The sequence below is a fragment of the Genypterus blacodes genome, unplaced genomic scaffold (genome assembly GCF_046128005.1).
Source record: "Genypterus blacodes isolate CSIRO-AG114 ecotype Tasmania unplaced genomic scaffold, CSIRO-AGI_Gbla_v1 ptg000037l_1, whole genome shotgun sequence".
NCBI lineage: Eukaryota > Metazoa > Chordata > Actinopteri > Ophidiiformes > Ophidiidae > Genypterus > Genypterus blacodes.
In genome coordinates, this window is record NW_027466850.1 from 3,821,328 (window position 1) to 3,892,376 (window position 71,049).

The 71,049-nt window shown below is 44.2% G+C and overlaps 5 protein-coding genes and 1 long non-coding RNA gene across 8 annotated transcripts in view; 4 read left to right on the forward strand and 2 right to left on the reverse strand.

Moving 5' to 3' along the window:
• Nucleotides 1-7,238: 7,238 nt before the first annotated feature.
• LOC142996338 (uncharacterized) lies at nt 7,239-12,245 on the forward strand. The gene is made up of 6 exons (XM_076147306.1): nt 7,239-7,452; nt 7,738-7,812; nt 8,379-8,417; nt 8,851-9,012; nt 9,159-9,242; nt 9,671-12,245. The coding sequence occupies exons 1-6, from the start codon at nt 7,360-7,362 to the stop codon at nt 10,202-10,204; spliced, it is 987 nt and encodes a 328-aa protein (XP_076003421.1). The 5' UTR covers nt 7,239-7,359; the 3' UTR covers nt 10,205-12,245.
• A 162-nt stretch (nt 12,246-12,407) lies between these two features.
• On the reverse strand, nt 12,408-18,581 carry avil (advillin). Of its 2 annotated transcripts, none has more exons than XM_076147250.1 (20): nt 18,349-18,581; nt 18,145-18,254; nt 17,903-17,977; nt 17,528-17,724; nt 17,314-17,422; nt 17,124-17,234; nt 16,390-16,595; nt 16,221-16,299; nt 16,043-16,141; nt 15,797-15,950; nt 15,583-15,683; nt 15,045-15,182; nt 14,783-14,941; nt 14,520-14,699; nt 14,257-14,414; nt 13,995-14,139; nt 13,692-13,880; nt 13,537-13,605; nt 13,308-13,418; nt 12,408-12,777 (listed from the first exon to the last, which is right to left on the reverse strand). In XM_076147250.1, the coding sequence occupies exons 2-20, from the start codon at nt 18,202-18,204 to the stop codon at nt 12,664-12,666; spliced, it is 2,454 nt and encodes an 817-aa protein (XP_076003365.1). In that variant the 5' UTR covers nt 18,205-18,254; nt 18,349-18,581; the 3' UTR covers nt 12,408-12,663. The 2 variants fall into 2 exon arrangements, with proteins under 2 accessions (XP_076003365.1, XP_076003364.1); XM_076147249.1 differs by having other exon boundaries at nt 18,145-18,257.
• A 2,244-nt stretch (nt 18,582-20,825) lies between these two features.
• On the forward strand, nt 20,826-24,837 carry LOC142996303 (olfactomedin-like protein 3A). Its single transcript, XM_076147261.1, has 3 exons — nt 20,826-21,160; nt 22,149-22,434; nt 22,535-24,837. The coding sequence occupies exons 1-3, from the start codon at nt 21,062-21,064 to the stop codon at nt 23,317-23,319; spliced, it is 1,170 nt and encodes a 389-aa protein (XP_076003376.1). The 5' UTR covers nt 20,826-21,061; the 3' UTR covers nt 23,320-24,837.
• Nucleotides 24,838-26,767: 1,930 nt separating this feature from the next.
• LOC142996307 (uncharacterized) lies at nt 26,768-29,839 on the forward strand. Its single transcript, XR_012961748.1, has 2 exons — nt 26,768-26,934; nt 27,975-29,839. It is a non-coding gene; the product is annotated as an uncharacterized LOC142996307 (long non-coding RNA).
• Nucleotides 29,840-41,066: 11,227 nt separating this feature from the next.
• sdc4 (syndecan 4) lies at nt 41,067-56,184 on the reverse strand. Of its 2 annotated transcripts, none has more exons than XM_076147133.1 (5): nt 55,899-56,184; nt 44,552-44,774; nt 44,394-44,440; nt 44,093-44,288; nt 41,067-43,933 (listed from the first exon to the last, which is right to left on the reverse strand). In XM_076147133.1, the coding sequence occupies exons 1-5, from the start codon at nt 55,950-55,952 to the stop codon at nt 43,782-43,784; spliced, it is 672 nt and encodes a 223-aa protein (XP_076003248.1). In that variant the 5' UTR covers nt 55,953-56,184; the 3' UTR covers nt 41,067-43,781. The 2 variants fall into 2 exon arrangements, with proteins under 2 accessions (XP_076003248.1, XP_076003247.1); XM_076147132.1 differs by having other exon boundaries at nt 44,552-44,777.
• A 13,276-nt stretch (nt 56,185-69,460) lies between these two features.
• The window catches only part of gdf5 (growth differentiation factor 5), a 7,793-nt gene continuing 6,204 nt past the window's right edge, over nt 69,461-71,049 (forward strand). Inside the window, exon 1 of the mRNA XM_076147295.1 lies at nt 69,461-70,404. Within this exon, the coding sequence (XP_076003410.1) occupies nt 69,525-70,404 (880 nt within the window). The 5' untranslated portion in view covers nt 69,461-69,524. The remainder of the gene's footprint in view (nt 70,405-71,049) is intronic.

Consider the following 71,049-nt stretch of genomic DNA (forward strand, 5'->3'; position numbering starts at 1 on the left):
TGTGTGTGTGTGTGTGTGTGTGTGTGTGTGTGTGTGTGTGTGTGTGTGTGTGTGTGTGTGTGTGTGTCTCATCTCTGAGCATCATTATCTGGACAGAAGTGCCGCCGCTCCTCCTGTTCAGCATTCATTATAAATCCTTCTTCCAAACGGCCGCCTGCTGTGTTCTCTCTGCAAAAGAGACATGTTTGAAGTGAGAGCCACAGTTTCTGGAGAGCAGATGGGCTGACTAATGTAACTCTTGACCAGTGTGTGTGTGTGTGTGTGTGTGTGTGTGTGTGTGTGTGTGTGTGTGTGTGTGTGTGTGTGCCAAATCTCAGTGCGACACATAGAAACAGCTCATTTGGGAATCTAGCAGGCTGCAGCAGGATTCAAAGATGGAGAAGAGGAAGAACTCCATCAGAAAGCTTAACACAATAAACACCCGACACATATGCTGCTTTCATCTCAGACTTCTCAGCTTCCTCACTCGTTTATCTGACACTTTGATGTCGTCACTCGTCCACTCCCAGCCTCACTGTGTTTCTGTCACCCAACAAACTTCTGTAAGCATCCAAAGGCACAGCACAACAACAGTTAGACCTCCTGAGGAATGCAGGGGGTCGAGCAGATACACTTTATGTTCTAATGCCAGCCAACACTGATATGCTGCCATTTAGTAAGAGACTTTGTATTCCTCTGTTAAACATCCTTGGGGCAAAATGACCTTTCCAAGAAAACACACACGAGACCATGATGTGTGTGTGTGTGTGTGTGTGTGTGTGTGTGTGTGTGTGTGTGTGTGTGTGTGTGTGTGTGTGTGTGTGTGTGTGTGTGTGTAAAAACACAAACAGAATGTCAACGTTTGAACTCAACAATCTGTCAATTCCAGGAAAGACAATCAGCTGGTTGAGCCACATGATCATAATAATGAGAAGAAGCTAAACTAAAGCTGACACACTGGGATGGTGCATCCCTTTAATGGTATTTTGGTGGGCCGTTGGTAGCCATGGTAACCGGGATAAAATGGGTTTCCAAGAGCCTCGGTGAATCAAATGGGAATTTCCTTTCCTGCCCACTTTTCCAGACTGGGAATGAGCACCTAAAGATTACATTTCACAGCCAACTGGCTTCCACAACATGCAATTAAAGCTCCAGACACTATGGAGGACACACACACACACACACACACACACTCAGAATTATCCCTCCTCCTTTTCTGCCGTTTGAAGAAAAGACTGAATACATTATGCATATGTGATGTAAATTTAGGGCACACACACATGTTGAAATACAACACACACACACACACACACACACACACACACACACACACACACACACACACACACACACACACACACACACGTGTTAGTCATTGGTTAAGTGCCAGCATTTAGCCTGAGGTAGAATAGATTCTTATTATGTTGCTGCCACTCGTGATGAGTGTGTGAGCATCAGAGGTGTGACAGGAACATCGTTCATACAGCCGTCGAGTCGTCACAACACCTGCTGGAGATTCAGCCGCAGCACAACTCACAGGATCTATTCTCAGAGTGTGTGAACGGTGGAGAGAGTGAAGGAGAGAAAGTGGCTTTGGATTTCATCTCCAGAAATTTCTCAGATCTATTTTTCTATTTTTTTAAAGACTATGAATTGTAAGAGCACATTCACACACATTCTTCATGAGCATACAGTGTCTGACTGAAGCAGACTCAGGTCAGTGGAGCTGACCCAGAGTAACTCCTCCCCCTGTAGCTTAGAGATCATGTTACACGCTACATGCTACTGTGGGAATCCAATCAATGTAATGTGAAAGCTGATTGAGTTTATAGTGAGTGCTTCATTTTCTCCGGCATTTCCATCAAATCACAAGGATGTTTCATATACATCATGTGTGTATAAAGGAAGTTAAAGTCTTATTACAATTGAAAAGCACAATCAAATATAAATATAGGAAATAATGATTAAAAAATGGTTTAATTGAAATCTCACTAAAGCTCCAAACAAAGCAGAAGGCATCAAAGCACAAATCCTACAAACACTCAGTGTGTATGTGTGTGTGAGAGAGATATACCGTCACTGACTGGTGGAATCAATTCTTCCACTCTGCAGCCGACGGCCATCAAAGCCCACTGCCAAGTTTGAAGCATAAATCAGGTTTGTTTATTGGCTGCGTTACAGAAAGACGTGCTGCTAATTTGCTGTTTCTACTCCGCAGTTTGTGATCCAACAGGCCGATTACCACCTGCTGAGAGACGGGGATCCATCAGATCGATCGATTAGAGGGTTTGAGACGTTTCCTCTCATCTGGGACGTTTTCAAACTGTTGCAATGCTTTAATGTGGAACTTTTAGAAAATTGGAGACGACCGCAAAAAGCATAATAACCAGGAATCACATGTCCTGATGTCTCTCTCTCACACACACACACACATACACACACACTATTAGGAGCTGTTGGACATATTGGCTGCACCTCTGCGCGCCCTCACTTCTTCCTGCTTGTGCAATTGCTTTAGCTCAATGATTTATGAAAAGGAGAACAATCTGAGCACAGATGGGACAGAGATATAAATATTCAAACCCATCACAAGGAGGCCACTCTCCTCTGCTGCTGGCTTCAGGTGATCTACGCTGAGGTACACGGAGGACTGGAGCTCTGCCAGATGAGCCAGAAATATGTGTGCGTCAGTGTGTGCGTCAGTGACGGCTGGAGAAACCAAGAGCAGCCAAAACCTTAAAGCTCCTCAAAATGTGCTCACAATTCTTAAATCATATTAAAAGTGTTCAAAATGTAAAATTGTGTTTGTGTGTATGATGATAGATCTGGACATGATAGAGTAAGACTGAAGAATTAAGCCTGAGGGGAAATCCAACCATAAAGGAGAATCTATACTGTGACATCTTAAAGATTCTGCTCAAGTCTCGCACACAAAAACTGAAATCAATCAGAGGATCAATACTTTAATCCCTTCAGGTGTCACTTTCTGGTATCGGCTGCGTGACAGTGAATTAATGCAACTGTGTCCATATCTCATCATCATCATCCTCAGACTCCTGTTTCTGAATGGATCTCCTCTCTGAAATCCTCCATCATTCATGAATCATGTTCATCTTGGCAAAATGTGATATTTAAAAGTCAAAACTGTTATCTTCTAGAGTACTTATATAATATATTATATTTTACTTTTGAAGTTCGTTTACTTTTCGAGTTTGGAGTCAATCGTATTCACATTTGATCCCAAAGGCGAGCGAGCCGCGTGTGTGTGTAAACAAGGTTGTCCCCATTCCCTGCCTTCTACATGCTCCATTCTTCACTACATTAAGCTCTGCACAGCATGAAAGGCGTGTTGATGTCTAAATATAGTCGTCATTACTATGCAGGAATACCTTATGGAGGCGCGTACATTAAAGCATTCATGCTAATGTAGGTCTCTGTTGTCCGTTACCGAGAAACAAACCCCATCGCTGTGAATCATCCGACACCAACCGACACCCCGTCGAGATGCATGTCAGGACATAATCACGCATTCTAGTCTTAAAGCTGTCAGAGAGATCCTTCCTGTCGCTCTGCCTCCTCGGGGCTTCACTCTCTTCGCCATCCTGCTGCTGACATTTTGTGCTGCTAACCTACGTGGGCTCTCGCAGCAAACCCTGGTTCACGCCGGAAAGGTTAATGAACCAATAATTTGGAGTTTTCCGTCAGCCTTTCTGTGCATCAGCTGTTGTTGCCGTCTCCTAATGAAAAGATCCTGGGAGGCCTCATTTGCCGTTTGGTCTAATGAGCCACTGGACAGCCATACCTGTCCCACTGCTGCTCCCCGGGGGATATAGGCGTCAAAACAGGATGTGTTGTGCTTTACATCCACCGATACACACGCAGAAACACGCAACAACACAACACCACACTGCCATCTGTGTGAGCTGCAGTGTGATGTGTGACACACGCTTCATGTGTTATGGGTTTCGGTTACGCTCAGATAAAATAATTGTATGTATTTAGATCCATAAGTGTTGATATTTAAGGTGGAGGATATAAGATTGAAGTTAATCATGGAGGCTGAACTTAAACAAACACTGTGAAGGTAGAATCCATCTTTAATAAAATACAAACACCAATCTATGGTCGGGACATACAGTGTGTGATGAGGATGGAATGACTGCTTAATAATCTATTAGTCCTCCAGGAGCAACTTCACCATGCAACCACAGGGGGGAAGCAAATAGCTTTAACTCGTTCCAGACTCTCTCTGTGTGTGTGTGTGTGTGTGTGTGTGTGTGTGTGTGTGTGTGTGTGTGTGTGTGTGTGTGTGTGTGTGTGTGTGTGTGTGTGTGTGTGTGTGTGTGTGTGTGTGTGTGTGTGTGTGTGTGTGTGTGTGTGTGTGTGTGTGTGTGTGTGTGTGTGTGTGTGTGTGGGCTGACACACACATACACACCAACCGGTTTGATTGGAAATGACGGCAACAGCTTCACACCAGCCTGAATGTGGATTAGAGATATACGCGCGCGCACACACACACACACACACACACACACACACACACACACACACACTAAGGTACCGAAGAAAGAAAGTGAGAACGATTAATCTATAGATTTTGTTTTCAATTAGTTGATTAATCTACAGATTTTTTTAACTCAATCAATAAAACACCTCATTTCCCCAAAAAATATCAAATTTGTCTCAATAATATTTCAATATTCTATTCAACCATCTTCTCTTGAAAACGAGCAAATGTACCAAAACAAAGTGAGCACTGCAATAATCCAAAACAAACAAAAAATAGCCCAGATAATCTCCATTTTACAGTCCAACATGAAATCTCTCCAAAATGTAAGCAAAAAGTGTTTATTCCACTAAAGTATAAGTGATCGACTGCAATCCAACAAAAATCAACAAAACAATGAAATATTCAAGTCACTTTCGGGAGGGGAGAAATAAGTGTGCAATCTCGATGGCGTAATGTTACGTCAGCAGCGGAAATAACTTTGGACATGAAAACTTACGAAATCAATTAGGCGTGACAACTACAAACAAACGGTGTTGATGCCGGTGTGTAAAGAGGACTTACGGGTCTGTCTCGCCGTGGTCTTGGACGCTCTGCTGCAGTTGTTCGTGCACAGAAGTTATACTGCTGTGAAAAGCCACACAGAGCTCACAGAGCGCTTTGTTTTTAAATATATATATCATGTACCTCCACACTTTCGGACGCCGTTTTTTCGCCGTGGCCAGTTCACCGGTTGAACATTACCTGGCGCAGCCATCATACGTCACAGTTATGCAAATCAGCGTACTTCCGTAATGGACGTGTCCCGCCTCAGCCAGATTTAATTTAAAGCTGCGATCTATTAATTGTTGGGCCAAATGTACAATTATTGGCAATGAAATCGATTGATTTTGAGCATTGTGTACTATGTTTATTTTTTCCTACACCTATCTATCTATCTATCTATCTAATCAAGCAGTTTACGTTGATTATGAATGGGTATGAGTGAATTTAACTATACCTTGAAAATACTAGTCGTAGGCGGCGCGGGGGCGGTGTTTAGTTAACCATAGTTTGGGTTAGGCCCCATGGGCGTTGTCCTTCACAGGCGCACCTCGGCCGCTCCTCAGTGTCCCTGTGTCCTCCTCTGTCAGAGTAGGGTGTATGTGGACTGTCCTGCTGGCACTCTGTCCTTCTACAAAGTCTCTCACACACTGATCCACCTCCACCACCACATTCACTCACACTCTCTATGCTGGGTTTGGGTTCTGGAGGATCATGGAGTCATCAGTGACTCTGTGAGATCTGTAGGACACACACACACACACACACACACACACACACACACACACACACACACACACACACACACACACACACACACACACACACACACACACACACACACACACACACACACACACACACACACTCACACTATCTCCCTCTCACACATACACTCTGAAACGCCATCAGCTAACAGTAGCTAAAGGCTTAATACAGGAAGATTGACAACATAACATCAGATATTTTCTGTCTCTCTCTCTTTGAGCTCCTTTCTGCTCCATGTTTGACCAATCTCTCTCTCTCTCTCTCTCTCATCAAACCTGTGAAAAGGAAATAATGAAAGTGTGGCGCAAGAAAGAATAAAGAGAATTTATGAGTTACTTTGAATTCTTTGGAGTCTAAAGTCATTTGGACTTTGATTGATGACTTGAAGCTGTTTTGATCTGTTATGTACAGCAAAGTGTTTAGCAGTAAAAATCTCTTCTTTGATCAGATTTGTTCTTGATGTTTTTTCTCTTCACAAACCACAAACTCACCAAAAAGTCTGAGATTAGATTTGTTGCTTTTCAGACATATTAAGAGATGGATTTTAGATATTTGACATGTTCTGCTGGATCCTGTCCCAAATGAAGATGAAGATGAGGATGATGATGGTTTAGACCACAGTGGAGAATCATTAGTGCAGAGTATATTCAGTAGATTCTGCAGCTCACTGAGAAGCTCAGATTCCACTAAGAACTTCTGCTTTCAGACCTCATGGACCCCCGCAGACTTTAATACAACTATTACACAAACTCAATACTGCAGCATACTGGACTAATTAATATACACAAAAACTACGAGTGACAACAACAAACGGTGTTGATGCCGGTGTGTAAAGAGGACTTACGGGTCCGTCTCGCTGTGGTCTTGGACGCTCTGCTGCGGTTGTTCGTGCACAGGAGTTGTACTGCTGTGAAAAGCTACACAAAGCTCACAGAGCACTTTGTTTTTAAATATATATATATAATATATTTCACACTTTAGGACGCCATTTTTCCGCCGTAGCCTGTTCACCGGTTGAACCCATGTTATTACCTGGCGCAGCCATCATACGTCATCGCGACGCGCTGACGCGCCTTTATCCAAATCGACGTACTTCCGTAATGGACGTGTCCCGCCTCAGCAAGATTTAATTTAAAGCTGCGATCTATTAATTGTTGGGCCAATATTGCAATTATTGGCAATGAAATCGATTGATTTTAACCATTGTAAACTATTTTTGTTTTCTATCTATCTATCTATCTATCTATCTATCTATCTATCTATCTATCTATCTATCTATCTATCTATCTATCTATTTATCTAATCAAGCAGTTTGCGTGGGTTATGATTGGTTATCAATGAATTTAACTAAACTTTGAAAATACTAGTCGTAGGCGGCGCGGGGGCGGTGTTTAGTCACGGTTTGGGTTTGGCCCCCGTGGCTTTCCGTACATCACGGCCTGGGCGTCGTCATTAGTACTTCTCCCTGAACAGGAGCAGCACACACACACCCACACACACTCTTATGCCACAAGAGATCCACGAAGCCGCTTATATAATAAAAACACTGTCAAAAATAGAAAATGCATTCAGTGGACGGCAGCGGGTCTCCGAGGAAACGGACGATTTCTCGGGGAATGAGTGAGGAGGAGTCGCTCCGCAGCATCATAAAGGAGGTGAAATCACGGCGTCATTACATCATTATGAGGGAATACGCGCTTACTTGTTTATAAAGAGGACGCTACCACTTCGGTGTCGCTTCTTTAAATAACAATGAAGCATTAATGGCGAGCGTGGAGCTTAACCGTAACATTAACAAGCGGGTTTAGACGTTTTTGATGAAGAATTTGACTTCTCGTAGCGGGGCCTGTAGCTGACTTCTCCCTTTTAGCTTTATGAGTTCCTGTTTTGTCGCTGTGTAATGTCTGGTCGTGATGCGGTTGTTTTCACATTCCTAACAGACCGAGGGTTCGTCCCGGCGTCTGACACGGAGCGACAGCAAGGGAGGCATCCTGAAGAAGAGGAGTGACAGCCAGGTAAGATGTCAAACACACACGCCCGTAAACACACCCAAATCAACGTCAGCGGTGGTGCGGTTCCGTGTTCATTCGCCCAACTTGTGCGCAAAGTAAACAAACCGAAGGCGCTCGCGGCACCTGGCGAATGGATACTTGGCACCGAAGCAGAGTTTAGCAACAGAAACTAGGCTACAAAAAAAATAGTTCTGTCTTTCAGGTAAAGACCACAGATAAACATTGTCTAATAAAATGTGTTGTGTATCCTTAAGAACGTAAAAGTAGTGGAGAGTTGCCGCTTAAATCGTGTTGTTTTGGGGTGACCGTATCTACTTGCGTTACCTTTTGGATAAGTCGCAATGTCTGCGCCACAAATGCGACGTTCGTGAACCTGTTTGCCTTTGGTAAATAGACTGCTGATAAATGACAGAGTTGTGTTTTTGTAGTAGTCATTTGATTATTTGCTATTATCTTTTGTGCATCTGTATGTACCTAACTGCTTCTGGTATTCAGTAGTTGTCTTGTGAACTGTTCAGAATAAACTAAACTATATTATTAACTAATAACATTTATATTCTTTCTTTCAGCAATCTGACCAGGACCTCTACATGGGACTTCCTGACATGGTGACTAATTCTTCCTGTTATTGTTATTTCACACATTAGTAAGATCTTGTCCATGTTGCATTCAGGTGTCAGCTTTGCTTTGCTTTAATGCTGTTTATTACTGCCTCATGTCAAACTGCAAATGCTGCGATTATAAAGCTTATTGAATGACCCCAGGAATGCAGATTTTTTTTAGTTGGCAAAAACTAGATAACCTGCGACCAGAGTCCATAACTGAAACTCACTTTGCGTCACTTTGTGGTTGTTATCTCTTCCCTATCGTATAACCTTCATGAGTGCCTGAAACTTGATTAAACGTCCACAAATAACTCCAGACAATCAGGTCTGTGCAAGAAGGTTTGAATCTGCCCACTGGTGAATCCCTCTGCTGGGAGCTGAGATGCTTGCCCCCTCTCTTGCTGGTGTTTGATGGGTAATTGTGTTTGTGGCAAAGCTAGAGCTGCAGGCCAGCTATGATGAGGTGGTGCAGGAGCTGCGAGGGCTGGAGGTGGAGCGAGAGGTGGTGCTGTTCCAGGTGGACGTGTTGCAGGACACGCTGGAGGGAGTGGAGGAGCTGCTGGCTGAGACCCAAAGGGAAGCCAAAGAAGCCAATATGGTACATCAACACTGAAACGTCTCATTCTCACTACTTTGGCTACATTGAGGCATTCGGCATTGACTTTAACTTCTAACCGGAGTTGAAGCTGTTGCATCCCGCCTGTCCTCTAAAGACGCCCCCCCCCCGTTTCTCTGCTTTTGTAGGAGCTGGAGCGAGAGAGGGAGGCCAAAAGGAAATTAGAGAGCTTGGTCTGCTCCCTGATGAGAGAGGTGGAGAGATTAAAGGAGGTAAGAAGCAACAACATCAACAAGACTAAACACTACAGAGCTTCCTGATGGTGGTTTGGTTAGAAAGGCTGAATGACTAAAGGCTCGCCAGCTGTTGTGTAACGATTTGTCAGGCAGAGGTGGTTGGGCTTGTTTCAGGAGCGTGTGTGTGTGTGTGTGTGTGTGTGTGTGTGCTTTTCTGCAAACGGAAAATGCATAACAAGTGATTTAATGACGCATGCGGTTCAAGATGGAAATAGTTGGAGCTCAGACAGAAAGCTGCTGTGTGTCATTAGAATGCTGCTGGGATCCGATTGGTGCTTCTAAGATACACACACACACACACACACACAGTGATTTGATGTGTATTCATACATCCCACATGAGACGATTCTTTTCAAACAGCACTTCATTTACATCATTCATTTAAACGTGGTGGTCCATTACAGGAGAGCAGCAGCCGACCCTTTGATCCAGAGAGCCGCCTTCCTGCCAGACAGGACGAGGGGACGAGACAGGCGCTCATGCCGCCTCCATGCACGACCGAGACGGCCTCGTCCCAGAGCGGAAGCAGAGGCCTGACACAGCCTGACCAGAGGGGACAGAGTGCAGGGGAGGAGGACGAGGGAAGCCCCCTGAAGAAGCTGCAGAGGATGGTCGGCAACGTCGCCAGCAGCCTGCCCTCCCTCGCACTGGACAACCCGCTGGCGGAGGACGGGGTCCTCAGGAGGCCGTACGACGCCCACGACGGGCGAGATCCGTCTCCGGACCAGAGCAACGACTCAGACAGTGTCAGCGCCTACGAGGACGCAGTGGCTGACACTCCAGAGATGGATCGGCTCTTTCCGGGTGTTACAGACACGACGGAGCTGCCGGATGATTCGTCCACAGGGAAGGAAGATGGAAGTCTGACTAACAACTGCCAGCACAGTGACACTGAAGCTCCAGACAACACAAACGCCGACACCTGCATCCTGTCTTAAGTTTAAATGTCCCAGAGAATCGTGGATCCACTGAAGTGCGGCCGTCTTACTTTCTGATGGTTTTATTATAACAAAACAAAGGATATAAGTCAGAGTTGTCATACTAGTAGAACCTTGTAAACAATCTAAATCTCCACCATTTTGTAGTTTTGAGTTCACAGAGACGTTCTCAGGGTGCTGCTGGTTTGCAACGACAACTTGATGTTGATGTTACCTCATTATTTTGTCCCAATATCAGAACGTTTGGTCTTTTCTGTCCATTTTGTATCGATCAGTTTCATAGATGTAGATATTGATCACATGCTGTTTACATCGCTGAGTCTTTGTTTAAGATTGTTTTCATATCTAGAGCTGTCAGGATTTATACTCCTATAGAAATGATAGTAAACTCATTTGGATTGTGACTCTGATGCCCCCCTCTGGTATCTTTCAGGATGACTTGGCCTTCAGACGTCCACAGATCCACTTCCTGCCTAAATGGAATGATGACGTTATTGTTGTTACAAGTAAACTGAAATGGTTTGGATTGAATGGTCATCATCACTGTGAGATGTAACATTCTCTGTCTTGCTGTAGGTTGAAGGTTTGTTGTGATGAAGCTACGATCAGATGCTGTTTACCTGAAGCTGATCTATAAACGTAAGGGAGTCGTTTGCTGTTAATCTTTATCTTCACAAGAACGTTTGACCGTTAATCTCCTCTAAGGTCCCTTTACCTTTTGCATCTTTTGAAACTTTTTGTCTTTGTTTCTTGCTGTTTGATTGGGCTGCATTTGCACTTTTGAAAAATTCTTGTAATGTGGAATATTTGACCAAATTCCAAATAACATTCCGTTAAAACACGCAGTGAGAAACGCTCCTCTGCATACTGAGATGTTTGCACATGTGCAGTTGAACATACTGACGAGTCTTCTACACGCTGTACACACTTATACACATTTTGTATTTATCCTCTGCTGATTTTGTGTTTATTTGTATTCGACAAAGTTACAATTTGACGTCACGCTTGAGGACAAATCTCGCCTCAGTTAGCATGAGCCTCAGAATGTATTTTCATTTACAAAATCCACAGTGGTGATTTATTTTTAGTACTTTTGCACACAGTACTTTTTACACAATAAGTAATACTTGGAATTAAGTTGTTTAGGGCAGAAAAGTGTGTTTTTAAAAAGGGATTTTCTTTGTAATTCATGGATCACTTAGCAATTCTTTTGTCAGAATAATCTTAATGTTAAGGAGGAACTGGTACAAAACACTGCATGCCACATAAACCTATTATTAAGGGGAATGACAATTTTTATAACAAATTCTGTAATAGCTGCAAATTGTTCATTTATCCGGCATTTATTGTTTTGTTTACTTGATTCTTTTTCTGTTTGTACAGCCCGTTTGTATTGTTTCCTTAAATCTGTGCTGCTCATCTTGTCTCAGTCTAGCTTTCGCCTGGATCTCATGCTGCTGGATGATTTTTGTATTCCTTTCTATGAAAACGTCACATTGCCATGTCTTATTCCTGTATATAACTCATAGACGGGCTATGGCTATTAGCTGGTGGTCTTGACTGTGCCTTTGCTTCTGTCTCTGGTGAATCAGTAAAGATATAGTTCAGATAAAGTATACATTGTATACGTTTAGTTTACATTAACAAGACATCTTGGTGCCACGATGACATTTTAGTGGTTTTAAAAAAAAGTTTATACCAAAAAAAGATCAAGGACAAATTTATGGGACAAGGACCAAATATCATCGTTCAGTTTCAACTAATCTGACAAAAGTTTGATTTCACTGCCCAAAGCCATGAATGCTGCGTGGGCGGTTTATTTGTACAGAACAGATCCAGTGTGCCGGGCTGTGGAGTGCTACACTTTGATCCAAGCTTCCAGCAAACACAACGACTTCTGCATGAGTACTGGCTTTGAATATACAGCTGTGGTTAGCATCATATGAAACAACATTTATAAGATCAGAAAGCTGCCGTAATAGTGTCAGAGTAAAGTGTTTGCATTGCTTCCTGTTTGAATAAAGGAATGGCTGGAGCTAAACTTGTAATTACTGTGATTGTTGTGTAATTCTGCATCCCAGTGTATAGTGGTTAAGATAAAGTTGAGGGAAACTGAACTTCCATGGTGTATTGTCCTCATTATCAAACGTGAGCGCGTTATCATTAGACACAAAAGACCAATGCAAACATAAATATACAAGACTTAATCATTAAACATCCTTTAATATAGAAATGAAAATACAGAACAACATTACATTCTTTTAGGGGTCGACTACAACAAATATATTTTTGAAAAAGACTGAAAACCATTTTAGAATTGACTCATTCCTACTTTTGAAACTATGAATCACATTCTGCTAAATGCTAGCTACATGATTGAGCTCATTGAAGAGTCAGCGCTAGTAGAGTTATTAGAGTTAATTTAAACCTCCAGCGGCCATAAATATGAAGTTCAGCAATCAGAAGAGTCCATTGTCTTTCTTCAGGTTCAGCTGTCTCCACTGCGGCAGAGATGCAAACTCGTCTTTGGAGATCCCAAACACTTCGCTGAAGTCGGAGTCAGACAGGTATTTCTGAAACGAAGGTTAAGAAACTTCAGGAAGGAAAGTATACAAAGATGCAGATTTCATTCATAGTAATAGAAGATCAATCCCTCTTCATCTACAGCTGCTGAGACCAAAACAGCACAGCCGGAAACTGAAATGCAAAAACTTGTTATAGGAAGTGAAACCAAATTAAACTGGTTGCACATGTGTTTTCACTCAGTGTGATTGATTTGACCCCCTTACATGTGGGTGGAGCTACGCTGACACTTTGAGGTCCCCAAACTGCAGGTGCTGCAACGACTCGTAAAGGTCGAACAAACAATCACCAGACTCCAGCAGATGTAAACTGAGACACGAGGATCCTCCTACTGATGCAATATGCCACGGAATGGCCCTTTAAACTGGAATAAGATCCAACCTACGACTTAGCCGACCAAGAGGAAACCTGCACGTGTTTCCTTATGATGGAACCATGAGAGCCAAAATGAATGAAAACTAATGAGGCTTTTACACTTCACACACACACACACACACACACACACACACACACAGTTTACCTCCTTCCGTGTTGGGTCAACTCCTTCAGGCAGATCCCCAGCCAGCGTATTGATCAAAGCCTCAGGTGGGTGAGACGGCAAGTCAGCATCCTGCTCACTGGAGTTCTCCTCCTGTAAAGCGATGACACATTGGAATATATTCACTGTTATGACATTTAAATATGCTTCAAACCAGCACATGAATTTACATCACAAGTTGGACAGAAAGAAGTTGGTTGCAGACACATACACCAGTCAGGGCCACAGGCAACGCTGCTTCTCCCAGCTCCTGCTTCATCTCGTCATAACTCCTCCCCTCCTGAGAGAAGAACAAATATCCATCAGTATATTTTACACACACACACACAAACACAAACACACACAACAAATGAAGAATGCCCTCACACTCCATTTGGATGCATCCCAGGCGGTGAACCAGCCAGTGAAGGTTGGCGGCTCAAATCCCTGTTTGATCAGCAGGATGATGGTCTCCGGGTCTCTGTCCCCAGGATGAGTTCGCAGGTACTCTTGACACGTGACCACCGATTCTTTCTTTTCTTCCTCATTTGCATTTTCACCCACCCATAGAAAGACCTGAGACCATCACCAGGGCGTAAACGACAAGAGGATTGAATATAAATGAGTCAGTTAGAGAGAGGGAACTGGATTGGTCCTTATTAGAGACATTTCTGGTGCCGGCTTCCTCACCTGGTCCCACGTGTCCAGCAACATGACATCATCCTCACAGAGGTCATCCTGAATGAACTGGGTCACCTCTGACGCAATGAAGCGGCCCGTCTTATTGGAGCATTCAAACAGGCGCGGCTGGTGATCCAAAACACTCTGCTGCAGTCTTTGGAGAAACACACACACACATACACAATCGTGTAAAATCAATCTTATCACTGCTATTTATTAGTTGTTATTGTTGCTCTTTTTGACTTATTAAGGTCACACGTTTCATCATCACCTCTTGTCGTTAGCATAGGGAGTTTTCCCTCCGAGCATTTCCCAGAATTCCGGCAACTCCTGCCCCTCTGCCACCAGCTCCTCAGAGCGGCTCTGTGAGTTCTTGCCAATCACGGAACTGATCTCCTTCGCCATGGCCCTCTCATCACCACTCGAGCCCTTGTATCACAAATTCACATTTTTCCCTATTGTGTTCTGGATCAATGATAGGGTTTTGCTGATGCTTTCCCCCCCCCCCCCTGCCCCCCACACACACACACCTACCTTCCCACACCACAGATACACAGTTAAGTCGCTCTTGAGCACAAAGACATCGTTGGTGTTGAACGAGGAGGCCAGAGCTGAAACCTCCATGGCTTTGGTGTTGGTCGGGTCGGAGCCATGCACCTGGAACAATCGCACCGGGGGCTCAGGATCAGTGTTCCCCTTCCTTGATGTGCCCCCCTAGTAGAAACAAATCAAAACTGTTACATTAATAAAACAACCTGAATGTTCTTAGCTTCATTCTTCCATGGAAAGTATCAAACCTCAAAGACGACCATCTTCCCCTTGAACATTGCCATGAAGTGTCTGGTTTCTTTGCCCATGGCTAATCGCACTTGAACCGGTCGACCTTCATACTTCTGATCCAAAGCCACTGCCTGAAAAGCGGAAGCGGTGACCTCATCCGCGGATGCGTGTCGCCCCTGAGACAGTTCAATCACACGCTATGTTCATCTGAGCAACAACAAAACCTTCTAAGTCTGAGGAAAGATGTTGTATGGCGTGGTTGTTAGATCAAATCCCCACCTGCCACATGTACAGCAGGTAGCTGTTCTTGTTGTTGGTCATGTAAGTGTAGAGGATCAGGTAACAATCTCCACCGTAGAAGTAACCGTAAGACTCGGGCTCCACGGCAACCAGCTCCAAATCCTCGATCCTCCACACCTGAATGCAGCAATATTGAAATTGGGCCATTATCAGTGTTTGATACCTCTGACAAGTCAGGTTTGTAAGACAGCAGGATGGTCTGTAACCTTTTAAACTCTAAGTCATTAATAACTTATTCAAGGATTGTCCATCACTTGAAATGTTCCCATGAAGGAGTTTGTCTGCTGGAGCCAAACTCAGTGGAAACATTTCCTCACTGCTAATGCAACAAAAACCTAAACTTCAATTGACCTGATGGTGGCGCCATAACATCAATAGTTACTGTACATTATGTAAGCTATTTTGTATACCGACATGATCATTCAATGAGAGATGGAGTCATAATCAGAAGACAACTGGAGGTGTGCACCATGCAGGTTTTAGTTGATCTTAAATTCAGATGACATCATCTCAATACCTCCACTTGGCCGGTGCCATCATCGACCATCCGTGCCTGTGCAGCGACCTCGGGCTTCTCGTGCATCTCAGTCGCATCAAACGTTTCCTGTGTGACATGAGCTAAGAAAAGAAATGAGTGTGAGACAAAAGCGTAAACACAAGTCCGTCAACAATGCCCTCACTTTAGTGGTTGAGTACTTTACCCTCCCTGTACAAAACAAACACACACGTACCCACTTTGCCCTTTGTGTGCACGCTGCCGAACCCCTGAGCCTGGTCCTTCACCGTCCAACTCTGGAACAGCTGCTTGAAGAGAGCCGACTCCGCCCCGTCATTCACCGTCTCCACGTTGGTGGTTTCGGGATAGTTCTTCATTTTGATGAACTCCTGCAGAGGTCAGTGAGACAAAACATAACAGGCAGCAAGCAGGATTCAACTCAACTTACACAGAAAGAGAGAAAACACAGACGTCCACTCACCAAAGCTCTGGACAGGGCGGCCTGTCTTTCCTCTTTGCTTGCTTTCTTCCCCTTCCATGCAAAGATGGTCATCCCACCCTGGTCCACAATGTAGCAGTCCTACACATACAATCACATGAAGCATCTCCACCCAAGTCCTGACATCTTCACTCATCAACACACACACACACACACTCACATCATGGCTGAGGAGATCCTGAAGCAGTGGTCTTGTAGAAACCTCTGTGACCTTCATCTGCCCTCCATCATCTGACACACTGAGATGAAGGAACAAACAAACAATGACATATAAACGTGTATGACTCTTCTTCACACTGTGTCTTGGTGGATTCGAGGCAGCAGCTCACTGGTAAAGTGTGAGATTTGCTTTCTGTTCCTGGTCAGCGACTTCATCTGCCTCTCCGCTCTTCAGCTCCGATGTTCTTTCTCCCAGATTCTCAGTCAGGATCTCCATGAGCTTACGGGAGTTGTCCTCGTCCTCGCCTTCGATCACACTGACCTCCGCCCGGCCTCCTCGCTCTCTGTCTCGGATGTCTTTGGCCAGAAGCATTCCCTGCCGTCAGCGGAGCACCAGGTGAGATTCACAACAACCAACATCTGATACACAATCTACACTTCAGTGGTGTATTCAAATGCTTTGCCCTGGCATGACTTTTGCCTTAAACTTTGCTTTTTAAAGATTATTTCATTCATTTTGTGACTCATAAGCTTTCAACTTTTATTTTGTATTATTCTGAACGTTGCAATTAGATGATTTGTTTGAAGACTTTGATGTTTAGATAAGATAGAAACTCCAACTATGTTTCTAAATAAAAGGTCATTTTTGCTCCTGCAGGGTGGAAACAATCATCAAATACAAGATCAATATCAGAAAGTAGAGAGGCCATTGAATGGTACTGCTGCTGCTACTAATCATGGACCTCCAGACATAATGGTGTTCAAATTGGTGCTAAATATAAGAAATAAGCTTCTTTACTGCTTCAATGCATGAGAGGACATGAGGAGTTCAGTGAATGAAACAAAACCAGTCAGATAAATTTAAGTTAAGTTTTAAGCCTTTCCACACTGCAGAAAATCTTACTTTCAGCCTTTCCTGTCTGTTACTCTCTGGGCCGTTCCACTGGATTATGGTCTTGCCAATGTCCAATAAGAAGACGTCTCCGAGGGTGAAGCTCTCCCAGCTCATTTCCACCTGTAAGACATTTAAAAGACAAAGCGCTAATTCTCCTGCGTGCCATCGTGTTATGTAACCGCTGTGCAGCAGAGCTCACCTCCATGGCCGACACCCTCTTCTTTCCCTTCACGTGGAGGAGTCTCTTTATGTCGTAGGAGTTGGTCTCTGTATGTCTCATTCCTGTTGAATTGCCGCCTTTCTTATAGCTAAACAAGACACAATTATTTTGTCTTTACCTCTCCTGAGGTCAACAAAATGCCCTATTCCCATACATATCATATCCGATCACCATTTTTCTTAGCTTTACCCACATTATTCCTTGTTTGAAGAGGCCCTTGAAGGCATCGGACTCGTGGTTTTGCATCTCCCGGTGCTGGATTGGGCTGGAACCCAAAAACTCATCGAGCTGTATGGCGTAAACAGCAGCTGCGCCCTGCTCATCTTGAGAGGACTGGGATCCCAGCCAGTAGTGGACGTGATAACTCTGAGAGCTGCCCACCTTACGGGTCTGAAGAAACATCAGAGTGGACAAAAAGCTTCAATCTGCCCAATAGCCAATAAATCAAGTTAAAGTTATTTTGCTTCATGATAGAAAATATACAAATGGGCAGGAGGCTGAGAGTAAACAGACATGTAGCACCGACACCCAAACCACAATGATTCATGCCTTAGTTTTCCACACTTACAAACAGAACTATGTAGCAGTCGCCCTCGTAAAAATTTCCATAGGATTTCTCCGGGATTGGGACCAGCTCCATTTGCTATTACACACAGAGGAAAATGTGTGTGTTATCATTTCATTTCCCACATTTCAAACACTTTATATTTAGTATTTTCTTTTACTTTGTATTAAACCCAAACCCCTGACTCAGGCAGGTCTGATTCCATCATCACACGCCAAAACAAGCAGGAGCTCATTCTTAATCACCTCAATTCTCCAGATTATAATCCCTGGGGTGTGAGTTATTGCTTTGAACGTGTTCTCCATGATGATGATGCTTCAGGTCCTGTTGTTGTTGTTGTTGTTGTTGTAGTTTTCTTCTTATGGAAACATCAAACATCAAATCCATTATTGTGCAAATCCATTCAAGGACATTACAGAAATTATAATTATATATAAAAGAGAACATACCTGACAGTCTTGTTTGCTGTGAAGCACCTGTGAGCACATACAAGAGCTGATTCCCCAGTCGATAACAAAAGGCCTTCATCCTCCCTCCTTAAATGATTTGCCTTTGTTTGCATGTGCCGCAACCTTTCATAACTTTGGCCCAATCACTGGGAAGCATATGGAGGCCTGTAGGCAAATGCAGCTGCAAAGATTGACGCATATTCAAAGCAGCACGCTCTTATATGAACAAACGAGTGTACTATGATGGCGCAGAGAAGGAAGGAGAGACACTGTAAATATACCTCCCACTGACAGGCATCACTGACTGGCCGGAGTGTAAATAATAGACAGTAGGATGGTTTTAAATGGAACGGAACAACAATAGAGGCAGTGATAATGTAATTAAACAGTGTGTGGAGATGAGCGGGCCAGAACACTCGGCGCCAAGAGCTAATTTACAACAACACAACAGAGTATTGTTGGTAGAAGGAAAGGCTGGAAATGATTAAGCAAAAATAGATTCAAGCATCCTTCATTTGACATAATACACAATGTAGTGCCAAAGGTAAGATGGTATAAGAGTGTAGAGTCAGTACAGCTCAGTTGGGAGGGAGTGTGCGTGTTTGTGTGTGTCTCCTGGTGCGTTCAGAAACACACATTTACATCTGCCTGCTTTGTGTGAGCTGTGTTGGTTTTGTTTTGTCACCAACAACAAATGATACACAGATGTTTTCTGTGAATAAGATTTCAAAGAAAACCTGTTTCCCTTCAAACTTTGTTGGTGCAAAACCTTCAACCCTCTCAGTTGCTTTTGGTTTCATAACATAACATTTCAACAGTTTTCTTCCACATCACTGTGCTGCAGGCTCTTGTTTTCACTCAGCTCGTGTTTAAACAGCTGCTGGTACCATGTACCTTGTTTATTTATCCTCATTTTGCATCATTTTCTGGTGGGTCAACACAGAAATCAATGCAAAGTGCTGCTTCATCAGTGGACGTCCCACAGTTATGAATTTGTTTTACATTTTTCACGGTGTGAAGAAGTTGAAATGTATCAAGGCTGACCTTTGTTGTAGAATTATAAGCAAGAAATTTATTACACGCAGAAAACTCTCCTGAGCTTGTTGAAATGCAGATGAGGATGGAAGCCAGTTAACCCTCAATGACCATAACTTGCAATGGACTTATAGTTTATTCAAAGATGTGCATTAAAAATAAGAATAATTATGAGATATGGACATTTTTAAATACATTATTTTTTTATATAAATTTAAATTATTTATATCTAAAATATATCTTATTTGTATTAATATTACATAATTTTTCATAAGTAAGTCTGATCTCAGGTGAAGGTCACACCTGTGTGTCAGGAAAACTATGGAGCAGTGCCACGTTTCAGTTCCTGGTTTGACTCTATCAGTAAAAGATAACGCAGTGATCCAAAACACTGTGGCCACTTCACAGGGCGGATGTGCAAACCCAACGCAGTGTTATTGAGAATAATGCAAATCCATGCCATAAAGTGTGCAGAGAATAAATGTGATGCTGCTTTGATTTGCAAAATACATTCACCACCTCAGATGTGCAGCATTGCTATCTGGAGTTTACACATCATTCAGGGGAGAGCAAAATGGTGAATTCAGTGTACAAAAGTGTTTCCACTTCTGTACAATGTGAAACCTATTATGGGTCATTCTCTAAAAATACACATGTGTATAGATGTCAATAGTCCTTACTGTGCCTCATTGATTCATTTCTGCCACTGCATGTAGTTTACTGTGGACAGTTTTAGAACTCACTGGAAAAACAGGTGTGCAATGATGTCATTGATCTTCTCACTTTATTAAAGGTGCCGTTAAAACAAACCAGACGGAGCTGTAACACTCTAATACTTTCCCCAGTAAGTCATGAATCGCTTATGAAAAACTAATTTGCAATCCTATAAATCTCATTAAATATTTACTTTTCAATTGTTTTGAATGGAGTCAGTTCACTGTTACAGCTGTCAGCGTGCAGGGGAACATCTGGAGATCACTGCAGAGACGATCATCTCAAAACCCCTGTGTAACTTTCAGACTTAATTATTCTTATTTTCAACCTACAGTATGTATGACCTTCGTCCTCTCTATACAACTACAAATATATAAATGACTGATCATAACACAAAAACAATCGATAGACCAGCAGCATCAGAGATCGGATATCTGCCTTCAAATATTCCATCTGTATTTTATTTCAGGTCTGTAGTGTATAAATACTTTACAGATGCTGATGTTGGTGGATTGTATGTTATTTTTAACTCAGATTATGATCCACTCCCCCTGGTCTCTCCTGCATCCTCCATGTGGTGCTTCACTTACACGAGTACACCGCCTGACTGCTGCACTCCCACTCACATCCTGCCGCCTCCTCCTCCTCCTCCTCCTCCTGCGTCACTTTCGGGTGATCCAATCACAAATTCATTTCCGCTGTTTTGCAGAAAAACAGAAACAAAACTTTAAATGTCAAAGTGTTTATTTATTTTTCCTTTTTTTCGCTCTGTAAATCAGATAATGGTAATTCAAAGGACCGTTCTGTGTCTCTGTATGGTTCATCTACACCAGATGTTTTCAGCTCCTCCCCGTGTGCTTGGTAAAACATTCCAGCCCACCTCTGGGAATCTGCTGCTTCCTCGGGACAATCATTTCACTTTGCTCAACATTCAGATGAGCCGAAGAACCCGAGCTGACCCAAAATGAGAGGACTGCTCGTCTTAGTCACGTTGGCCTCCTTCGCAACGGCTCAACACCAAGCATTGATAGACTACTTGGAGCGGAGACTGCTGGCTATTGAGGTAAGACTCACTTCACCTCCCTGCCCAACCTTTGGCTCCGGTGTCTGTATGACAGGAAACTTTCCAGGGACAGTAGGCACTGGCAATGAAACGCAGATGTGGGTAGATGCAGGAGAAATGCTGGGAAAAGTAGATGAAGCCAGCGATTTAAGAGGCACCGCAAAATCAAATCAATCGTCAAAACCCTCCAGATACTGTAAGTACATCAGACAAAGGTGACACAAAATCTGCATTGTGGAATATTTCTAAAATACTGGTTCTGAAGAAAAGCAGTAGAAAAAGTGAAGAAACTGTACAAGAATGAACATTCAAAACTCTTTAATGGTTTGTTGTGACAGATCCAGGGTGTGCTGAGTCCAGCTGTACTCCATCTGTTACAAACTTCATGTATTAGCATGATTAAGTTGAAAAATTCACAGTAAATTGCATGTGCCTTGTACACAAGTCGCAAGGAAAACGCACATCTTGTCATCTGAAAGGTTGTTTATTGTGATAAGGAATAATTCCAGAACTACCAGAGACACGGAAGTCTCCTTCCTGTGTGAAACTTTGGTTAAACAGATATTTGACTGATTTTTCTATGTAACACACAAATCTGTAGTCACTTATTCCACAAAACTCAACATGCTATTATATTTGACTGATTGTGTTTACAAAGAATTTCTTTGCACATTTCCTACAATTAGGTCAAAGGTCAGAGGTAAAGCTCTGCTCTGACTGAGTTCTTAAGTGCTGCTCTGCGTTTGGCTAAAGGACACTAGAGCAGGCTGCATGTCTGCCACATGTGGGCTGAAACTGGTCGTTTGACGAGTGCGATTCCTACTCATTAAGTCCTTCTGTCCCAATCTGTGCTCTGAACATGTAATTATGTCTTTTTAGTGGATGCGGTGCAGATGGGAATTATTACAAATATAAAACTTGTACATCTTATTCCATCTTGTGTCAAATTTCAGATGTAAATCTTCATTTTCACCTTCTTTCAAATCAGGACCGCATCTCTGTGTGGCACGAACAGACCAACCGCTATGCCTCAGAGCTGCGGGAGCTGAAGCAGCAGATGGTCTCTCAGCTTGAGAACCTGGACAAGGAGAAAGAGACGCTGCGCCTGAATCTAGACGGCGTGGGGACACGTGTGGACCGCGTCGAGCGCGAGCTGGACTACCTGGAGACCCAGAACGGAGCTCAGCCGTGTGTGGACGTGGACGACAAGCTGATTGAGCAGCAGGTGACACAGGTGAATGAGAAGAACAAGGCCAAGTATGAAAAAATGTCAGGTGAGGAAAAAAAATGCTTACATTTGCTATCAGCTCATGTCAAAAATAAAAATAATTGGTGCTTTGATTGAATGGAAGGATTCTGCGTCTCTTGTTTCAGACTGCAGACACATGATCTCCAGTATAAAAGCCATGAAAATCCTGAAGCGAGTGGGAGGGCCAAAGGGCATGTGGACCAAAGACACAGGCAGCGCCTCTGGGAAGGTTTACATATTGAATGGGACAGATGAGGACACCATCCATGAGTTCGCTTCTGTGCAGGACCTCGCCCGCTCTCCCGGCACATCTCTGGCCAAACAAGTGACGCTGCCCTCAGCCTGGAGGGGAACCGGACACGTCGTCTACAACGGCAACGTGTACTATGTGAAACAGGCCGGCGAGGTGATGGTGGTCAAGTTTGACTTGAATAACAGCTCTGCGACAGACAGCGCTGTGTTCCCAGTCCAGGACCACATCCCTGTGTACGGTCTGTCCACCGAGACGCCGATGGACTTGGCCGTGGATGAGGAAGGTCTGTGGGCGATTTACAGCACACGACAGAACGACAGGTACATCTCCATGGCCAAGATGGACGCCAACACGCTGGACATCGAGCAGATGTGGGACACAACTTGTCCGAGGGAGAACGCGGAAGCCGCCTTCGTCATCTGTGGTACGCTGTATGTAGTTTACAACACCAAGCAGCCCGGGCGCTCACGTGTCCAGTGTGTATTTGATGTCAACGAAATGGTGACCAGTGAAGAGGCGCCGCTGGTTTACTTCCCCAAACGCTACGGGAGCCACTCCAGTCTGAAGTACAACCCACAGGAGCGGCTGCTGTACGCCTGGGACGACGGCTACCAGATCCTCTACAAGCTCGACATGAAAAAGAAACTGGAGATTTGAGCTGAATCGTAGAGTGCTGAAGCTGTTTGGTCTTTAGAGGAAAACCACTCCACTATGAGGTTTCAATTTTCATTTCCCTCATTGAATTCTGAACTAATATGCAGATAATCACCAACCAAAGCCCCCATCTGTCTCCCCTTGGCCTCATTATAATATACCCCCGCCCCACACCTGTCCCTCACTAGAGAGAGAGAGAGAAGAGAAAGAGAAGAGTCAGTCAATCAATTGTTTGCCACAACAAGCAGTGTATACAAAGTTAATTGTCCGCCCGCTTCGGCCACCCATGTATGTGTTGCCTAGGAAAGTCACCACAAAACAACAAATAACATTTGTGGGTCTTTATTCCCAATTGTTAAACGGTTCAAAGGTCAGAAATATATAAGACATATATAAGAGAAACTAAATAAAGTGCATTAAAAAGTTTAGAAATAGCACTCTTTTTCTTCACTGAATGAAATGACGGAGGTTTACCCAGTTTCAATGTCAACATGGCGACTCACAACTGTAAACCACAATCAATACACAACCAACCGAGTGACGCCACACCTGCTAGTCTAGCTCGTTGTCATGCTACATTATAGCTCCATGTTTTCACGCTGTTCTTAACACTTACCACGCCTCTCCCGCTGTGTAGACACAATATCTTACCTCTAATTACCGGAATTAAATCTACGCGCGACGAGGCTTCCTCCCACACAGCAGCCGACATTTTGATCTCTCCTCCTTTTCTTTCCGCATCTTTTCAGACTCATACCTCGCGCGGTAAAAACGCTCTGGCACGGCGGCGCGATGACGTCACTCTTTCGTAAAGGGACAGTACATGGTATTGAGTAGTAAATGAATACAAATCAAGTACACATCAGTGACACCACCCGGTTACTTAATTATAGAATGAATCTTGTGCCAGTTCAAACGCACAAAATACACGCAGCAGCACCCAGTGTACATAAAGAGAATTACAAATAAACTCTGGTGACTCCTACAACGTAATTGGCTGCTACATTAATCTGTCGGACCTGTTTAACCGTCTTTTCTTTCATCTTGTTGCCTCGTGTCTCTGAGACTACATATTTACACCTACAGTGCACCATAGAACAGCATTTCCCTTGACTTTTCTCCACTTTTCTCTATCACTGCAGCTGTACTTCTGCGGGGTTTGATTTTTGACGTGGCGTGTCTCACTTTCTTGTATCTTAACACTATACAGTGCAATCAAGCCTGTTGTGAACCAGTGGAGCTCTACAGGAAAGTCTCAGATAAAGAACACAGCTGTTCTCACTCTTATAAAAGCTTGTACTGTAATATGTATTGTATGACATTGTACTCTGTTGATGACCATAAATCTTTTTCTTTTCAGACTCAATATCTCGTTCAATAGACTCATGAGCAGACAGTATTTACTGTAAATGTAGATAGACTTGATGTGTGTTGTTTTATTATGCCAGTAGGTGGCAGCATATACCCAATATGCTCTGGTTATGTTGAAGCATGTAAGAAACAAATAAAGACTGAGATGAAGGCACAGTGCTACATCCATTTATTCACACATGCTGAGAATTACACTTCTGAACATGTTCTTTAAGCAGATGACAATGACAGAAAGACAGTCTTAGTTTGGTCGTGGGAAACGAAATGAATCGTGTTGGTTGACGAGATAGGCGATGTTACTTTGGATTTTTGTGAAATAACTTTCCAGGCCTGTTATTGGTTCATATTTAGTAAATATTTGGTTTACATATGCATCTCTCAATTGAGAATCTCCACAACTGCCCCGGTCTTTAGATCTGAGTTGACAAGATACCTCACTATCAACAACTGTACACGGATCTAGGCCACACATAAGGTTACATTGTTGACTGCCCCTGGTAAACGAAGTAGTGCTGATTTTGTAAGTCTTGTATTTTTCCAGCAACCTTTTCAAGTTTTCCAAATATCCGTGGATGACATTGTTGATGGATCCAATTTTCGAAATGTGATTAGCATTCGGGATACTCAGCCGCTCTTGATGGATCAACATCTGGACGTGGAAGGCCGCTCCATTCACCCAGATTTTGAAGCCACGAGTACTCATCCCATCTGAAAGCAGGGTGTTTTTGAGGCGGGTAAGACCGTCGCTCAGCTGCCTTTCTGCTGTTTCCATCTGCTGCAATATTTGTTGTTCATTGTTGAAGTACATGCTGTGACGTTTCAGATACTCATCCATTGTATCCCGGACCGCTGAGGCCTTCTCTTCACCAAATACACGTCGTAACAGGCTGGAAACGTCTTCTGCGGGACGTGCGAAGGCCACACCGATGATCATTTCGATCAGCATGGAAACCATAAATGCTCCAAAGCCCACAGCATTGGGTACAAAACTCAGCTTTGCCGCACCTGCTCCCAAACCGGAGACGTAGCCTGGCACCTTGGTGATCAGATCATTAGAGAAGGCCTGCAGCTGAGCGTTAGAGTCTACACCAGAGAATTTAAGCAGAGAGATATCTATGCCTATATCTGGCATGAGCTTACATTCTGAATGATGAAAAGCTTCCCAATAATAACCAGCAGCAAAGCTGTCGTAGTCGGCTTGTGAGAATCTTTGTCCCATGGCTGCACAATGGATTGGTGAACTCCAAGCCAGAATCTGCCTCATATAAAGCCTGGATGATGAAACCAGGAACCAATAAGGATGTGATTGTTTATCAAGTGGTCCCAGTGTCCGAGAGGTCCAGGGGTTCGGATAGAAAAGTCAACATTGACAGTGGATCAGTTTCCAGTAATGAGCAGATTACGGTCACTGAAAAAGTGAGATGAGATTGTTTATCAAGAGGTTCCAGAAGTCCAGAGGTTCGGATAGAAAAGTCGACATTATTCTTTATCAAACTCATAAACTCATAACATGTTAAGTGTTATCAGACACACATTATTAGTCCAGTTCTCTGATGATGATGACGATGATTTAGCTTTGTCCACCCGTTTTATGGGTTCATCAGATCTATCAGAGAGCTCCACTTAAGGCCCGGAAACCAGAATGTTTTGTGGCCCAAAGACAATACAGCTACATTTGGATTTATTGTATTTAAGGCTAATTATTTTCTTTTGATCCAACCGTATACTTTGTTCAACCAACTACACGTGACTGGTGCGGCCCAAAGGCTGCAGCTTTCCTCCATCACATCCTCCTCCAACACACCAGCCAGGTCCAGACACTGTAGTCACTGGACATCCACACCTTTTATTGTAACATAGAAAAATAAATAGATTACTGTTTTCTTGATGGCATTGGTTTCTGTGAACACATGATTCGACCCTCTCAGACATTGAACTCTCCAACATGAGATTCATGAGTGTCATATTAGATTGATGGATGGGCTCTGTTTATTTTTCAGGTTCACATTGCTGCATGTTTGCCCACAGCTAACACTAAGTCAATATGAGTTCCAGTAAAACAGTTCAATGTCCTGCTGCAGCCACTGGGCCGCACCGGTCCAGTCAAGTCAAGTCAGTTTTACTTGTATAGCCCAATATCACATACAATGTCTCAAAAGGCTTTACAGACCTACAACATCAGTAGAATTCCTGACCCAGCCCAGTCTCTGAAAAACGCTGAAGAAAACCAGAAAAGAAAATCTGAATGTTTAACCCTTAGATGCACGAGTGACTGGACCCTACACTCTTCCAGAAGTGGGTCAAAAACCTGCACACAGGTACATTGCATTTCCCACACCTATTGTTGACTTTGCGATCTTTGTTACTTGGGCAGATCTGACACCTCTTTCTCTTTGGTTGGCCCTGTCTGCTTCTTTCCTGTGGCTGGGTTGTGGCTATTTTCATCCACTACTTTGTCGTGGTGCATCGTGCTCAGGAGCACAACAGCTTTTCCTTTCTTTCTGACATAGCTGACCATGGTAAGGCTGTCGTTGAATCCAAACTCTGTGCTATGAACCTCCCTGGACTTGGAAGGCTTCATCAGAGGAGGGATGTCTGGCTTGTTCTGACGTAGAGTCCCCACAATAGTGAGATCCTTCTCCAAGAGATGCTGCGCAAGAGGCACACTGGTGAAAAAGTTATCCATGGTGATGTTGCGACCTGTGTTTCTAAATCTACTACACAACTGCTGGACAATGTTTTCCCCCAGATTCTTCTGAACTTCTTCCCCTGGTTGTCTCCCCGTGTAAACTATACCATCTATTGCATAGGGAATGCGTGCATCACAAACCCAGAAGATCTTTAGGCCGTACTTGGCGGGCTTGCTTGGCATGTACTGTAGAAATATATTATATTATATATATTATATGAAGATAATACTTACACGTATCAGCTCTTGCTGTGTAAAATAATCTTCCTGAGGGGTGACACTTCTGATATAGTCTGTGTGGTCCACAGTTAATGTATTCCTGACAGCCACAGGTGATAAGAATCAAAGGTTCCCATTGGATTCCATAGAAAATGCATGCGGGTCATTTTTGACCCACTTATGGACGCTTGGGGTAGTAATACAAAAACTACAATTTCTTAAAATGTATAAAAGGTAAGTTAAAAATGTAAATGGCATTATATCAAAAACATGTTTTTGAGGAATACCTGGAATATGAAATGATAACAATTTTTCATTACGAAGATATTTCAAAAAAACAACCTCACCGGGTCATTTTTGACCCACTTATGTATCTAAGGGTTAAGGAAAAAAGGAAGAAATCTCAGGAGGGGCAGTTCCATGAGAGATTCCCTCTCCCTGTATGGCTGGGTGTGCAAAAGGAACTTCCATTGGGATTATACAGTGGTGGTAGAGGGAGCCGCAGAGTCCTGATGGTAGAGCACCCCTGCTTCCCTCTGGGAAAGCAGCCCATGGGCTCCACACTCAAGGGTGCTGGAATTTTATAAATATTATCTATACGTTGACTCCTAATTAATACTCTAATAATCTAAATGTATGTAATGTGTTAACTGACTTTGAATTTAACATGAATTTAATATTTGCTTTTTTATATTCATGTATTTTAATGCCATTTAATATTTATCATGTAAAGCCAGGATAACTTGCTGGTCGCTGTGGCAACAAATAAACCCCACTTAGAATCCTGCGTTACATCCAGAGCAGCTGCAGAGCCTGAGGGGGAAGATTACAATCCAACATAGAGTATCTCCTCCAATAAACACATGTGCAGGGAGTTTCTGTAATTGTATGTAGATTTATATGTGTTACGTTGTTAGTTCAGTAGGTGGCAGCATTTACCCAACATGCTCTAATATGTTGACCTCATGTAAGAAACAAATGAAGACACTGAGATGAAAGTATTAAATGTAATGTAAAGTATTACATTCTTTTATTCACAAACATTGAGAATCACAATCTGAACATATTCAACAATTCAACAATGGAATCAGTGACAGAATCAAACAAAAATTGTGTATGAATTTCATCAATCTTGTAGTTGTACAAACCATTTAATGCTAAATGTAATGGTTGTGTAGGCTGTGGATGAACACAAACCAAAGCTACACTGGAGATGTACAATGTCTTAATTCAATCCAGGGAAAGTGAATGTATCGTGTTGTTGGATGAGCAGGTTAATGTTGTTCTTGGTGTCTGTGAAATGTTTACTCAAGCCTGTTATTAAATCATCAGAAAACATTTTCGTTACATATGCATCTTTCAAATCATTATCTCTACAACGGTTTGAGGGTCTATGTTTGTCGGCACATCCTTTCTCGTCATTACGTATCCAACATTTGTCTTCACTGCATGAAAGGAAACAATGGCTTGAATCACTTAGGATAAACACAGTTTTGCTGAGTTTATATTTCTTGAAGTTTTCCAGCAAATCACGAAGTTCTCGCAAATACCAATCAATCGTATTAATGATTATATTAACCTCTGATACATAATTGGCATTCTGGATACTCAGCCGTTCTTTATGGATCAACATCTGGACGTGGAAAGCCGCTCCGTTCACCCAGATTCTGAAGGCATGAGTAGTCATCTGTCCGTCACTTAGCAGGGAGTTTTTGAGGTTGGTAAGCTGGCCGCTCAGCTGGGACTCCATTGTGTTTAGCTCTATCAGTAACTGTTCCTTATTGTTGACATACATCTGATGACGTTTCAGATACTCCTCCAGCGTATCCCGGACTGTTGTGACCTTCTCTTCACCAAATACACGTCGAATCATGTTGATAGTGCTTATACGAGTTGAGGCGGATGTACCAACTGCGATTTCCATTATCATGGAAAGAACAAGAGCTCCAAGGCCAGCGGCCGCATGGACATGCCCAGTAGTAGTCAAAGCTGGTCCCAAACTCTTGACGTAGGATGGCATTATGGTGGCAAGATTATTAGAGTATTTGATCAGTTCAGCATTAGAATCTAGACCAGCGAATCTAGCCAGGGCGAAATCCAGGCCTACATCTGGCAAGTTACATGTTGTTGATTGAGAATAAAACTCATCAACAACAGTGTAAATGTTGTCTGGTGTCGAGGGTCCGGTTCCCATGACTCCACCGTCAATCTGTGAACTCAGAGAGAGAGAAAGAGAGAGAGAGATCGAAATGCAGCAAGAGAATGAACTAATGTGAGGCCAGAATCTGCCTCATATAAAGCCTGGATGATGAAACCAGGAACCAATCAGGTCTCTGAAAAAGTGAGGCGGGATTATTTATCAAGTGGTCCCAGAGTCCCAGAGGTCCAGAGGTTCAGATAGAAAAGTCAACATAATTCATTTATTGCGCCAAAAGACAGAAGATCGGTTCCCAGACGGAAGAAGAGACTAGAAGCAAGCAAACGATGGGGAAGTCCAGGATCCAGAATGTCACAGCGTTCACATCCTCCAACTGAGACCTCGCTGACGAGAAAAGGCCCAGACTCCTCTGCTTTCCTGTGTGTCTCTCTCTCACATTCTGCTCAACACCGATAGGCTTTTTCTGCGTGAAACCGCAGAGAAACCACAACTTTCTGACAGAGAGAGTCTGCAGTCTTAGCCGCTTCCTCATAACAAGCGGTACATGTACGCACCATCTTCCCCTCAGTAGGTCTCGTTTATCGTACAATAGCGCTCGACAGATAACCGCAGATCGACAGAATTTCAGTTCTGATGAGAGACATGTTTGTTTTCTTCATGGAAATTCCATTTGAGCTGTGAAAGGAATCCCACGCAGACAAGAACCATCATGCACTGTACATTTTCATTATATTAGATATTAGAAATACACTTTTATATATTCTGATCAGTCTGCAGGCTTTATACCTAACTGGCGTGTTGGGAATCATGCTACTGATTGGATTTCAGGAAATGTCGTGAGCAGTGATTGATACATGTTCAGCCAAAGATCAGATTTATTTAACTCAATTCATTTTCTTGTTTACATTGCAACGTCTTTCCCAACAGCTGATTTCCCAATCATCTGCTATCACCAGGTTAAAACCCTTTTCATGTTTGGGAAGAGGTCAAAGTCTGAGACCAAATCGTGTGTGTAAGGGTTCAAAGCCACGATCAAGCAGAGCAGCCAGGTATCAAGTAATATGATCTATTGTGATGACACTTCCCTGTGTTGGTTGTGATTGTTGAGGGGGTTCAGACTGCCTTGCTCAGGAGCAGAGGGACTCACTTCATGTACATCACTGATTGATCACAAGGGGGCTCACTGAGGACAAGACATGAAGGAAGACAATGTGCTATTGTGGACCAAGAAGCCACCACAGTCTGTTTACTGCAGACTCCATCACTCCCTGTGTGGCTGAGACACACACAATCACAATCACAATCACTATCACACACACACACACACACACACACACAAACACACACACACACACACACACACACACACACACACACACACACACACACACACACACACACACACACACACACACACACACACACACACACACACACATTTCTATTCTCTTCCTTTGCTTTTGTAAATTTGTAATGAGGCTGCGTAATAGTTTACAAATGTGAGCAATACACATCAAGAGTTTTCTGTTGGCAGGCCGTTATTAAGGGAGACTTTTTGTGATCTTTGTTGTTAAGGTCATAATGCAGTTGAAATGGGCATAAATGTTGATCTGAGACCTGGATTATGCAATTCTAAACGCATGACTTAATGCAGCAGCAGGATCAGAGACCATCACCGCCACATAAACACCAAATGTAAACAACATTTCCGTCTTTATGTCTGTTTGTTAACTGCTGCGGTTTGTTGGAGGCCTGGACTCTATCCTGATGTTCAGCTCTCTCACCTGACCTCTGACCTTTCACAGCCGGGTTCATGGCCCTCTCAGGGTGGTGCTCAGGGGAGACAGGGGACATGATGATTTGGGGCTGCCACCTCTAAACGCTTCCACATGCTTCCGCTTTCATTAGTGTGTGTGTGTGTGTGTGTGTGTGTGTGTGTGTGTGGGGGGGTGGGGGGTAAGGGGGGTCCTTAAAAGTTATTTACTTAAAGGTTTTGGACATAACTGTTCAATTGGATCATTGTATTTATGACCCTTGGTTGGAATATGCTTAGGTTGAATAAATTATTTAGGTTAAATATCAATAATAATCCAAGATTTCAATCCTTCGTGAGTAAAGAATTCCAGGAGAATTCTGAAAAGTCAAATAAGACAAACTTGTGCCCAGCAGAATATCAGCAGTCTATATTTATCTTTTTTGTTATTGTTTGTAGTATTATTGTTTTGTTTTTTAACACCTCCACCAAGGAGGAGATGTTTTTGCTTCAGATTATAAAAGTCAAATATACACAGAGAAGAAGCATTTGTGACTGTGCTTTCTTCTTGTTCTCATTGTTATGAATCATAATGAGTGGTTGCAGCAGCAGCAGTAGTAGATTACATTACATACATTACATTACATTACATTACATTACGGTCATTTAGCAGACGCTTTTATCCAAAGCGACTTACAATAAGTGCGTTCAACAAATGTCACATGTTTGTCAGTCATACATGTGTGTAGTGAAAAGTGTAACAGAATAAACCAACTGAGCTTCTGCTTTTAGTAAAACAAATAAAGGCAAAGTGTAGCCTCATGTTTGGGTCAGGACCTCTGCTTCTGCCAGTCTGAACCTCTCTTAAGTCAACAATGACGGGAAGAAGATCATTATAAGCTTCTGATCAATCAGTGACCTGGGGAAAAGTACTAAAGCAAACAGAGCCCATTTGGGATGCCAGTGTATCCCAGACATTTGATTTGATAGGTAATGGTTAATAATTATCTGAGCTAGAATGATGTTCCAGTTTTTGTGTTTTACATTCTGAGTGTAACATCCTTCCATTATAAGATACAGTAGATCTGTATCTGAAGATGAGTCAACTTTAAACCAAGACACAGTTACAGACAAACACCACTCACACTGAAACCACACACACACACACACACACGCGCACACACACACACACACACACACACACACACACACACACACACACACACACACACAAACACACACACACACTAACAGCCACAACTGGATCAATCAGCAGCAGATATGCAGGCATTCTACATGGCACCTATGGGATCCTACACACCAAACAAGTCCTCTCTCTCAGCCATGAGAGTTTAAGCGATCACAGTCACTCTACATGGAAATCTTGGGACAACTGAACTGGTTGAGACAAACATGCTGGTCTACATGGACTGAACAGAGTTGTGTACAACGTCAGCGTCGGAGGTTATTGACCATATCTTACTGGTATTACAGCGCCACCATCAGGCCCACTGATGTAGACATCACACACACTCTCCGCATAGACTGAAACCAGCAAACAGCTTGAGCCAGTTGGGAGAAATTTGCTGCATTAAGGTGAAAGCTGAAAAAGCCCGTAACATGTCTGTGGCCACTCCCTGTCAGTGCAGCTGGATTCTCTCTTATCCAGCTGCTGTTTGCACAGGTTGGAGAAGCTTGAAGAGGCTCTTTGATGGCTGCGGCTCGCGTGCTGTAGAGGTGTGTGTGTGTGTGTGTGTGTGTGTGTGTGTGTGGAGCTTGGAGGCTGAGTTCATCCTCACACTCAAGTTTCAAATCAAGACAAATACAGAAGTAAAGTTTGCGAGAGATGCGTGCAGAGAGAGAGATGGATTTTTTATCATATATATATATATCTAGTCTGTGTGTGATGGTTGGAGGCACCTGAGGAAACCACACACACACACACACACACACACACACACACAGACAGAGAGAGAGAAGGCTAAATAATGTTCTCAGCTGAGCGAATCACCTGCATACAACTAAGGAAAGGAAAACTGCTCACCAGCACTTCAGCCCCATGTGATGTGATGAAGAGGAAAGCAGTGAGTGGGAGGGTGAGCAAGGTTTCAATAAGGTGTGAACAGGTGAACTCTATCAGGTAAAGGAGTGAGAAGAACCAATCAGTGCTGAGAAAGGATAGGAAAGGAAGTGAGGTAAAGGAAGTGAGGAAGGGGATGAAAAGTGACGTCAGCATAAAGGAAGATAGGAATCTTTACTACAACCATCATCATCATCATCATCATCATCATTAGCTGGAGACATTAAACAACAACAGGTCACACACACACACACACACACATGTCCCAGTGTCACATGCGCTCACACATAAAGAGAGTGAGGGAGTGAGAGAGGAGGAGGCGTGGCTTTGACTCTGCTGCTGCCTTCATGTCTCCCTGAGGGTGCAGGCGCCTTTAGTCAGCTTAGCAATGATCCCACCTCCCTAACATGAACCCAGGGTCACAGCTCTGGATTTACTGTACCCTCAAACACACATGGGGCTGATTTAAGACACCCCACCCCACCCCAAACACACACACACACACACACACACACACACACACACACTGCCTGTTAAAAAACACCTCCAGCTGCTTCTCCCAGTCAGATTGATGAGTTCAGTGTTTTAACAAAAGCAAAGGAAGATAATAGACAAATGTGATGAAAAAGTGTGTGTGTGTGTGCGTGTGCGTGTGTGTGTGTGTGTGTGTGTGTGTGTGTGTGTGTGTGTGTGTGTGTGTGTGTGTGTGTGTGTGTGTGTGTGTGTGTGTGTGTGTTGGATAATACATTGTTGAGGTAACTGATGCAGATGATGTAATGTTTGGATGCTGTGATCAAAAGCAAGGATGAGGAAATTACAGCACCTTGATTCTCTTCAGCTGGTTCATGATGTCAGCAGAGACCAACCACCTTGTTATAATGGCTAAGAGAGACAGAGTTCAGTCATGACCACAATTTAACTCTCTGATCTGCAGTTCATTGATCTGATGGGACTGTGACAGAGAAGATAACAGGAGAGAGAGAGAGAGAGAGAGAGAGAGAGAGAGAGAGAGAGAGAGAGAGAGAGAGAGACCCTCCATCTTTTTCATCCAGGAAATTCCAAACATTCCTCAGTAATTTGTACTATCATTGGCAATGTCTATCTCTCCAGTTGTTGCTCTCTCTCTCTCTTTCTCTCTCTCCCTCCCTCACTCCCTCACTCTCCCCTTCACTCACTCAGTCACTCACACACACACACACACAGCCAGAAGAGGGGCACTTCATGTCTTTCTTCTCCTGCTCTCCTACTTGTCAACACTACGTCTGTCCGTCACCTCTCACCCTTGACCAATGACCCCCAGCAAGGCTTAATAACAGGAAGTGACTGACTCCCTGCAGGGGGGGAGGGAGAACGAGGCAAGGCCGAGGCCTGCAGCACCGTCATGCACAGGAAGACTGCACTCACTTTTCTGGATTAGGACATTGGGACAACAATAGAACAACTGAACTCATCGCAGATTGAGTTATTATGGCAAAGGATTGACCAATAAAAACAAATTCTTCGTCTTCTGTCATTGGTGGAGGATGAAGAGGCATCATGGGGGTGCAGAGCTCAGCTGGGTGTGACGTCGCTCTGTCCCAGACTCTAATGTTGCTTTGACGACAAACCGTTTTCCAGGGAGGAAAATAAAAACATACATTCCCAGGCAGGCGTAAGTGCTGACATGGAAAACTGGCGAGAAAGGGCTGGAAAAGTCATTTTTCATGTCTGTGTGCATTTAGAAAGAGGGGGGAAAAGGGGTGCAGAGGTGGGTGAGACAGGCAGGCAGGTGTAACAGCGCTCAGGGACGGGGCTGCAGTGTTATTGTAGACTGGATAATTGTGTTATTGCAGACGGGCTGTCATTCTTTCCACCCAGATGAAAACTGAACTGCAGGAGCACTGCTGGGTGTGTTACCACGGTGACGCCACACTTTCTCTCTCTCTCTCTTCCTTTCTCTCTCTCTTTTTACTTAACGACAGCTCAGTCTTCGGCTCATATCCGAGCTGTTAAAGCCTCAAAATATGACGACTGAGAAGTTATGAGCCCAGCATGCTGAACTCAAACTCAAGCTCATAATCTCCCTAAAACTTCATTCACTTCTTTTAGTGGGAAAGCTTAAAGTGTGTCTGCGATCACGTGAGACTTCCTGCAGACAGATTCCATACAGAGGAAAACAACTTGAGACACCTCGGCAGTTTCCCTGAGCCTGATAAAGCTTCTTATCAGGGATTAAAGGGAGGACAAGGCGGTGACCCGCATGCCTGTCAATACAGGTTGTTTGTGTGTGTGTGTGTGTGTGTGTGTGTGTGTGTGTGTGTGTGTGTGTGTGTGTGTGGAGAGGGGGGGGCAGTGTTTGAGCCTATATATAGGTTCAAATGTCAATCTCTCTCTGTGTGTCAATCTCTGTGTGTGCAAGTGTGAATGAGAAAGTGTGTGTGTGTGCGTAGGTGCGAGTGTGCATGTCAGTTTGTGGGTTAATCTGTGTGTGTGTGTGTGTGCGTGTGTGCGTGTGTGTGCGTGCATGTAGGTAATGAGAGACTGTCAGTGTGAATATGTATATCTGTATGTACACACTCGTGTGTCTCATATCTATTGGGCTCTTATTGAATTCTCATTCTTCATCCAACCCGCAGCGGCAGACTCCTGAATCTGTCCTGATCCGTCTGTGTGAAGTCTTTTCTCTTATTTCTCCATCTGTGGTTAAAGAGATTGTGAATCATACCTGCAACGCTTCAAAGGACCATGAAAGCCTGCTGTCAGGGCCCAGAGAGGGCCCGGGGCCACGCAGGGCTCCAGTTAGACAGGTATGTGGTCCCTCAGAGTCTGGGTTAACTAACACAACAAGCAAGTCTAAAGAGAGAGAGAGAGCTTCTTTTTAACTACATGATAAAACACTTGACAGGCCAACACACCTGACTTTGTCCTCTGAGGTTGTTAAAGAGAAGAGTGTGTAACTGCTGATGTGCGTCTGTCAGCAGGTCACACACACATTCTGTCATGAGATGAATCTGAGAGCAGTTGCATGATTATAAAATGATCCATTCCAAAGTCCATTCAAACTGTGGACAAGTGAGAAGAATCAAGCAAAGATGTTAACCAGTATTGGAATGAATGTATAGAGCCTCATTACAATGCAATCAATATACAAATATGTAGTCCTTTTGTCCTTGGATTGTGTGTGTGTGTGTGTGTGTGTGTGTGTGTGTGTGTGTGTGTGTGTGTGTGTGTGTGTGTGTGTGTGTGTGTGTGTGTGTGTGTGTGTGTGTGTGCGCGCGCGCGTGTGCAGGCATTCTGGGAACACACACCGCAGCTGCCTGCCTCCCTGACTACCAACCGTCAAACAAAAAAATTCTTTTCAAAACCAACCTCAGGAACCAGAGGAGAGATGATTAAATTCTCCATGCGAGTTCAAAAGCAATAAAAAATGAAATGAAAACACAGGCGGTTTGCAACACAAAGACCTCATTGTTGCCGGGCAAAGGAATGTGTGTGTGCGCGCGAGTGAGTGTGTGTGTGTGTGTGTGTGTGCATGTGTGTGTGTGTCTAACTGTGGGTTGAGTTGAGGCTGGGAGGAATTTGAGTTTTGCATGGAGACAAAAGGTGGCCTATGACTAGGAGAGGGAGAGAGGGGGAGAGAGAGAGAGGGAGAGGGAGAGGGGGAGAGAGAGAGAGGGAGAGGGAGAGGGGGAGAGAGAGAGAGGGAAGGGGGGGAGAGAGAGGGGGAGAGAGAGAGGAGGGAGGGAGAGAGAGAGAGAGAGAGAGAAGGAGGGAGAGGGGGGAGAGAGAGAGGGGGGAGGAAGAGAGAGAGAGAGAGAGGGAGAAGGAGGTAGGGAGAGGGAGAGAGAGGAGAGGGAGAGAGAGGGGGGGGGGGGGGGGGAGAGAGAGAGAAAGAGGCCTAAACAGGGACCAGCAGAAAGAAAGAAAGTAAGAAACAGCAGCTGAGTTTCCATCTGTTTGCATTTTTCTATCCCAGCTGATGGATGTGTATTTTGTAATATAGTCTGATTATGAATCAGAGTTGTTTTAGCTCATTTCTCCTGATTGCCTCCAGTCGATCGTCCCTCCTCAGCCGGTTTCAACACATTTGATCACCTTATGAAATGTAACGGAGATGAACCCTATTTTGTGTCCAAGCTGCATTAATGGATCTGAACCAAGAGGGGGCACATATCTTTTTTTTCTCAGTGGTCAATGGGTGAGGGAAAAACACAGAAAGGCCCCGGGTCCATGGGTTAAACATCAAATCCAAGCGATGAAGCACAGGACTGATTAGTAAACTACCAAAATACGGCACGATCCATTAATTGTGCTGGAAATCAAATCCAAAAGACCAAAACAGAGCAAAATAAAGCAGCTGAGGAGAGGTCAGATATCCCAGTGTCCTTGAAAGCAGCGGGGGAGTTTTCCAGTTATCATGAACATGAAAGCCGTTCATGGATTTCATTTCTCAAAAAAGTTTTTCGTCTATTTGTGTATTTCACGTTACTATGGAGATGGTGGGTTTGGTCTCTTGTCACTGTGTGTTTCACTGCAAATTATTCATTACTCAGATTTAAACAACTGGTGTGTGTTCCAGCTGTTATGCTAGAGGGGCAAACGAAGGAAATGTGTGTTTTAAAGGCTTCATTATAAATGTTTATGTCACAGCCAGTGATCACGTGACACACACACACACACACACACACACACATCCTTATACCCCATCCATGGTATACAAACTGCGTCTCTTTGTCTCTCTCTCTCTCGCTCTCTCTCTCTCTCACACACACACACACACAGTACCTCATTTCCTGTAATCCCTCGTCACCTGACCTCTGACCTTTGTGAGGGTGTTGACAGATTTAACCCCCCCTACTTCCTCTGTGTCTGTGTGATCTGGTTTGTAAAGGTTTCTCGTTCCAAACAGACTCATTTAGAGACTTTGTGAAAGATGAACCTGAACGTCTCACCAACAGGACTCTTTCAATCAAGTTTTGTCCATTTGATTGACATGCAGGTCCAGACAGCGAACACATCATAAAATGCTTTTTATATAAATTCACTCTATGTTTTCAGACAGATCCAGATATTGTAAACAGTTTTAAACTTGGCTTTTGTTTTGAAAGGTTGACGTATTGCATCAGGCAGCATGATTGAGACAACTAGTGGACAGGTGGAGAATAGCAACGTGAGCTTAGCGTGCAACCACAGCGTCCGAGTCAAACACCTGACTTGGGACAGCAGCACCTGAGAAGTGTGTGAGTTAGGGTGAGGACGTCAGTGTCGCTCGGGCTAGTTTGTAATTACGTGTGTGTGCATTCCAAAACACTGAACTCATCTTACTTCCTCCCAACACGCAAAACAGAGCAGCAGGAAGGAGGAAGGAGGCGTGTCTCCAAATGCAAAGAAAGGAAAACATCAGATCGTGACGCGCTCGGAATGTCCACATGACGTCACACGGTAACACGGAGGAGACGCAGAATGTCCAATATGACTCAACTCACAATAACAAGTCACAATAGGTCAAATAGGAAATGTGTTTTTAAGGAAAAGTGCTTGATAATTGAATGTATTGATTTGAGGGATCCTAAAACTTTACCGCTACATTTTATTTTTACTTTGGTTAAATCTGTTTTAATCTTTTTTTAAGTTTTTATTTTGGCATTGCTTCTCATTGGAGTTGTTGTTTTTCTTTCAGTTTAGTTTCTGTTTTGGATTCCAGCACCTGGAGGGAGGCATGAGGTCATCTCAGATCGTGTTTCCATGGTTATGAAAGAAAAGAAAGAGCAGCAGAGACACAAAGAGGTGCAGAGAGAGAGGGAGAGAGAGAGGGAGAGAGGGAGAGAGAGGGGGGGGAGGGAGGGGGGGAGGGAGGGAGAGCGAGAGAGAGAGAGAGAGAGAGAGATGTTGAATTATACCTCTATAATCGTTCAATGATTAAAGAAAAGGAAAAACATGTTGTGGAAATTCCCGCTGAAACACGAAGGAAAGTCTGTGCATGAGTGTGTGTGTGTGTGTGTGACGTGTGTGTGTGTGTGTGAGCATATCAAAGATGGTCCAAACAAAACAGAGATAAGGGAAGTGTGTGTGTGAAGAGCTGCTCAAAAATTAGGAGACACAGAGAGAGAGAGAGAGAGAGAGAGAGAGAGAGAGAGAGAGAATCAGTACCTAACATTTTCATTTTTGTAGATTTGTTATATTTTTTTTATTTTCACATATAAAAGAAAGAAAGAAAGAAAGAAACAAACAAAAAAGTGACTGAGTTAAATTATGTAGTTGGTTGTGAAAAATGTGGAAATGGCAAAAATTAGCAGATTGCGCAAACAAACTAACAGCAGATATAAATATATAAACAAAACAAACTTTTGAACTGATTTTTCTGTTCCAAAAGCTCCTCTGGCTGCTCGTATTCACCTCAACTGACAGCAAATCTCATGCAAAATGTTATCTGCCCTTTGAACTGAGTGTGTGTGGGTGTGTGTGGGTGTGTGTGTGTGTGTGTGTGTGTGAGGGTAAAGCAAGAATATGTGTGTAAGGAGATAAAAGACTGAGTGAACCCACACAGAAATGATGCATGGATACGTGTTTGGAATGTATGCATGTGTGTGTGTGTGTGTGTGTCTGCCCTGCTGTATTCGTCACTGTTTGCCGTCATCTGTGAGTGTGTTTTCCCTGCAGCAGCACACAGGTGGACAGGCAAGGGCTTGTCTGCTCGCTTTGTATGAATGTCAACAACAGACACACACACACACACACGGAGAGAGAGAGAGAGAGAGAGAGAGAGAGAGAGAGAGAGAGAGAGAGAGAGAGAGAGAGAGAGAGTGTACAAAGTACAGTACAACTCATCTGTTCTCCCTGTTGCTTTCATAGCCATTTTTTCCCCGGCAGAGTCACTCTCTGTCCTATGGGGTCAAAGGTCACAGGAAGCTGAAACTGGAACACTTCAATGCGACCCAGTAAAGCTGCTTTGACTCAGTGGATCCTAAAGATCACATCCTCTCCTGAAACATTGAGCTGCGTCATCACCCTCCATATTCTCTATGCAGGTCATATATCAGGCCCCTCCCCCCTCCCGTGTGGCCCCTCCCTCCTGTGCCTCCTTTGTGGCTGGGACAGTAAATAACAGACAGAAAGGCGCAGGTGAGTTCAGGGCCGGGAAACAATGGAAGAAATCCGATACCTGGAATGTAGAGGAAGGGCCGAGCTGCACCTGAGCTGAAACCTCTGCACCCGAGGGACCAAATCATAGAGGGACAGGTCTCACAGAGGGACAGGTCTCACAGAGGGACACGTCTCACAGAGGGACACGTCTCACAGAACTACTGTGAATAATTTTTGGTACATTTAATGCCATGAGTCAGTCGGTGGTGTTAGCTATGAACCAGGTGTGTGTGTGTGTGTGTGTGTGTGTGTGTGTGTGTGTGTGTGTGTGTGTGTGTGTGTGTGTGTGTAGGCATTTAACTTCGGGGGTTCCACAATCAAGCAAAGCGGCAAATAAGGACAAAGACATGTTTGAATGTTAATGTGCATAAAAATAGCTTTATTTCCAATAATAAATCAGAACCTGCATGCAGAAACCAATGATTCATTGGCTTCTCCACTCTATTGGTGATTCACATGTGGTGTGTGTGACATTAAGCAGCAGCACATATCTCCTCCATGCTAAGGGACCAGACCTGAGACCGGTTACTATTTGAAATGCAAAAACCTTTTTTTCCCCCTCCGAGTTTGATTCATCTCAGATCCAACAAGACGTTTCTCCCCACAGTGACAGATTCATTTACTGAGGATCAGAAAATTAAATGTCCCCAATTTCTTTTTCCTACTTTAGTACAGAAAAATCACTACTTTACAAATTATGTTTTACAGGTCATTTTCTCTTTCCGGTGGCTTGGTTCCATCTTGATCTTGTGACGTTCCATCTTGGTTGCTGAGAAATGACATCAACAAACCAAATGTAGTTTGAATCGTGTGTTTTGGTGCCTTCAGGCAACACTGAGTCTAATTTCAACGTGTAACCAACGCAGGTCTGCTACGGACAACATGGCTCATGGGCACAACGTCCCCTGAATGACGAGATGAACCAACCACATCATCAATCCTTCTACACAAAAGAAAAACAACATAAATACAGAGCGCTTCAAAACAAAAACAAAAAGTCTAAAAGATAATAGAAACTCTTATAAAATAAAAAGTTTCAAAACTATTTGCTTCAGAAAATCTCAAACTAGTGTATATAAAACTTTTAAAATCACATATACAACAGCTTAAAAAGGGGAAAACACCCCGACCTGAAAGAAGGCAATAAAATATTTTGACAGTTAAATTAATACAAAAAAAAAAAAAAAAAAACGGAACATGTTGATCTACTGGGGAAAAAAAAACAAAAACACTGGAGAATATGGAGAGAAGGAGCGTTAGTACGAGCAAAACTCCTCCCACTCTGACATGAAGACGCTTCACTTTGTGTCTGGACATTTACAGTGAAATCACATCAAAACAAAACGTTGAAGGGGGGGAAAAGAAAAAAAAAATACAAATGAATTTGGCATTTAAATATTTGGTAGATAGTTTTCTTGTTGCCAGAATGTGGCTTAGTACCGAGCTGAACCGGGTTCTGTTCCCTAATGACTATGTACAAACCATGGGTGGATTCAACTACGCTTGAATCAGCAGACAGACATGAGCATCGAACCTCATCATGCTAGATTCCTCTGCTCACACACCCAAAATGACTGAAGGAAAATGTTGTAGCTTATTAACGTACAAAGTACCATATGCTGAAGAACTACCAGTTTCTCCGATCGTAGAGCTTAGATCCTTTCTGTTGGACACTTGAGTATGAACACTATCTAACGTGTGACGAGCTCACAGATCAGCTCAGATCCTCAGTGAGCCGCGGGTGTGTGTGTGTGTGTGAGAGACGCTTCAGTACCGACGGAGCGACGCTTTAAAATGGAGCGTGACACCATGTTGCATCTTGGCTCCCTTCACACTCCACTGGCTAGTTTGTTTGTGGCCGTGTGTGTGTGTGTGTGTGTGTGTGTGTGGAATGTGGGTGTGTAGCCCTGTAGGAGCATGTTGGTTTGACTTCAGTCCGAGTTCACCGTAATAACAGAAAACAAACCCTGGAGGCACAATGGTGATTATTATAGTGGTAAAACATCTTCCAGGCTCCTGAAGTACAAAATACATGCCTCTGTGTGTGAGAGAGCATGTGTGTGTGTGTATGTGTGTGTGTGTGTGTGTCCTAGGTCACACAGTATTTGCAAATTCTACTTCCTGGCTGAGTCTAAGCTTCCCTTCCTGACAGCGGTGTGCCAGGCTAATGAAGCTACAGTGACAGAAACATGGCCGGAGGTTTAGACAGTAGCAGGAAAGCCTCAGTTTAAAGTCAGTTTAATGAAATTTTTTCCGAAGACTTCCAGAAATTTACACAACATGAATGGAATCTCAGCTCGTTCGGAAAAAAAAGGGGCAGATTTGCAAAATAAGGTCTGGACCCCTGGGACCGACTGGTGTTCGTCTCTTTGTAATTTCAGGACCATTGATAATATAAACATTTCTAATAATAACTCACTCAGTAATAAACGAGTGTACCTTTAGAGAATAAAACAATTTCAACGATGTCGTCTCAGTTTTTCCCGTGGTGAAGGATCTTTGAACAGAAAAGGTCCCGTCTGTGAAATCTCTCTGCATTACGAGGTCGGCTTTTTAAAAACAAACAAAAACGGGAAACGAGTGAACGGACGTCGGCTACCGTGACGTGCTCGTACGCTGCAGCACCAGAGCCCGAAGACCAGGATCAGAGGAAGACGAGGGGGGAGGGAGGGAGGAAGGGCAGATAGCAGAGGGCGAATAAATAAGTTTGGTACCATAGTGAAGAGTCATTGCACGGCCAGTTAGTGTTATAAGAAGGGAAGGAAGGGGTTCTTCTCTTGATGCGGGGACCCAAAACATTGAAATGGCCCGTCCCTGTCGCTCCTCTTCCTCCTCGAGCGTGTCAGGTGGACAGTCCGACAAAAGCCTCTAATTGGTTAAAAAGTACAGAATGAGTGAATATCAGGGTAGAGAGGAGTTGTCAGTGGATTGATTCTCTCCAGCCACCGACCCAGCTGGGTGATGATGAAGATGATGATGAGGCACTGCGAGGCCAGGCGGTGGCCCTGATTGGGTTTTTCTGGGACTTATGGGTGAATGAAGTGTGTGTAGGGGGGACAGGGGGAGTCTGGGTCTACGCATAGATCTCTGTAGTGGGGGCCTTCTTGTAGATGGGCTTCTTCCCCAGCTCGTAGCTGCCTTCGTCCTTCTTCTTCATGCGGTAGATGAGGAGGAGGATGAGGAGCACGGCAAACATCAGACCGACGGCTCCGCCTGCGATCAGAGCTGAGGAGACAGAACGCAACCAGGCGTGAGATTTCTTAATGATGAGAACGAGGACACACCTTCATCCTCTGTCTCTGAAGTACGACTTCACTACTGTATGATAAACAAAGATGTTTTCAAACAGCAGGAAGTGGTGCTGCATTTAGGGTGCGTACTGACCTGCCAGGACCTCCGTCTTGTTGAAGATGCTGTCCTCGCTGGCGTGGGACATGAGGACGTTGGAGGGGTAATCCTCTGGCTGTTTCTCGGTCCTCACCAACGGGATTTCATTACTCTTCTGGACAATGTCCACCTCGTTGACGGTAGGTCGCACTGGGCGCTCAACCTCTGGGATCTTGTTGTCCTTCACATCAGGCTGAGGATGAAGCAAAGGAACGTTCAATGTTGGGAGATATTTCAGGCAGGACACATACAACCACTGGGACATTTAAGTCTTGGACCATATGGGTTTTGTTCTCACCTTCTCTGATGGTTTGGTGTGATCTCGTCCTGTTGGTTCAGGCGTTGCTGTTGGAAGAAAACAGGTTCAAGTCAGAACAAACAAACAAAAACAAAACATGGAACAGCCCAGGAAGCATACACACTCAAAACTGATTGTGTCTGATTGTGAGGACCAACCTCCGTCTCCAGAGCCAGACATCTCATATCTGTCCTCATCATCCTCATCATCCTCCTCATCATCATAGGCGTCATACGCATCATCGTCGTCGTCTTCGTCGTCTGTAAAGCCAAAGTCTGAGCCGTTCTGGGAGTCTCCTGATGAGACGAGATCATCCTGGTGTGTTGACATGGCAACCATCTGTGTGGTTTTCATGGGCATCCATGTCTCCGTCTCCCTCACCTGCTAGGACATCAGAGACAGGGCGGGGGTTAGGGACAGGGCGGGGCTTAAGGGAATACATGAGAACAGGGCATTTCCTGGGGCGAAGTACCAGGTCCATCTGCAGAGAAGCTTCAGACCTCATGATCACCAAATGCAATCTATCAGTCAGCAGTTAAATGTTGGGACAGTTTCGCGGCGTCTCCAAACTTCATCCGTTTCACCAGTCATGACAGTTAACCAGCTATCAAGTGGAGGAAACGTCTCCTTCCCAGAATGCAACACTGCTGAGGGACACAATCAGGAGCCGCAGAGAAACAGTTATTAGCCTTTTCCAAATGTATGGGAGTCGCATGGCCAAAGACAACCGGAGATCCTGCCAACTGAACCTGCGAATTACTGGGCTAATACATACACATCCATGTCTCTCTCTACTCCGCCCCCCCGATGCCACACACAGAGACAAACAGAGGTCTGAGTCTGAGGGAGAAAAAAAAAACAGTGCAAGATAAGGAAAGGAAAACTACCAACATGGTTCCTTTAGCTGCTGAGAGAAGAGAAGCTGCTCTGCTGTTGGTCTAGAGGTGGATTCTCTAACCTTCTACTGCCAGACACGACCAGAGCCCAGAGCAGCCTTGACCCTGGGCTGTGCTCTGTGGCTCTATGGATCCAGTCTGAACCAACATTTCGGTTTACAGGCAGACACACTGTCCTCCATTCACACCATCTTACCTACTTGGTACATACAACCAAACAACAAGACCCAAGTGTGACTGTGTGCAAACAAAAGGCTCCACAGTTAAGTGACGTTGCTGTGTGAGTAGCATGAACAGGATGGAAACAGAGGAACAGAAGCTTCACATCAGATCCCAAACTGACTCAGCAGCTTCATGTCGTTTCCAACAAGAGGCTCTTGTGCCTTTATGAAGCTTTGTTATTGACAGACAGAGGACAGAGTGTCAACAACTGTCGCCATAACAATCAGTGTCACTCAATGGTTATACAACAGTGAGCGCACACACACACACACCTTGTGTTAACATCACGACTCGTCTAAATTACTTCCATCTGAGCCTTGCAGGGGTCTTATTTTGAAGGGTTAACTGGTGGTTGAGCCTGCCTGGGGCCCCACAGTCCCGTGTGTGTTTGTTCTGGATGCTCTGCATAGTAACGTGGTGTTTGAAGGTAATCCTCTGCCTCTCCCTTTAACAGTGGCCTATATGACGGGAAGGAGGGGAGGGGAGGTCCCATTGTGACTGCACAGGCTTCTAACAGGGAAGCCATTTTGACAGGGCCGCTCCCAAGACCTTCTGCCACAAGGTGGGTCAGGGTGTTTATGCGTCCTTTAATACACACTTGCTCAGTCCAGCAGCTTCTCTGCCTTTGTTTCTCTCTCACCTTTACAGGCCTCTTCACAGGTGTTTCTCCATGTACTTGGTTGCCTTTCAGATAAGAAGTTGTCTGCTGCTGGGGCCTGCTGGGACAGGCCCATTGAGTCACCCTACAGGAATCACTCTCTGGGGCCACGCTGATGTGGATTCATCCTAGTCAGACTCATTAAATCAACTATGACAGCATGAGTCACATTCACATAATCGCTCAGCTTGATTTCTTTCCCGTAAGGCCTCCTTGGTGAATAGCATTCCTAGGGGCATGAACTTCCAAACATGTCTTTCTCCACATACTACCCTGAGTCTGATGATGTGTAGGGATATTTTCAGATGCTAACCCAAGTTTATTTAAAAGCTTTTTAACTTCCCATGTGCCTTGGATTTATGTTTTTTGACTGTTGTATGAATACTTTTCGTTTACATAGGAGCGAAAAATGATGTAGACACACCACTCCTTGTTACTTCTGTCTGAAAAGCAAATTTTGCCCCTCAGAGTGTGTGTGTGTCCCGAAGGGTCCTCCTGTGCGTACACCTGAAGATACACCATATATGCACCATAGCATCCGATAATATGCTCTGAAACTGAAAACATGCTGTATGCATACTGGCAGACTGAGACCTGCCCCAACAGGCCAGGGTTACTCAATAAGACCAGGAAGGAAGGAAGGAAAGGTTGAAGGGTCTTTGTTCTGTTGATGTCATGATGGAAGTCAGAGAGTCTGCCCTCAGATTTGGAGGTTACTCTATCCCCACTACATTCTCCCTCGGAGCAAATCCAGGATGGGAAGCAGGCCAAAGCTCAGCCTGCCTGGACAAAAACAAGATCGCTCTGTTCCAAATCTAAGAATGTCGTTGCGACAACACACGTACACGCCCACTGCAGCAGAAAAAAGGACAAATCCAGCAGTCTGCTTTTCAGACAAATAAAGCTGTATGTCCTAATGTGCCTCAGGGCTTCAAACCAAACACAAACATCCCAGCTGGCCTCCGCACACACACACACCTTGCTGGCTATGCTCACTCGCTGTTACTGTACTAAAGGAGAAACCTGCTTTTGCATTTTGAACCAAACAAATCAAAGTACAGACTGAAGCACTGATGAGCCTGGTGATGCTCAAGTCAACATGAAAATCCTGGCCTTCCTGGTGACTGTACAGGCTGGGCGAGTAGCCGTGTGCATTCTTTCGATCTACTCAGGTTTGGCTGCCTGTTGGAAAATACAACTAACAAACTAAATAAGTGAACTCACTGAATATGCAAAAGAGTGGAGACAAAGTACAAACAGTCCAGAATGACACAATACATATATCTAGGATTTGCAAACTTCTTGTTGAGGTAAAGGTTTCGGTAATATACTTTTATGGATATACATTCAGGACTTATTATGAAAGTTTGTTTAAAAAATAATCATGTTTTATACATCAGTCGTGTTAAAAACCACCGAGGACACAAATTCACCACCAAATTGTCTTCCCATCAATAATCCACAGCCATACACTGAGTGCAGCGGCTGATTGGTTTCCCGTTCCACCACACCAACGACTTTCAGCAAAACAAATGGATTTGACAGAGAGAAGCGGAAAACATTGTTCCCTTTTGTGGTGGTGGTGCTTTGCAGGCTAACCATTTGATCTTGTGCTGTAATACATGGTCATCAAAGGAGACGAGCGTGTGACAGGCAATAAGCATGCAAACGGGCGTGTTCACCGCGTCATACTGCAAACACATTATTGTTTCAGCCAGAGAAGGTATTGGTTCATTGTCTCAATGCAGACATCCTGCCTGCATTTGGAATTAAAGCCTTTTCTTGGCGTTTATCAGTTCAGATGAACTTATGCAGCACTCTTGGTCAAGCAAATAGGTCAACAAAGCTGTTCATTGTTTGATGAAAGCCTCTTAATTGCTCATTTGGCCTGGAGGTTATCAGCCATGTGACGCCGCTGTCATCAGATCTGACAAAACAAACAGGATATGGCCGGCACACCGTCACCGCTTTGGCATGAGTAACAGCATTGTGTTAATAAAAAAAGGAACCCTGACACACCTGTGGCTTTGAAACACTTCTACTGTAAAAGACATTCAATGTTTTCTGTTTAAAGAGTTAGGGTTAGGGTTTAAAGAGAATATTGTTAACAAAAATTCCTGGCTCACGTGGCGTTCTTATGAAGACTACCCTGTCCTGTCCTTGTTCATCTTGCCTGGTCTCAGCATGGAGGTCCAAAACTTTCCAGTTCCAAATTGTACTCCTTGCACTGAAAGGCAGCCCGTTAAGCGACCCGCCACCCGGCCTTTTGGTCTGTCCCTTCCATTGACGCCAAACAATGCCAGTGGACGCCTCGAGAGCATATCAATGACCAAGGTAACCGGGGCTAAGCTTCCAGCAGCCTCAGCAGACAGCCCCTTCATTAAACTAGGGAAACAATCCCTCCATCTGCCGACACAGGGTGAGGCATCTGTTCCATTCACACAATGGCATGGAGGAGGCACAGAGTATGAAAAGGCAGAAAAGACACACCAGCACGTAGGAATGTGCTTCCTTGTTTTTTTGTTAAGCCCAATGTCTCTTGCGATTTCAAAGGAAAGACAATTATTGTTGTTTTCTACGTTTTTTTTCTCTTTTGTCCATTGGTCAGAAGCCTGAACTCTTTAATATGTAGGGATTTTAGCTCTCTTAATTATACCCACCCCTCTATATTCCCACCCTCTGCCTTCTTCAGCCCTCCCCCCATTCTGCCCCTTGAACAAGCAGGAGTTGCACCACATGTTGTGTCACCTGATCTGCTTGTAAGATGCATTCACTAAGCCCTGATGTCATTCTGTTGAGGGGGCACTGAGACCTGTTAGAAAGTGCTAAAGTCCTCTCGCTGATCGATGACGCACAAAACAAACAAGTCCTATGGTGAACCTCGCATTATTTTTATTCAGTGTTGCTCCAACGAAGAGTTATACTTAAGGCTTTGGAGTCAATGACAGACTGGCTACATTGTGCCCCCAGATAAGCACCTATAGTAGAGCAGAGTAGCAAGCTGGGTCTTGCTGGACGCTACCCACCAGCGCCTTTAGCCCCGCCAACCGAGCTCTAGATTCCTTCTACCTACTGCCCGTCTATGTATAGCAGTGTTTCCACCTACCAGCACCATGTGAGCTGAGAGTCACACAGTAGAGTCACAGTGTGGACAGGCTTGATCAGGCTGAAATGGACAGAAAATGGGTATAAGTCGCGTTGTGGCACCTAAGCTACTAAACTAAATGTTGAGTCATTTAGGGCAATTCTGTCCTCATCATAGAAAATACTTTGCAGCAAACTGAATAATATTGAAACATCCAGCTTTAGTTATAATCTGTGACATTTATTTGACCGTTTCATTCCATGTCAGAAGGAGTAGAACCCAGCAGTGCAAGCAGACAGTGTTGACTCAGACTCTGCTGATAAGTCTAATTGAGTTCCGATGAGCTCGTCCTTGGGGAATGTCCCAGGCCTTATCGTAATGACCTTATTTGTCACTTCCTCCCACCAATCAAGCATCCTTAAATGTCAATTAGATCATTCCCTGTTATGAGCAAACCGTATGACTTATGGACAAACAAGCCCAGAGCAGCAGCCAGTCAGTACAGACCCTCTTATAGCAGCTATACCCCTCTAATATCTCCTTCTCTCACATCTTCAAGCTCTTTGATGTCCCTCCCCCGGGGAAGCGTATCACTTCCTTGGATCAAGGACATTAAAGCTAAGAAGACTAAATGGAAGCTACTGAGGAGTTATTATCAGCAGCAGGATGAGCTTGAGGCTTCAAATAGCTGAAAGCGAGAAAACAGGAAATCTATGAATCAATGAATGAGGTTTGCTATTAAATCAATCGTGTAATCCTTAAAAGAAGCCTGGATATGATTCAGTAAACAATTGGGTGTTTTATACCTCTCAGTTGCTTGGACACATGAGAATGCCTGGTCGTTAATAATAGAACATGAGACACAATAACTTCTATTCATTTCCAATAGGAGATTAGCATTTCATTTTACCCTTCACTTGTATAACTATGGACCAGTTTCCTTTCAACTCCATAATACCAGCAACTAACCTTCAGGTAAACAGTATCCCGGACTTCAAAAGTCAAACACAGGAGGAACAAGGTTCATGTTGACTGAACAGCTGAACCTTCCATTCCGATATCATTCAACACTATGGCAATGTTTAATCACAATGTTTAAAAAAAGAATCCAGCTCTCATGTTTTGTGTGTTTAATCTTTCACTTCTTCTTAACCAAAGTAACACAGCTAGACATTGGCCTGAATCACTTCCAAGGTCAACCAGATCATGAATAACTAGCATAAGAGACTGAAAAACATTACAGGAACCTGTTTGGCACAAGTCTTGTTACTGATCAACCTGCTGAGATAAACAGCACACAACCATAGTGATGTTTATGTAAACACATATGCCTTGAAAGTATTGTTGAGCCTATTTGAATCATATTTAGAACATTTTTCAGCTGTCGATACTCAAGTGGGCAGTGGAATGAATGTATAGCTACTGACGGGACCAAACTGAAAAAGAACAAACAACTGACATGCATGCTTATTTGAGATTTAAATCCCCAAAAATAAATGCAATTCTTTGTTGTTATAGTAACAGGCAAAACTGTGAATCTGTGCCACCTCTCCTCTACGAGAAACTGAGAAATGAAGACTTTTGAGGTTTGCAGTGAGGAATGCGTCTCTCCCTGTGGCTCAGATAAGTAGCTAAGACCTTGGCTACACAGTTAGCCACCACATTCCACTGTTCTCTACAACGGTGCCAAGGTGAACACACACACACACACACACACACACACACACACACACACACACACACACACACACACACACACACACACACACACACACACACACACACACACACACACACACACACACACACACACACACACACACACACACACACACACACACACACACACACACACACACACACACACACACACACACACACACACACACACACACACACACACACACACACACACACACACACACACACACACACACACACACACACACACACACACACACACACACACACACACACACACACACACACACTTTTTAAAATGTCATTTTAACATAAATTATGCATTTACTGCATTTCTCTAATCTCAGCTGATGGATGGGGGTAACTGAACCGTTTTAGAAGCAAAAGAAAACAAAATCCAAAAATCAACAGGATTGTTTTCCACTCTTATATACATGTTCAAAGTCTAGTATGACCCTTAGGCAGGTGGAAACCTAAGAAACAAAACCATTGTGTAAATGTGTAGTCGACATGTGGCTCTTCTCTGCAACAAACACAATGACATTCTGTCAAGTGTAGTGGAAGCTTCACCAATTCACCACTGAAGGCCAAAGGCCAAGAGTCCACAAGTTAGTCTGCTGAATTTGAAAAGAATATTTGCTTGTGAACACACCACATCAAAGGTTTCTGTATTATTGAGAGACATTTGTCAGGAGGGACGGATCTCTGTCTGTGTGGTGCCCTAAGTGAATCTGACTACAACGCAAATTTAGTTTCTTTTCCACACCAAAGGGCTATAAATCTTTTGTTCCAAGTATCAAAAAATACAGAGGCTACTGTGTTAGCCATTGAAAACAAAACAGAAATACTTTGGGCTAATTAAGCAAAAAATGTCCCATCAATACCACACTTTCAAATCAGCCTACATGTGGAATTGCATGGAAGCTGAGCCAGAACCAATCTATGGGGGTCAATGCTTTTTAGAAACCCCAATGACAAAATGCCTCTGCATGCCACCACATAGCACAGAGCACTCAATCACACTTGCCTTTGGCAGTACTGTGATGATATGACACCACAATTACCTTAATACAGAGAACAAACTTCACAGCTAGTGTTTGTGTCTACAGGACCATGACATGAGTACAAGCTCAGAGCCGTGCTGTGCTACATTCCTCAAAACTAGGACCATTTCTCTAAATACTCTTGGGTGTTGCCACTTACAGCCCTTAAAAATGTCAACATATTACAAACCGATCTTTCAAAAACACATCTGTTGTAGTTTGGGTGCATCCGAGCTGATAGAAGAAAGCAGGCCTGCAGCCTGGAATAACCATCTGTCAGATTATGACAGAGTGTCCTGGGACAGCAGAGGCCGGGGCTACGGGGCTGACATCAAACAAACTCCCTCCAGGCCCAATGATACATTTCCCCATTAGAAATGCACCAAAGCTCATATTGCATGTTCTGCCTCAGCCCTCCTATATTTTCACTGGTCCACCACAAAGCCACAACATCTTTCTCTTCAGGAATGGGGGAGGTGGCAGGGAAGGAAACCTGGCCGGCTTGTCTGTACATTTCCAGAGGCTGACTTTCCCAGGCTGTTGCTGTAAATAATAGTGTATTATTAGTTCACTAAGTCTGTTATGAATGCTGAAATATGTTTGAGTGCACAGCTGTACCCAAAAGGGTGCAGGCTGCCTTTCAATGTTTTCACCCAGCATAAAGAAGCCAAAATGTGACACGAGCATGATATAACCACACAGGGGGGTTTTTATGGTCGACTTCTGCTCAGCGTGTATTCATATAGTTCCCGTCACAACTGCCAGAATATGCAGCGGTTGAGGGGGGTTAAGGGTAGTGGTGTGGGGGGAAATCGGATTCTCTGCTGCTCTCCATCACAGGCAGGAAGGACAAAAACCTCCTCTTTCTGTGCCAACATTCCATGGCCCAAAGAGATTTTATAGACCAGCGGACAGCAATGCAGGAACCATTATTACATCCTACTGATACTATTTATCATGCTCCCTCTCTCTCCCTCCCTCTCCATGTTCTTTTCACCGCACAGACATTCAATTCACCCCATCATGCAAAAGAGCAAGAGGAGGGGAGGAAAACTTCCTTGAAAAAAAAAAACCTGGCTCATTCTGGTGCAAATGACTGAGCTGAATGTAAAGCCAGTGACATTCCAACAAGCTATAACAAATAAGAGTCAGCCCCAAGGGTCCAAAGGCAAGACGCTGAGGTTTGGTGCTGAAACATGGATTAAGTCCAGGGCAGAGAGGTTTCTTCACTATGACGGGTTAACACAGTCGCAATCACAGGCAAACTGAGGAGCCCAACAAAAAAAGGGTATGAAAGGTGCCGATTTCTAGTCTGGTTGGTTTTTAAGGGTGTCTTTTATTTCTCTGGCAACAAAACAAACACCAACTTTCCCATTCGTCACACTCACCAGACATTGTGCCGTGTAGGATATTAGGACTCAGTGGCTTGAGCTCTCACAATTGGCCGTATATGAATAGAAAACGCTGAGGTAAATACAAAGAGGCACAAAGGAACGGGGCTTGCTTGGCCCAGCATATCTTGGACAAACTGATAAAACTGTCTGATGGGCCACAGCTCAGCACGTCTGCCAGCAATTAAAGAAATATCTAATCAATTTAGGTGAGGCAGCAAAGATGTCAGTAAATCACATAATAACCTGCCAAAATTACAGAATTATAGACATCTTGACATTTAGGAGCCTTAACAAGCTGAGGCTCTGAACTGACCACACATTCCAATCATGCCTGTGGCTGCCCAAAAGCCTTTTGCGTCAAGGAGCACTTTCTATTGTCAGGTAGGAGAACATTGTTATCGATTAGCTGGGAACGCCAAACCCACATTCCAATAATGACCTCAGTGGGTAGACACAGAAGAAAGGGGTGAGAGAGAGGGAGGGGGGGGAAAGGATTGTCATAGCTCAGAGGCTAAGTAGCCATCAAAAGAAAGTGGAGCAGAAACAGAAAAGCCACTATGTCCATACCTAGGAAAGATGAGTTATCACAAAGAGTGACAGACAGTGGGAAAGCCCAGGACAGGCAGAGACTGGCTACTGAGGAGTGGATGAGATAAGCAACACTGGAAACAGCTTCTGAAGAGGTGAAAACAAGAGAAATGAGCATGTTCAATCATCCCACAGAGGGAAAGAGTGTCTCTTATGAAAAGATTCCGAGTCCTATTGAGAACCTTCCAAGTGTGCAAAATCCTAAAGGAGGTTCGGTCAAGGTCACCAAGGGTCACATTCCGTAGGGGGGATACAAAAAGAAGAAGAGAGAAGGGAGCAGGAGGGGACAACAGGATGAAGGAGAATGAGCAAGCAGAAGCTGTGCGGCTCTGAGGAATGTAGCAGATTGGGAGGGCGAGCTGGGTGCTGACGGCTGTTTGCTTCAAACACACACACACACATGCTGGTGGAAACAGCCTGAAGGTGAGGATCAGACCTTACCTTTGAGATAAGCTGTTTGTCTCTGCTTTGATTACAGCAACAGTTTGGGCACCCTGAAGAACGAGGCCTAAGATTGACATATATTGGACTCTGGGCCCACTGTGCCTCGGGCCATCTTACAGTTTACCTTCATTTTGACACAAACACCAACCTGAGGCTCACAGGGAGTCAGCGGCTCAATCAGCATGCTGCTGTTATTCACTCATTTTAGCAGATTAACACTGAGCACACCATCTGTACTGACTGACTTGCTCCCTGGGGGGCGGGCTGAGTGTGTGTGCATTCCCTGTGTGGGTGGCATCTCAGCATTACTATTCCATTTCAACTGACCAACACACACACGGGCCACACACACACGACTATCACGTGAAAATTCTTTCCTTTATGCAACAGATCATGATTATGTGAAGGCATGACATTCCCAGGTGTTTGGGTTTCACACAAAGAAGGTTTTAAAATTCAGATAGAACAATTTGTTTGATAGGTACACAATATTGGGGCTGGAAGCACATTGACAGTAATGTAAACAAGTAATGAGAAAGCCTATATCAGAAAATAACTGGCTGCTAAGAAACCCTGAAACCTTGACAAAACAAAAAAATACAATGACCAACTACAGGCGCGTCATGTTCTTAGAAATGATGACAAAAGCTCTACAACAAAAGCCAGAACCACACCTGGATAACACAGTAGGTTGTGTAATAACCTTCATAAATGTCGGCTCAAGTGGTCCCCTCAACCCATACATTCCTTTAGCACTGAGTCACCCCTTTGCTTTACATTACATAGGGAGACTTTCATTTGTATCCATGATGTCACAGCAGATCCTGAGGACCAACACATGTCCCACAGTGGACCTGTGGTGGTCCGAAAGTAACAAAAATGCAATGACAGTAACTGAATACCGTTTAAAAAAGATACAGAAAGCCTACAAAATTGGGAAAGTTTCTGAAACTAAACACTATAATATCGTGTCACTAACCTTTAAAGGGACACTCAGAGCTCAGTGTTTACACATGGAAGTGTAGGAAAATGAATAGCAAACTACTGTCAAACTAATTGATCAATAAGAGTCATTCTTACAGAGGAGCAGCTCAAGTGTCCCTGTAATGGGCCCATTCCCCCAGTTTGGGCCCCACGCTGGATAATAGCAGCAGGCTAGAAAGGCGCACGCGCGTGTACGTTGGTGCGCGTGAACTGTAGCAGCGAGGCTAACAGACTAACAACAATACACCCCCATCTTCCATCTAAACCGACTAATAAACTTTGTGAAACTGCTCAATTTATCCTGAATTAAGTTAAAATACGAAACAATATAAAGTCGCCGTTGTGCCGAGCTGAAACTCTCCGCTGTGCCGTGATGTTAGCGGTGTGTAGCTAATCTTCAACAGGTTAGCACTCCGCGGATAAATCAAAGCAAAGCTAAGAGGGTTCCGACGACAATAACGCGACATTAAAAGTATAACAAACAACTTACCGATTCTGAATAAACGGAGGCAAACAGAACCAACACGAGGCACAATCTGAGCATGCTGGTCCTTTGCGTTAAAAGTAAATAAAAGTGATGGGAACGTTGTTTTGCAGAATTCACGTTCAACTGCGCTTCCTTCGCGTTTAGCCACCAAAACAGCGTAGAATCCAAAAAGTAGAGCCGTAATTCGAACTCAATCCGCCTAATCACGCTGTTTGATCTGTCTGTGGGAAACTCTGCAAGTCCAGCTGGGCGGATATCTTCCCTACTTCTCTCACTGACCGTATGGATGAACAGCTCGGTACTTTAGAAGGAGTTGAGCGAGGCTCCGCCCCCGCTGAGGCCGGCGACCAATGGCCTCCGCTCGGCTCCTGCACCGCGCCTCCCCCGACGCAATTTACAGCAAATCACGCAAAAAGTCTGAAATAAACAAGAAAAGTCTTGAATTTTGTGTCAAGCAAACGCAATAAACATACAAATACATATTCTTGAAAAGTTTACAGGCTTTTGTGGAAAGGGTGTCACAGATCGTTTGTGATTAAATTGTCTCTGTCTAGATTGAATAAACAACAATACAAATAATAAACGAATACTAATATTACTCGTAATAATAATGATCACGATATTAATAATATCTGTAGTTCCTTATTTATATATAATGTATATATATTCCGCATGAGATGTAAAGTTGATAATGTACAGGAATGAAGGAAGGAACTGAACTCACTTCCTATTATAATCCTATTTCAACGCGTTTGAAATGAGACACGTTTGTTTTGTTATTTACTCTATTTGTGCACTTTGAGGGGTGAACGGAAGCTGGCGGGCTGTGGGGGTTTGCGCAGCTTCATGGAACTTGCAACGCGATGACGTAGTGTTCCGGTAAAAACGTGTTTGGTTCCCTCCCCCTAAGAGAGAAGAGAGAGCGAAAGAGGGAAGGGAAAACGAGTCTGTGTGTCTGTGTGGGTAAAGCTTCCCTCTCTTACGCAATTCTAATTTCTCTTTCCATGCTTCTTTGTGCGCACTGAATATTCTGTGGTTACTCAACAAATAATATTCCCATTGTGTATTGTGGTGTAATAATTAGTAACTTTGATGTTATTGTAATCATCGGGTTACATACAAAGGTTACATTACATTCGGGTTACATACAAAGGTTACATTACATTCGGGTTACATACAAAGGTTACATTACATTACTGTACACAGATACCAAACAGTATATTAAATCATTACTGAAAAAAAGTGAAGCTGGACTGCCTGCTAACTTTATTGCTGTAACCTGCTTCATAAATCAAAGACGATGACATCATCCAGAGCCATGTTCATGTCACCCTAATGTTACAGATTTTCTCTTCCAGATGTGTTTCATTTCAGTCAATTAAACACAAGAAGATGAGGGGACTGACAAATAAGATAAGACAAGAGGAGATAACACACACACACACACACACACACACACACACACACACACACACACAAACACACATGTAAAGGTGCTTATGAAAAAGGCCACACTGACACAAAATGTCATCATCAGTATGAACACGTAACTGGTTAAGGAGATGATGTCAAGTCATTGCCTGTGACTGCTCAGTTCCGTGTGTGTTTGTGTTCCTCTTTCCTACATAACTGCTATGAGATCAGAGTCATTACGTGAGCACGCCCATTATTGTTGTGTGTGTGTGGTGAGCTAAGTTTAGATCGGGCTCTTTAATAAGCACAGTAGGCGATCCAGCTGAAAGGAGGAAATCGGGGTTTCCAACATCTCTCTTTCTGACGTCACACATGTTGATTACAGCTGCTGGGCTGAAATAAACAGGAATCAAGGACTTTCCTCTTTCAAGTAGTTTAAAGGAAGAAAGTACAGTGAGTGCCCGGTGGATTCCTTTGAGATGTCACATGTTTGACACGTGATACTGATGCAACATGCGATATTCTGATGATGATGGAGCTCTCAGGAACACGAGCCATCAGACTGACACTCTGCAGGTTTGATGCTGGCCATGGCTTTCAAATAGTGACTGATCTTATTATCTTATTATGTGGGTGTGAAGGGGAACTTTATATTTGTTTATAATAAATCTGTCAAGTCAAGTTGAGTTTATTTAGATAACCCAATATTAATACAAGGTGTCAAAGGACGTCCAGGTCCACAACAACAAATGGCTCCCGACCCGCCCCGAAGGAAAAACTCTGAACCCTGAAGTGTAGCTCGGGATGGGGAAGTGAAAGAGCGAATTCTTCTCCTCAAAGGGCCGAGGCGTGAAACAGGAGCTGAAGGTGAGGGAAAACATGACAAAGAAGAGATGTGATGATACAGGCGGGGCAGCAGGTCTCCTGGGCTGTGAGACAGGACGGGACAGGACGGGACGGGACCCATAGAGTCCAGACACACCCTCTGACCCTCTGAGGGGGCGGGGAACCAGGGAGAGAAGAGAGGGATGGTTAGAGAGGAAGGGTGAAGAGAGGACAGAGAGAGAGAGAGAGACAGACAGAGACAGACAGACAGACAGACAAAGAGACAGACAGACAAAGAGACAGAGAGAGAGAGAGAGAGAGAGAGAGAGAGAGAGAGAGAGAGAGGGACAGAGAGAGAGAGAGGGACAGACAGACAGACAGACAGACAGACAGACAGAGAGGGACAGACAGAGAGACAGACAGACAGAGAGAAAGAGAGACAGGGGGACTGTACAGATGTAGTAGTTGGTGTCTCTGTTCATGTGACATCGGATCAGATTAACACCTGCCTGAACAAGTGTGTGTGTGTGGGTGTGTGTGTGTGTGTGTGTATACGTACACACATGTTTACCTAACATGACATTTACAAAGGGCCCTTGTGATGCCAGCACAGGATGTGGAGGGTGTTTGGTCAGATGGGGGTTTTAGAGAGAAGTGAAGAAGAAACAAAAATGAAAGCAGTAATGTGGGGAAATAACATACAAGTGAAAAGAAATAGAGAAATGTTAGAGAAAGTGAAGGGGAAACACACACTGACAGAGAGACAGACAGGGACAGGGAGACACACAGGGACTGAGTTATAAGGGTTTGGTTCCTTACTGGTGTAAACAGAATGAACAGACAGTATATAACATGACATTTGAGGTGAACCAGGACCACAGAGTCAAAGGTCAGTGAGCCTTAGTCCTGAGTCCTTACAGTGTCTTTGCACAGCTAAATTCATTTGTGATTGTAATTCAAATTCCACAGATATTCCATGAAAGTGCAGCAAATTTACTGTCTGCTGCCCATAAGAAGAAGAAGAAGAAGAAGAAGAAGAAGAAGAAGAAGAAGAAAAAGAAGAAGAAGAAGAAGAGCGGCAGCCGTGTTCCTCAGCTGACTGCTCTCTCCACACCTTCACCTCAAACAAACAGTTGTAACATTAACATGAGAGGTCAGATGATGATGATGATGATGATGATGATGAGGTCTTATCACCTGCTGGACGGCCATTAAAGGGAGATACTGCTGAACAATAAATAACACAAGTATCTTCCTGTTCCAGTCACGTTTCAACAACATTGTGTCTGTGTGGATATTAATGATCCAGAGATATGACATATTCAGATTCTGAGCTCAGACAGACAGACAGACAGACAGACTCTGCTGCAGGCGGAGTCTCACACTGATGCTTTAGCGCCCTCTGTTGACCTGACAGCAGTAGTGCACTACATTTGAACGGAGCAAAAGGCAAATACCAGCAGAATGTGGAAATGTACTGTGTGTGTGTGTATGTGTGTGTGTGTGTGTGTGTGTGTGTGTGTGTGTGTGTGTGTGTGTGTGTGTGTGTGTGTGTGTGTGTGTGTGTGTGTGTGTGTAATTCAGACAGCCTGTCACATGATCAGTAGCTTGGTCACTTTCTTCTGTCTGTGTGTGCACTTTTTCCCTCTAGAGTCTTAGTTTATTTTTTTTTATGATTATTATTTATTTCAGCTTTTTTACTGCTACTTACACAATGACAATGAAGAAATGATATTCAAAATAAATGAATTAGAAATGGTACGCAGCAAATGGGGAGCTAACCTTTAAAAGAGCATTGTTTAGTATAGGTGAGCTCAGACGTGTCTCCTGCTCTGTGGATGCTGGGATGGAACCTTTGGACAACACAAGTCCAGGACAGAGAATGAACTGATCATAAATACATAAATATTGAATTTGGAGCAAATCTATCCACGATGATTGTCTAAAATCAATGCATGGAATAATGTAACTATGCAACACAGTGTCTATGTATGAATACTTCACACAACATTGCAGATCTATAGCGTAGAATATGTGATATAATCAGGCAGTGAAAAGTCAACATTTTCACGCAGTTTGTTCAAATGTCTTTAATTATTGTGAAAATAATATGCAGTATATGTAACAGCCACACGGTGTCAGTGTTGTTGTTTGCACTGACTGACAGTTATCATGCTGCAGTTTTCATGCTGATAGCAACAGATTATAGAATCAAGTAACTCTTAACTAAATGTTTGAGAAAATTTGTATTTTTTGGAGTAATTATTATTTGGGAAAAATTTTACTTTTACTTAACTGCATATCTGAAATAAAATACGTACATTTACTCCACTACTTCATCAAAACAGGTTCATTACTCGCTACAAAATATAAACTTAAACACACAAAACTAATAATGTTAAAGCTTAAAATCAAAAAGGAATTGTATGATTTTCAAATGAATGGTTCACTTAAAACTGTACATGAACAGATCAGCAACTAATCTCATCTCACTTTCCTCCCTGGAGAGTAATTAGCACCTCTACATGTATGTGTGCAGCGTGGACCTCAGATCATACATGTGAACAGCCCAAGGTAAACCACAGCCCACTCGGCGTAACTCAACACCTGAGTTTACCAGAAGAGATCCATCATCATTTCTGGCCTGCTGAGCGCTGTTTGTCTCAGCAGCTGCTAAAGGTCAGAGCATAAGAGAGCGTTTAGTGGCTCTGAGGGGCGTATGAAAGGCGCCTTGACACGCCTCAGCAGCAGCACAGGGGGAGAGGAAATGAGCGTGAAATGAATGTCGCATTGAAATCAAAGGAAAAGGAAGATAAATGAGAGAGGTGGTTGGAAATCACCTGGACCGGGGCGGGAGAGACACAGACGGCACGATGGATGGATGAAGGGAGGGGAAGGAGGGATGGAATTGAGGAGGGAGGGAGGAGTAATTATTAGTGATTGAGCAGCTTCCCCCCTCATGTGTTTCATTAGCAGCGGGCCGTTCATACACAAGCTCCTCTCTGTTGGGCCGAGCCAGAAGCCGGCAACTGGGGTTTATTTGACCATCTGAAATCTTAACAGTTAATACCTGTATATTTCCAGCATAATATTGTCTCTGGCACAGATTGCCAGAAAACGTATCCCCTCAAAAATAAACGCTCACATTCACATGCCAGGTAATACAAGGGCCATGTGCTGCGGGGGAGGGGGAGGGGGAGGAAGGGGGACAGGTGATGTTAGGAAATAAAGAAGGAGTCAAGATGCAGAGCTGCAGATTTCGGATGAATTTGGTATTGATAAGCTATGAGACTTGATTTGAGACTTGAAAGCCAATAATTTTATTTCTTAATGTTCATCAGTACATTAAATGTGACCCCTTCCTGAGGTCATATTTCAATCTGCCAGATCCATATATGGATCAAACTGCACCTGTTAGTCCATCATACCATTCAAGTAGCTCCATTTCTGGTGTCTTAGTTTCTAGAAATATGACAAAATTGAAAATGAAGAAAATGTATCGAACTGAATTAAAAAAGAAGAGAACATTTTTGCCTTGAATTCCTCGTGTCTATCTGCGTTCGTTCATATCGGCCACATGCAGTTGTGCCTAATCAGAGGCATCTAGAAGCTGTGACAGTGTGAGAATGAACATCATGTTTCCATCTATTCCTTTGGCTCGGCTGCAACTCCATTGAGATCAAAGCTCAACTTTAATGTAGAATGTGTAGTCAAAGTCGGAGAAAACTCTAGTACAGCATGAAAAACAGACACAACCAATGGATGGCTGAGAGAGACCATTCGTTTGTTAGGTAGGCTCGTATAGCTTTTAATTAGACGTACAGTTTCCACTCTTTTGTTGTCTTGTATGCTAAGTGTGTATGTGAGAGAACCTTTGATGACCCAATATGACAGATACAGCAGGTGCATCCAGAGATACAGTTGGCTGATTTGCTAATTGTAGCACGTTGGTCAGATTGGTTGGAGACAGAACAAACAAGTTGATTTTGATCTGAAGTTGCGTTCTGATTCAAGTCAGGCGTTCAAATTCCCCAGCTAAAAAATTCAACTTCCAATGTCCGAGCACAAGTCTAATGTCACATCAATGAGCCCAGATGCTGGCAGCAGATAGATTCCCAGTTGGAGCTTGGAGAGTGAATGGTGTTCCAGCTCCCATTTTCCAAGTAAAAGCTAAGAGTTGGTTGGAATCCACCGTTAGTGCTCACAGAGAATCAGTGTGTGAGCTCGAAAGATAGGTAGCTGAAATTCAGCATGGAGTCCTTTCAGAGCCTCAGATGTGGAGCGCAGTGTTCTGCAGTAAAGTGCGCTGGTGTGCTTCATGTGTAAAATCACCTCTTCACACTCCCCTTCGCTCGCCCTAACTCTTCCTCTGTCAACACACTGAAACACCTGCAGATATGCTATGATGTTTCATGGTGTTTCCAGGTGCTGCTCGCCTGCAGTCGATCCCGCATGTACACATTTCCACAGTGCGTCAAAGGAAGAGGGGGGCCGTGGAAGGCGATAGGCTACAATCATCACCGCCATCATTCTCATCATAAAACACACATTCACACATACGCACATGCACATACAGGGACATGTTTACACACACAGGCACACTTTATCGGGAGCCAGAGAGCTTTTTCCTCCCGGGTTGGCAGGCACGAGGGAGGAGGAGAAGTGAAAGTCAACATTTCCAGGGTGAATGTAAATGACGGCACGCTGGCCACTCCAAGCCACAGGCACGTTAAGCAAACACCTGAGGCTCAGGTGAAAAAGCAAGGCCTCTGCGAGCGAGAGAAGGAGCTCATTCTGTCCGGATCAACCCTCTCAGCACACGGCCACATGACACTGCTGCAGCTTAGGGATGAAAGACCCAACTTTATTACTGCTTTTACTGATGCCAGAACGCTCTTTCATCCTCCTCAAGTACAAATCAGGACGCAAACAAAATGGGACAATCGACAACTGGGACTCGTATTTCATATCTGTGCTAAAGGTCAATATCTGTTTTGTGTCCACCTGAACATGAAAGAGTACTATCAGCTCTGCATATACTGTACATGTACTGTAGATGTGTGTGTGTGTGTGTGTGTGTGTGTGTGTGTCTGTGTGTGTGTGTGTGTTCAGAGCCCCTGAGGAGCGCTGTGATTACCACGGCCTCCGGAGGGCAACATCGTCCAGCTGTAGAGTAACACACAGTATCTCTGCAGCTACACACCAGATTGAAACACTGGGATTCATGATCTCCAGAGGTTGAACCCTATTGTTTGTGAAGACCTTTCATTCCATTCTTCCACCACTGTAGATCATTGTTGAGTTGGTTGCAAATTTCGAAGCACACTTGTTTTGCTGAACTCTTACTGAGTCGCGTCTTCATCATGATGCGGCACTGTGAGATGATGATGATGTAGAATTACTTCCTGATATGAATCCATCAAGTGAGAGCACTGAGACACACACCGTGGCTCTATAACTATTTACAAAAGAGGGACTCACTAACTCAATGGTCAATCATGTCTCATGTTCTTGGAGAGAGTCAGATGTTCTCTGTGATTCCATCCAGAGTCCATGCCGCCATCTTACAGGCTGCAGCTTTAAATCACAGAGATGCCACCCAGCACTTGGAAATCCATCATCGGCATTGTGGAGAAGAAGATCTAAGGTGTGGAAAAACTGGACAGTGCAAGAAGGACACATATAATTTGTTAACCAAATAAACTAAATGAAGAATGAGCGTCCTCTGACCTTTACTTCTTCTCTCTTTCATTCACAACCTCAAACCCAAACCATCAAACCATTCTTAGGAAATTAAATCTTGCAACAAATTGTCACTTAAGCTGCGTCTGTGTCTGTGTGTCTGTGTGGGCAGCTGATTGGTACTTGGGTACGTTTCCTCTTAGGTGAGTCCAACATTCCATCTCCCTGCAGCCATACAGTTAATTCCAACCTGTGTCACAGTGACACTACTACCACGGTGAGCAGATCTGTGTTTAGTCTGTGGTTCCAATGGCATTTATCACTTGTTATTCTGGTACCAGTGCTGCTGCGGGATGATATAACTGTAAAAAAAAAAAAAAGAAAAGAAAAAAGGGGAATTTCGGGTCATGTTGTCGTTTTAATTGTGAGACTTCATTCTTATTTACAGCGTCACACTTAAGGAGATAAGATGTTAGCCTGCTAGAGTGGCACTGTGACCAAATGGGACTCAAGCCATATGGAAAACCTGGAAAAATTCGTACTTAATTTTTTAATTTGAAAATGTTTAGTGTGAACTTTAAAATGTTGCACAGAAATGTCGTTCATTCCTCAAATGTTTGTGTCGAGTAAATAACCATGTTTATACATCCTGTCATGTAGCAAACATAATCAATCAAAGTGGTTCTTATTTTACCTGTTACCTGATTGTATCTTACACTTAAAATATAACTTATATATTTAGTTTTAGCCATTTGGTCATTAAAACATAGTCACTACTTATTTGTCTGTTTTGTGGTCAATCCTATTGCACATCAAGTCTGAGAGCTGAAGCGATGACACTGATTGCAACACAATATTTAAGAACGTCCTCAAATGTCATGTTTGTGTGACTTTGACCACTGGTGACAGTTGTACTTTAGCTGCTGTGGTGTTTGGCGATGTCAAAGACCGTATAAACACCATCTGACACAGAAGAACAACCGCAGACATATTCCAGGAAACAAGTCAATCACAACGTATATACAACAACTAACGTATTCTTTCAGAGCAACAACAAAATGCACTGACGTACATGCGGTTAGTATGATTGTACGCTTGTTTCTCTGGCTGCCTTTTAACCCCGACTCCTTTTTCCGAGGGCGACGGCTGCATGAGAAAAGTTCCCCGTCTCTCTCCGAGGGTCACAGCCAAAGGTTTACAGTTCAACTACCATTTCCAAACTTGTCACAGTTTCCATGTTTGAGCCACAGTCCCCCTCTCTCTCTCTCTCTGTCTCTCTGTCTCTCCCTCTCTCGTTCTATCGTGTCATAGAGCTTTGGCCCTAAATGGGAGTAACTCATTGGCCGTCCCCTCACCACCACCCAGGGGTTTCTGTGAGCGATGAAGAAACTAATAAACAGCCTTCAGCAGTGATCCATGTTACATTGTTTGGCCCACCTGCAACCTGTAAACTCCACGCCATGGATTGGATGTTCTCAATTTGTTCCACCAGGAGGCCCTTGCTTATTCTGGCCTAAAGGGGGCACTGGAAGAGCATCTGGTCCCAACAGCACGCAGGAAATACAGCGGCGAGCTCACTCTGGGTTCAGTGTGAAGTCAATTACCGAGCACCAGAGACCATGAGACCAGGAGCAGAGATGACCTGGTTAGGGAACAGGATCCAGCCGGGCACTATGGAGGGAGAACACAATCACTCTCATCTAAATCACTCTTTGCTGCTCCGAGAACACTGCAGTTTACAGTGAAGAGCGGCTGAGCCACGGCTTCCAGTGATAGAAAGTGAAGGACAAATCTGAGACCTGGTTCAGAACTTCCTTCATTCAATTGTAATAATTCCACTTCAACATAAACCACCTTCTCTCAGTCTGGTGCTGTGAGGAGGCAGCAGAGCAGAATTACAGCATGATACTGAGGGGACCAGACATAGGGAGTTCTTCCCTTCTAAATGTTCGTTACTACCAGAGTGGAAACACTCAGTCAGAAACTGCTGCTAAACCCAACTAACCCCAGAAAGCACAAACCTGCCAACGGCTTCCACTGTGACCTTCATGGGTCTAACACACTTTGCTCAGTTAACAGTAAAATCTGCCTGGAGAACGCAGCAGTTAAACCTGGTCCGGAAGGCGCTGAAATGCTGCTAGAGTGTTCTGCAATGCAAATGGCAAAACCCAGTAAGAAAATAAACCACAAGGTGTGATCAAAGCTGATCTCGATCTCTCTGCTGTGGGACATGCCAAGACCCTTACGAATGTCTAACTTCTTGACTTTGCACTCCTCATCTGATCAATACAGTCCTCCATACAAACCACTGGATAACTGTCAGGTTTGGTGATAGCATGAACTTTCCTGTCAGACGCATCGTTGACCCAACAGCTCAACTGTTCTCCAACACCTACTGTACTTCCTTCCTCGTCTCTATGGGAACCCAATAGAAACACTGTTTAACAGGCTCAATCAGTTTAGTAGGTGAAAGAGTATCTGAAAAAAGACAAGAGTAAATAATATGAACACATCCTTATCAAATTGGTAAAATTATTATTATTATGAATTATAATTACAATGATCATTTTTTGGGATGACTTATTTGCTATCTTAATTTGTCATGAACATGCCTATTGAAAGTAGCTGAAGAGTGTTTCAAGATAACTGTTGCTATGGTTACCTGTAGCTTAATGCACAGATTCAGACATGCGGTTGACTGTGATGTATGCTTAATGTTTTTAAGGGACGTCTTCCAGCCAATCAGAAGGAAGTATTAGACGAGGCCATGAAAGACCAATATGAGCCCCCTGATGTATCTGTCCAACCAAAACTGCAATATTCTATATTTCCTGCCATCTAAACAAACTCTTTTCCTGCTACGGCGTGACGTTTTATAAACACAGCAGAAGATTTCCATCGAGTGTGAGCGACGGCAGGACGTGTCTCCAAGCGCCGGCTCACAGTTATGGAAGAAGGGTGACTGCTAACAAATTGACTCTTTATTTTATTGGTCTAACCTCACGGCAGACGTGTCTCCCTGTGCGGTTTGGCAGCATCACTCACCCTTGTCTGTCTAAACAGCAGCAGCGCAGCCGACGCCCCCGTTTCCCTCACTGAGTTATTATAGTCGTTGCGTGGCAAAGGTAAAGGTCGGGGGCGGACAGAGTAGCACAGTCGCACATTCAAGCAAAGGGCCGCGTTCACACAGGAGCTCAAATAGGACTTTAACCCGTTAGTGCTCAGAACTGTGAATCAGAGAGCAGTTCAGTTCGAGTGTTTCCTCTCTGTATTAGTTATATCATATTATACTGGTCCAAAAGAACAAAAAGCGGTGGATCAAAGAGAAGAGTCTGAAATGGAAATGACTCGCTCTCCTGGAAGTCTGGAGCTGATGTTGCTCAGCGGAAAGTTCAGTGAATCAGTAAATCAACAGCATTCAACCTCTAGGGACAATCATAAGATCTGAACCATGATCAAGACACAAGGTCAAGGGTCGCCATCATTAACTCTACAGCTCTGAGATCATCATGGGTTTAAGTTCCATGACTCCAAGCATTCCCACAACCTTAATGGGGCCATATAGAGCCAATGAAAGCTCCTCATAAAGCTGCTGTGATGCTCAGAGTGTTGTCCTGGATTTGAATGCATCTCTAGGTGTGTGTGTGTGTGTGTGTGTGTGAGAGTGTGTGTGTGTGTGTGTGCCTATGCCTGCATCTGGACTTTGTGTTTAGGTGTGTCAGTGTCCTTAACATTACCCTTAGACACACACACACACACACACACACACACACACACACACACACACACACAGACTTGTTTTGGCTCTAAATAGCTGCTTCAACTGATTTCACAACTAACACAAAGTCAACAGTCTGGATCCATCCAGGTGATTAGTTTCGCTGCAAAAAAAAAAAAGTCCCGTAATCATACAACACGAGTGCTGACACAAATTGGAAACATATTAATAACTCCACAGACTCCATTTCTGCAGTAGCCTGTTGAAAATCAATGCATCACTGCTGCTTATGGATTCACTATCATAATGAGCTCCTGAGCCCAGCTGACATGTTTCATCCCGTCTTCATTGCTGTGTGTTTGCTCCATGCACCTCTGAGAGGAATTACTTTATAAATCCAGGAAGCTGGAATATTGGCGTCTATTCCTCTTGTGTACTGTATTAATGTAGAGTAGATACAGAAGGTTTGGTTTTATTTTACAATGTTAAGCAAACATAAAGCTGTAACTGAGCTCCTCCTGCGCTGCAGCTCCTCGGCCAGTCACACTCTCTCATATCCGCTCGCTGTTTAGCTGAAATGACTGCATCAGGTTGAGTTCATGTGTGATCCACGACAGCCTCATATTATCCAATCACTTCTGTTCATCCATCATGGGCTCATACGGAGCAGCGCGGGCGAGAGACACAGATGGAAAGAGAGAGAGAGAGAGAGAGAGAGAGAGAGAGAGAGAGAGAGTGCTGGAGAAACATTGGACCAAAACACCGGCTCTTGTTACAAACCGCTGGAGATCCTGTTAGGCTGCCAGAATCTCAACATTTAAACCCGAGTTTGTGGCTTCAAATTATTCCTGAAGCTTGGACGTAACAACATTTTATGACACTAAAAAAAATATGGCTCCCCTCGTGGCATCATAAATGAAAGTGGCAAAGTGTTTTAGGATCTGAACCAATAGCATATTTGACAAAACACCAACATGTCTTTGCATTTTAGCTATTAAGCAACAACTGCACAATTCAAACTCCATTCATGTTGAATTAAGTGTGCATTCTGTGCAATTCTGTTTAGAATTGAAAGATTTAGGAGCGTCGAGGCATTCAGCATGAAGAGGGACAAAAATGTGGCTGATGTGCCGCTGAGCAAGGCACTATTGCAACTGGCAACCGGCTAGAATAGGCTGGAATTTCTGTGTGAAACCTACAAACCCTGTTGTGTTGCAGCTTGAGTGAGTCACCGGTGGAAAGAGGAGGAGGAGGAGGAGGAGGAGGAGGAGGAAGATTTGGGGAGAAATATCGCTGTTAAATGGCTTTGGACAGCATGACGTCATGACATCACGGGCTAATTAAAGCAGCTCTGTGGAATTCCGTTTCCAATTCCTGCTCAGGTCTGTTGGAGGCTCTGCTGTAGCACCTGCAGGCTGGCGTGTGTGTGTGTGCGTGCGTGTGTGTGTGTGTGAGCGAGATATTTGCACTGGACGCCGTTCAAACTTTGAAGAGAAAGAAGAAGAAGAAGAAGGAGAAAAAAACGGAGGCAGCGGCATTACGCCATTCTTGCCTCTCGGAAAAAAGTGGGATTTAAAGAAGTGTGTGTGTAGATATGCAGCAGAATAGAGCGGCGGAGTGTGTGATGAGCGTCCGGCTGCTCTGCGCTCTGGCTCGGCTGGATCAGTGACACAGAAGAACCCCAGCAGCACTATGGTGCCTCCACATCACAGCCTGGAGGATGAAGAGCATCTGAGCCTTAAACTCACCAGACTAACTTCCAGCCAGCATCTTTGCGTCCATCTTTCATGGGTCTGGTGCTTATTTGAAAGCAGAGACGCGCTTTGTGTCCATCTGTCCACGGGAGGAGCGCAGACTGAACTCACAGGATGAGAGACTTGGACCGAACCGGACTTCTCTCTCTTTTTTATTCTTCTAAACAGATCAATTGATTCATAACCAAGTCTGATTTATGAGGATGAGCGCCTGGCTGCAGGCTCAAGGGCTTTAGGATGAAAGCTGCGCGGCGTCTCCCTCTTCTGCTGAGCTGCTGGACTCTCATTTATCTGGATCCAGTCCTGTGTTCATTCAGCCGGACCAGACCGGCCCAGTACCAGCACCACCGGCTGGGTGAGGCGGCGGAGCGCACGGCGGGCGGCGCGGAAGCTACCCAACACGGCAGAGGAACCGGCGGAGTGGGTACTTCGCCTCTGGCCGCAGACAGGCTCTCTCCGGCCGCTGCGGGGACGTGGAGACCCTCCCCGGTGAGCCCGGCCAGGATCACGCGTATCCGCGCAGGGCCTCCGTTAATCCGCGGCGAAACGACAGTGCTTAAACACAAGATAACCGTGGCGGCGTTCACGTCTTCATCCGCGCAGCAGCGAGGCGGCGCCGCTCCGGGGAACCGAGCGCAGCTGCAGCAGCTGCAGCGGAGCAGAGGCGTCAGTTTGGGGCGCAAAGAGGCTGCGCGCTCCTGGACACCCGGCGGGGACAAGGCGCAGGTTCCCGCGGCTCTGAGCGCGTATACTGCGGGGAAAGGAGTCGGGACAGTGGCGGCTTATGGAGGAGCAGGTGGTGGGACCTCAGGGAAGATTTTGGGGAAAGTTCCTGCTAGAGCAGCTGCGGGGGCTCCGGTGCGCCCCGGGCCGCCGCAGAGAAGCACCGGGGCGCACCGGCAGCATCAGCACGCAGCTCCGGTGGCACAGCGGAGCAACAAGGCGCCGCCGGCGAGACAGACGGACCGAGAGACGCAGCACAAGCAGCCGCTGGTGACCCCGCACGACTACATGCTGTCGCTGTACTGGTCTCGGTCCAGCGGGGAGCTGAACAGCAGCGCGGTGCATGAGGCCGGACTGGCCAACACCATCACCAGCTTTGTGGATAAAGGTCAAGGTAAAGGTCACAGGCATCAGCTCCGTTGTATATTTATTTTGTGTTGCTATGTTACACTGGGAATTTGGTTGCATTTTGATCTTATTGGCAATTAACTGTATATTTTGCTTTAGTGGGAACAAACTGCGTGGCCAACTGGATTGATCGTTACGGCTTTTAGTTCAGCAGAGGAGGTCAACCTGAATAGATGTGGGACTGGAGTATTTAATAAGTGGTGCAGGATCTAAGGGAGGACCAGAGTACGGAGCAAAGCCCTGGGACCAACAGACAGAGGAGCAACATGGACAGGGAAGGTTGTGCAGGAGTGAGAGGGATGGAGTTAGGAGTGTGGGGCACAATACAAAGGTGTGTGTGGGGAGGCGCTGGAGGATGGAGCTGCTCTGAGGAAGAATGACTGGAGGTCAACAGTGCAGAGGTCAGGTATAGGGTGCGTGGTGCTGCAAACAGGGCTGTAAAGTGTCTACAAGGCGGAACACAAGGGGGTTCACAAGGCGAGAGGAGTTATAGGGAAGGAAGAAAGCTAACACACACACACACACGTTCAGAAGGAATTATGGGAAAGGAGATGAGACTCCTAACTGGTGGAGTTGACTTGAGAGAGCGAGCTGCACAGTGAGTTATCACACATATAGATGTCACTGAGGC

Coding starts and splice junctions, on each gene's coding strand:
- LOC142996338 (XM_076147306.1), top strand. CDS start 7,360: ATGCATTCAGTGGACGGCAGCGGGTCTCCGAGGAAACGGACGATTTCT. Junction 7,813..8,378: donor AGAAGAGGAGTGACAGCCAG/GTAAGATGTCAA, acceptor TCTTTCTTTCAG/CAATCTGACCAGGACCTCTA. Junction 9,243..9,670: donor AGGTGGAGAGATTAAAGGAG/GTAAGAAGCAAC, acceptor GGTCCATTACAG/GAGAGCAGCAGCCGACCCTT.
- avil (XM_076147250.1), bottom strand. CDS start 18,204: ATGGAGAACACGTTCAAAGCAATAACTCACACCCCAGGGATTATAATC. Junction 17,235..17,313: donor AGAGGGTGTCGGCCATGGAG/GTGAGCTCTGCT, acceptor AATGTCTTACAG/GTGGAAATGAGCTGGGAGAG. Junction 14,942..15,044: donor ACCTGCTGTACATGTGGCAG/GTGGGGATTTGA, acceptor GAACTGTCTCAG/GGGCGACACGCATCCGCGGA.
- LOC142996303 (XM_076147261.1), top strand. CDS start 21,062: ATGAGAGGACTGCTCGTCTTAGTCACGTTGGCCTCCTTCGCAACGGCT. Junction 21,161..22,148: donor GGAGACTGCTGGCTATTGAG/GTAAGACTCACT, acceptor CTTTCAAATCAG/GACCGCATCTCTGTGTGGCA. Junction 22,435..22,534: donor CAAGTATGAAAAAATGTCAG/GTGAGGAAAAAA, acceptor CTCTTGTTTCAG/ACTGCAGACACATGATCTCC.
- sdc4 (XM_076147132.1), bottom strand. CDS start 55,952: ATGCTCAGATTGTGCCTCGTGTTGGTTCTGTTTGCCTCCGTTTATTCA. Junction 44,778..55,898: donor CCTCCGTTTATTCAGAATCG/GTAAGTTGTTTG, acceptor CTGATGTCCTAG/CAGGTGAGGGAGACGGAGAC. Junction 43,934..44,092: donor CAAGACGGAGGTCCTGGCAG/GTCAGTACGCAC, acceptor CTGTCTCCTCAG/CTCTGATCGCAGGCGGAGCC.